General features: G+C 42.5%; 1 protein-coding gene and 1 pseudogene across 1 annotated transcript; both read left to right on the top strand.

The window, feature by feature from the left end:
- The first annotated feature begins 32777 nt into the window (after positions 1–32777).
- Clxn (calaxin) lies at positions 32778–55797 on the top strand. Its single transcript, XM_057766105.1, has 6 exons — positions 32778–32925; positions 38852–39010; positions 42879–42983; positions 43694–43845; positions 46783–46887; positions 53595–55797. The coding sequence occupies exons 1-6, from the start codon at positions 32868–32870 to the stop codon at positions 53652–53654; spliced, it is 639 nt and encodes a 212-aa protein (XP_057622088.1). The 5' UTR covers positions 32778–32867; the 3' UTR covers positions 53655–55797.
- Positions 43857–45831, top strand: LOC130870821 (negative elongation factor B-like; annotated as a pseudogene).
- Positions 55798–72089: the final 16292 nt, after the last annotated feature.

Genomic DNA, 72089 nt, shown 5'->3' with positions numbered 1-72089 from the left:
AGAAAGCCCGTCTCTGAGCACTGCTTGTCTCCATGCATGATACCACGTTTGATAAGTAAAGAGACGGTCATCAGGTCTCTCTGTATTTAATAAGAATCTGTTGCCTTGGATTAAAGCAAGAGAGCTAGTATTCCAGAGATCCTCCAGCCTTGTGCAAACAGTAACAAGCTTATAGAAGTGCATGGTTGTCAGGTGAGAAATCTGGAACCCATGCATTTCATGATGTAATGCTATTTGTATGCGTGCTCCTGTCTCACCTTCATACACTAATATTACAATTTCATGCTATTATCGTGAAAGTTGGAAGAATGAGCATAAAATAAATTTGCTGCTCCACCATAACATTCCTGAGTGGCAAGCTAGCCACTGGACAATCCCTGATGAGCTGCTGTTTCTTCATAATGCTAGCAAAACCCTTGGTTGCCATAGTCCTCAGAGCAGTGCACCATCTCCTTCTGGACAGAGATTCTCTTTCTAATTCAGCCTTGGAAGGACAAACTGGGAGAAGATCTTCACCAACACTGCAACAGACAAAGGTCTGATCACCAAAATATATAAAGAACTCAAGAAACTAAACTTTAAAATGCTAATGAACCCAATAAAAAAAATGGGGCACTGATCTGAACAGAGAATTCTCAACAGAAGAAATTCAAATGGCCAAAAGACACCTAAGGTCATGCTCAACCTCCTTAGCGATAAGGGAAATGCAAATTAAAACAACTTTGAGATACCATCTTACACCTGTCAGAATGGCTAAAATCAAGAACACCAATGATAGCCTTTGCTGGAGAGGTTGTGGAGAAAGAGGCACACTCATTCATTGCTGGTGGGAATGCAAACTTGTGCAACCACTTTGGAAATCAGTGTGGCGATTTCTCAGGAAATTTGGGATCAACCTACCCCAAGATCCAGTAATACCACTATTGGGAATATACCCAAGAGATGCTACATCAAATGACAAAAGTATCTGTTCAACTATGTTCATAGCAGCATTGTTTGTAATAGCCAAAACCTGGAAACAACCTAGATGCCCTTCAATGGAGGAATGGATGAAGAAAGTGTGGAATATATACATATTAGAGTACTACTCAGCAGTAAAAAACAGTGACTTCTCGAATTTTGCGTGCAAATGGATGGAAATAGAAAACACTATCCTGAGTGAGGTATCCCAGACTCAAAAAGAGGAACATGGGATGTACTCACTCATAATCGGTTCGCAGGTGTCCAGGGAGATGTCCCCAGCTGGTACCTTGGGCAACTAAGGAGAGGGAACCTGAAATGACCCTATCCTATACTGATGAATATCTTGCATATCACCTTAGAACCTTCATCTGGCGATGGATCGAGGTAGAGACAGAGTCTCAATTTGGAGCAACGGTCTGAGCTCTTAAGGTCCAAATGAGGAGCAGAAGGAGGGAGAACATGAGCAAAAAATCAGGACCACGAGGGATGCACCCACCCACTGTGACAGTGGAACTGATTTATTGGGAGCCCACCAAGGCCAGCTGGTCTGGGACTGAATAAGCATGGGTTGATTCCGGACTCTCTGAGCATGGCGGTCAATGAAGACTGATGAGAAGCCAAGGACAATGGCACTAGGTTTCGATCCTAATACATGAACTGGCTTTGTGGGAGCTTAGCCTGTTTGGACGCTCACCTTTCTGGACGTAGATAGAAGGACCTTGGTCTTCCCGCAGGGCAGGGAATTTGGACTGCTCTTCAGTAACGAGAGGGAGGGGGAATGGAGTGGGGGGAGGAGAAGAGGAGTGGGGATAGGGGGAGGGAAGTGGGGGGAGGGCAATATTTGGGAGGAGGGGAGGGAAATGGGAAATGGGGAGCAGGTGGAAATTTTAATTAAAAAAGAATAAAAATAAATAAATAAGTAAAAAAAAAAAAATACAAAGAGGTACAGCAAACCAATCAGTTCCTCTCCAGAGAATCTCCCTGGACTTGCTCTACCTTCCTCACACGCTTGCACTGCAACAGTCCACTCTGGTAGCTGTCGCCTGAGTCCTGGCCTTTGCCAGCTTGACCAAGTTTACCAGTTCCTATTTTTTCTCATTATTCCCCGGAAAATAAGAATGTCCCAAAGACATACATCAATCGGTTTCTAGTCACAGAGAAAAGCATCCTGATTATTCCAAAGGGGCATTTGTGTTTTCAAGAAAGATGAGTATGTACAAGGAGCGACATCTGCAGGAGCAGGCCCAACCTAGGGTCATCCGTGGGAACAGACCCGAGTCAGCCACCTCTACCAGAGCAGGCCAGAGAGCAAACAACTTCCTTAAGAGCAGACCCAACCTAGGGTCATCCGCAGGAACAGGCCCCAGTCAGCAACATCCACCAGAGCAGGCCCGAGAGTTATCCACAGAAACAGACCTGAGTCAGCCACCTCCACCAGAGCAGCCCCAATAGCAAGTGACCTCCTTAGGAGCAGGTACGAGGGAATGACCACCACGGAAGCAGGCCAAGCCAGATTAACACAAAACATCCAGGAAATATGGGACACCATAAAAAGACCAAACCTAAGAATAATAGGTATAAAAGAAGGAAAAGTTCAAATCACAATTACAGAAAATATATTCAACAAAATCATAGAAGAAAACTTTCCCAACCTAAAGAAAGATATGCATATGAAGACACAAGAAGATTTCAGAACACCAAACAGACTGGAACAAGAAAAACAAGTCCCCTCACCACATAATAATCAAAACACTGGACATACAAAATAAAGAAAAGAAGCTGGTATAGCTTTCTTAATATCTAACAAAATAGACTTCATACTAAAATCAATCAAAAGAGACAAAGAAGGACATTTCATATTAGTCACAGAAAAAATCCATCAAGAGGAAATCTCAATAGTGAACATCTATGCCTCAAATGAAAGGACATCCTCATATGTGAAAGAAACATTACTAAAGCTTAAATCACACACCAAACCCTACACACTAATAGTGGCAGATGTCAACACCCCACTCTCACCACTGGATAGGTTTGCCAGACAGAAAATTAACAGAGAAATAAGGGAACTAGCAGATGTTATTATTCAAATGGACTTAAAAGGCATCTATAGAACATTTCATCCAAACATAAAAGAATATGCCTTCTCAGCACCTCATGGAACCTGCTCAAAAATTGACCACATACTAGGTAACAAAGCAAACCTTAACAGATGCAAAAAAAAAATATGGAATAACCACATGCATCTTATTAGGAAGCTATAGCTTAAAATTAAAATTCAACAGCAACACTAATTTCAGCCCTCAAACACATGGAAATTAAACAATACTCACCTGAATCACCAATGGGTCAAGAAAAAAATAAAGGAAGAAATTAATGACTTCCTAAAATTCAATGAAAATGACCACACAACATACCCAAATTTATGGGACACAATGAAAGCAGTATTAAGAGGAAAGCTCATAGCACTAAATGCCTACATAAAGAAACTCAAAAAAAAAATCCCACACTAGTGAGTTAACAGAACACTTGAAAACTCTAGAACAAAAAAGAAGTAAACACACACAGGAGGATGAGATGGTAGGAAATAATCAAATTAAGAGCTGACAGCAACAAAATAGAAACAAAGAAACAATGAGACAAAGAGTTGGTTCTTCAAGAAAATCAACAAAATAGACAAAATTTTATTCAAACTAACCAAAAGGCAGAAAGAGAATATCCAAATTAACTAAACCATAAATGTATAAAGGGAGACATAAAAACAGACAAGGAAGCAATCCAGAGAATCATCAGGTCATACTTCAAAAAACTGTACTCCACAAAAATTAAAAAACTTAAAGAAAATAGACAATTTTCTGGATAAATACCAAATTTAATCAAGACAAGATAAGCAAATTAAATATACCTATATACCTATAACTGCTAGAGAAATAGAAGCATTCATCAATAGTCTCCCAATCAAAAAAAAAAAAAAACAGGACTAGGACCAGATGGTTTCAGTACAGAATTGTACAACATTTTCAATATAGTACTTGAGGTTCTAGCTAGAACAATAAAACAACAAAAGAAAATCAAAGGAATAAAATCGGAAAAGAAGTCAAACTCTCACTATTTGCTGATGATATGACAGTTTACGTAAGTGACTCTAAACGTTCTACCAAGGAACTTCTACAACTCATAAACATCTTTCAGTAATGTAGCAGGATACAAGATCAGCTCAAAAGAATCAACAGTCGTCCTTTAAACAGATGATAAATGGACTAGGAAGAAAGCAGAAAAACATCACCCTTCACAGAAGCCACAAATAATATAAAATATCTTGAAGTAACTCTAACCAAACAACTGGAAGTCCTGTATGACAAGAACTTTAAGTCTTTGAAGAAAGAAATTGGAGAAGACACCAGAAAATGGAAAGATCTACCATGTTCTTGGGTAGATAGAATTAACATAGTAAAAATGGCAATCTTATCAAAAACAATCTACAGACTCAATGAAATGCCCATCAAAATTGCAGAAAAAAATCTTTACAGACCTAGCAAGAACAATATGGAAAAACAAAAAATCCAAGATAGCCAAAACAAACTGTACAATAAAGAAACTTCTGGAGGCATCACAATCCCTGACTTCAAACTCTACTACAGAGCTGAAAACACCCTGGTATTGGCATAAAAACAGACAGAAAGACAAATGGAACCAAATTGAAGACCCAGATATGAATCCACACACCTATGAACACCTGAATTTTGACAAAGAAGCAAAAAAAATAAAATGCAAAAAAGAAAGCATCTTCAACAAATAGTATTGGCATAATTGGATATCAACATGTATATATGAAAACAGATTCATATCTAGACCCATGCACAAGTCAAAACGGATCAAAGACCTCAACATAAAACCAACCACACTGAACCTCATAGAAGAGAAAGTGGGAAGTACACTTGAATGCACTGGCACAGGAGACCACTTCCTAAATATAACCCCAGTAGCACAGACACTGAGAGCAACAATTAATAAATGGGACCTCCTGAAACTGAGAAGCTCCTGTAAAGAAAAGGACATGGTCAACAAGACAAAATGGCAGTCTACAGAATGGGAAAAGATCTTCACCAACCCTACATTAGATAGAGGGTTGATCTCTAAAATAAACAAAGAACTCAAGAAATTGGTCATCAACAGAACAGATAATCCAATAAAAAATGGGGAACAGACCTAAACAGAGAACTCTCAACAGAGGAATCTAAAATCGCTGAAAGATACTTAAGTAAATGCTCAACATCCATAGTCATCAGAGAAATGCAAATCAAAACAACTCTGAGATTCCATCTTACACCTGTAAGAATGGCCAAGATCAAAAACACTGACAACAACCACTGGAGAGGTTGTCGGGTAAGGTGAACACTTCTGCATTGCTGGTGGGAATGCAAACTGGTACAGCTGCTTTGGATACCAGTATGGCGATTCATAAAAAATTAGAAAACAACCTACCTCAAAACCCAGCAGTACCACTTGTGGATATATACCCAATGAATGCTCAATCATACCACAAGGACATGTGCTCAAATATGTTCATATCAGCATTGTTTGTCATAGCCAGAACCTGGAAATAACCTAAAAGTCCCTTGACCAAAGAATGGATAAAGAAGATGTGGTACATTTACACAATGGAGTACTACACAGTGGAAAAATAATACCATCTTGAAATTTTCAGGGAAATGGATGGATCTAGAAAGCATCATATTGAGTAAGGTAATCTCTATCCAGAAAGACAAATATAAAATGTACTCACTCATAAGTGACTTTTAGACATAAAACAAAGAAAACCCAGCCTACAGTTCACAATCCCAGAGAACCTAGACAACAAAGAGGACCCTAAGAGAGACATATATGGATCTAATCTACATGAGAAATAGAAAAAGACAAGATCTCCTGAGTAAATTCGGAGCGTGGTGATCATGGGAAAGGATCAAAGAGAAGGGGGGGAGAAAAGAAGGGGAGTGGAGAAAAATATATCGCTCAATAAAAACTATGAAAAAAGAAAGACAAGTATGACAGAGTATAGTCCTGTCTCCTGCTCTATGCTAACCCCTATCTCTCTGGGTACTAGGACCTTGTGCCAGCAGCTTCAGCTGTTAGACCACAATCTCCATTGACTCCAGTCTTAGGAGACTTGTCAATTGGACACACAGAACACAGTGCATAAGGGAGAGCAACATTGTTACTTGATAAGTTGTAGCAAAACCACAACCCTAACAAAGCTGTTCTCACTCCTGAACTCAGGACAGCATGGGCTGGTCTGCAGGAATGAGACGGTTGAAAGCTGTGCATCCTTAGGTCAATGCACAAATGTCCCAGTGGAACCCTCCTCCTGCTGGGTCTGAAGACAGATATTTTAGTGCACAGAGAAGAAGCTGGTGTGGGCTACGTATACATGCTCTTCACTGAAGATGGATCCTGACACCCATTATATTAACTTTACAAATAAGTGTATTTAAATACTGATGCAAATTGAAAGTCCCTGTCCTGTTTCTTTTATCTTCCCTCTAATGCATGTCTTACATATACATTCCAGTCAGGACTATCTTTGCTGGCAGAGAGCCCGTGTGATATTGCCTGCAAACTGTACAAGAGGGAGTTCCAAAGCCTTCTCCAATAGATGCCATAACCAGGCCTAAATGCTGAGGGGGGGGGGGAGCAGAGAGAGAGAGAGAGAGAGAGAGAACAAATGGGTTACCATTGAGTTTTGCTACTTTAAAATGGACATTAATCTGCAGTTTATGCATTTATGAATCATATAATAGCTAAGTAAGAACTCTTATAATAGTGAAAAGAAGAACGTCAGACCCACAAGCATGAGTCTGCAAACATAAAACCTGCTCTCTGCCACCTCTCATAGAGACAGCCAGCAATTCCTCGGGGTTTCAGAGTCAGTGATTAAAGTCTTATTTGCAACAAAAGGTAATGTGTTGCTCGCATGAAAAATGACAGTATTAAAATAGCTTCACTCTGTCTCATGTGCCTTGAAATCATCTTCTTACTAATAGCAGCCATGCTGCATGACACAGAAATTTGAAAAATTCATGACTTAAAATGACAATTAGCTACTTATCCACCAAGGAACTCCAGTGGAGAAACCCATGATGGTCAGTGCCTTTGTGTATAAACCTCAAAAATAGTGACTGATGAAAACATGGAGCTGAAGCCCATGCTTACCTAGCACCCAGAAGAGAAGTGGAAAAGCGTGGAGATTCTTGCTCCAGGAGCAGCATTGTCAGCCAGTGTGTGATGCTCATGTGCAGCCTCCCTCCACCTCCAGCCAATGGCACCTCGATAGAAAGATGAGCCTATACTTTGCAGTGACTTAGCAGTGCTACCTGCCCACACTCAGAGCCAGCAGCCACACTGGCAGGAATCTGACTTTTATTATTAGTGTTAATCATTATTATTTCACTCATTTTTTTAGATTATAATGTAATTACATCATTTATTCCTTACCTTCCTTTAAAACCTCCCGTGTGTGTGTGTGTGTGTGTGTGTGTAATTAATAGGAGCATTAGTGATTGGAATTTTAAATGTATTTAGTATAAACCTAAGTTTCTGGGTGTAGTGAGGCATGCCTTTAATTTCAGTACTACTGAGGCAGAGATAGGTAAAGTTCTCTGAGTTCAAGGCCAGCTTGGTCTACACAGTGAGTTCTTAGCTAGCAAGGGCTACAAAGTGAGACCTGTCTCAATAAATAAATGGAGGGAGGGAGAAAGGGATGAATGGAAGAAGAGAAGGACAAAGTCAGGCTTTTATTTTCTAAGAAAGCAAGGGCTCCAAGCATGGTGTATGACCCTTTTGTCTGCTGCCTCATCTCATGGGCTTTTATCTGGACCCTGGGTGAACGCCTTCATGATTCTACAACCACCACTTTTCTCAAATGCCAGAACCATGTCCATGACACCAAATTTAGCTGCCAGTTCAAGATGTGGTCGCCCACCCCAAGTGGACCACACTACAGGGGTCTCTGTGCGCCTGTTGCCAGCAGCAGGAAATCTTCCAGCTGGTAGATTTCTTCTTAGTTCTGTAATGTGTGCATGAGCTGCTTTGGAGTTCACTGTCCTCTATAAAATGAACATCCCATCTCAGCATTTTGCAGGCTCCCTCATAGTAGTCAAAATGTCTTTTGTTCTACCTCACAGGATAACTTCAAATACTTATCTGCCAGGAATGGTTGGTACACAGATGAGTGACTAGGAAGAGACAACATGAAGGAAGCATGGTCCTCTCCCTGTTACTGCACTCGCGACATTCACATTGGCAGGTCCTTTCTCACTGTATCCCTCTCCTCTGACAACATGCTCAGACCCTGGCAAACACATGTGTGTTCTCTAATACGTTGTGGAGAAGGAATCACGGTGAGCAACCTGGAGAGACTTCCCTCTTCCTCTCTTGGCACACTTCTCTTGGTAGTCACACAGTCTGTCGTCAGTTTGTATTCTTCATTTAGTGTGTAAATAAGGAATCCATGCATTTTATTGCTGACAACCGAGAATGAGATTGGTAGACACAGTAAGCTTTGTTCCTAGCATGAACCCCAGACTCTCTTAGCCTCCATCTACCACTTGGTTCTAATGTGAATCACATTTGGGAATACTTGTTGCAGTAGCAACTGTCATCTCAAAACCAAATCTTCTTTCAGATTCCCCAGGCTGTCATATTAACAAAACACCATCAACTTGGGTGGCTTATAAAAAAGGGGGGGGGGTAATTATTTCTAAAAGTTAAGATGTCCAAGACCAAGGTGATGGCAGCTCCAGTGTCTGAAGCAAGCCAGTGCTCTGTTTACCCCCAGCTATCCTCTCTGGCATTCCTACATGGAGAAAAGAGAGGGAGCTCACTGGGGTCTTTTTTATCAGGGCACAAAACTGAGGCTTCAGGGTCCTAAGTCATAACTGAACCCCCTCCCAATATCGCATCTTGAAATTCTACCCCCTTAAGGGGTGGCTTTTGACATCTTGGATGCATGACTGTTCATATGCTGAGGACCTTGCCACAGTTTCCTTAGGTCCTCAGGTTTCAAGTTGATCTGTGGTCTTGGCTTCACCTGGAATGATTTTCTTCTAGTTGGTGTGTACTGTCCAAAGCAGATCTGATCCCCAAGGTACAGAAGGACCATTCTCATGTTTCTGCCTCATCAACACCATAGCATGTCTGGCAAAGGTCATGGCTTGCTCACTGCTACAAGGCTACCCTAACCCCATCCAGGCACAGGAATCCATTTCTTGATTTTCTTTTTCTTTGATTATTTTGTTTGTTGTTGTACGTTTTTTTTCCTTTTTCCTCTTTTTGACTCATGGTGCTTCTACAATGTAGAGGACCAACACTCTCCTAATCCCAAACAGAGACATATTAATGACTTATCACCTAATTGAACCAAGGTATCTTAAATAAAAGCAAGAATACTTTCCTAATAATTCAGTTCACACACCCCAAATACACAAGTTACAAAAACAATATAGAATTAATGAGTTAAAATTCAATGCATACAGTCTGCCAATGACTTCATGAGGCTCAAAGTAATATGTTTATATATGCTCCTTTCTTTTATTTCTGGTCTACATAATATTTTCTTCATAATAATATTAGCAGTAAAGAATTTATACAATTATTCAGAGGAGAAAACTCCTTTGAGCAAGACAAAGCTCCGCCCCCTAACATAGCTGCATTTTCAAAGCACACATGACTAGATTGGGAAAAGTATTCAGTAAACAAAGAAGCGTGGTGTAGGAGGCTCTTCTGTCTATGTGTTGTTTTCATTGGTTAATAAAGGAACTGCTTTGAGCCTATAGCAGAGCTATAGGAGAACAGAGCTAGGTGGGGAAAACTAAACAGAAAGCTGGGAAAAAGGCAGAGTCAGAGAGAGACGCCATGATCCGCTGGAGATAGATGTGCTGAAACTTTGCTCATAGGCCATGACCTCATGGGTTAAATTAATATATAATATATAAGAGTTATCCAGTAAGAAGTTAGAGTGAATGGCTAAGCAATGATTTAATTAATTAATACAGTTTCTATGTGGTTTTATTGGTTCTGGGTGGCCGGGATGAACAAGCAGACACTTCCTTTTACAGAATCATAGATTCCCAAGATGCTATAAGAGCAAGTTTTAAATATAAATTGTTGAGGACCTATGGCCAACAGGATAGTTCCTCATGTCGTGAATAGGTAGGTAGGAGTATCCCCAGCTCCTCTGTGGTGGAAAGTAAAAGCTTGTTTTGCAGGAGCCTCTTCTTGTGCACTATGCTCCTGGGCCCTCTTTAGTCGAACAAAGGATCCATTTAAAAATGCTCAACCCTGCCGGGCGGTGGTGGCACACACCTTTAATCCCAGCACTTGGGAGGCAGAGGCAGGCGGATCTCTGTGAGTTCGAGACCAGCCTGGTCTACAAGAGCTAGTTCCAGGACAGGCTCCAAAACCACAGAGAAACCCTGTCTCGAAAAACCAAAAAAAAAAAAAAAAAAGCTCAACCCTGCATCTATTCGGTGTTTTACCCTGGACGGTGCTACAGGTGCACCAGTGGCTCATCCCACACAGGGAGAGTGCCTACAGTGCTGTTCTGTCCTAAACAGGCTTCCTTTTCCAGATTATTTCTTTCCAGTCTGCCCTTCCTCAGAGCCATAAAGGAAGACAGAATTTGTTGAAATAAATGATTACCCTTCTCCCAGCTGCCAGTGTTACTTCTGGAGCTTGTAAGCAATGCATTCCCAAGCCCCTTTCCCAGCATGCACTTACGAAGCACAGTCTCCTAGGGCAGGACTTGGAAAAACCTTTAGTTTCCAAAAATCTCCCTGTGGTGCTCCAAGGATGCAGAGAATGTAGAGAGGAAGCAGGTTCCGCTCACTCCCCCATCCTTCCTGTTTGCCTCACAAAATGAAGCAGAAGCTTCCTCTGGCCTCCAGCCTATTCTCACCATGGTAGGTGGCCAGTTACCACAGATAACCTGTGAGGATTTCCAGAACATTCACCTGGACTGTAGAGGGACCTCACTACTGAGCCTCAGGCAGTATAAAGATGTAAGCCTGTGGTCCTGCCCAAAACTAATGCTTCATGTCCCCCATGACAGGCTGCCAGTTCTAGAAACTACACTGTGTCCTGGGTGACTGCCTTAAATGTAAAGTGCCAAGCCTTTCAACCCAGAACACTGGCTAGTGGGTCATCAGAGACTCTGAAGTGGGATTTTGGGGCTAGGAGAAAATGGGCCGTGTGAGGAATAGCTGTCTACTTGAGGATAATGATGCTGTCTGTAACCAGCTCCTACTGAAGAATTCAGGGGCTAGAAAGCACATGGTTTTGTTTCCCCTTATTAAATATGCTTCTGGGAACCAATAGGAATACTTTTTTTTAAAAAAAAAAATCTTCCTTCACAATAAACAACTCTTGCAATCAGGAATGTAGGTGAAAGCCTTCTCCCTCTCTCCCTCTCCTTTCCTTCTCTCCCTGTTCTGTGTGAGTCTCCAAGGCAGATCATTATCCAGGCAAAAGAAAGCATGTGTGTGCTGTGGCCTTCACAAGGAGGTCTGTGGGTTTGGGCCAGGAGCAGGAATTCCCCACACAGACAGCAAGTCGGCTGCTGGGGATGAGCTCGCCAGCTCCACAGAAAGCCTCTCTGTTCCCAAGCACTGAGGTGCCCGCATGGCATGCTCTGGAGGCCGCAGAAGGAGGGACGGTTTGAAAGGGGTGTTTTTTTTCCCTAGAATACACAGTGATCCTATTTCCTTAGGGGTACAGTAAAAACTAGCCATGAATAGATTGCCAAATGCAGCTAAAAGCCAGCAAGGATATTTATCTCCTCAGGCTGGAGTTGTTGGGATGGATCTCTGGGACCAACTTTGAATAATCAATAAATCAAAATGAAAGATTAAAATATGAAAGCATTTGCTAAGCATGTTTTGGAAAGAGCCCTTTTATATTGCGTTTTTCCCCTCTGTGATTTCACTGGCTTTTTAATCCAGTAAGAAATGTATGTGTACTTGAGGTGGGAAACAAAAACAGAAGAGGAAAAGGCAGCTGATTCTTAGAGCTTTGGTTCACATGAGATTTCCAGGTAAAAGAAAAACCAATTCCTAAATCTAAATTCATTTGTTTTATTAAGTGTAAAACACAAACAAAAAAACCCCAAAACATTCCCTCAGGGCACATGGATGCTTAACAAAAGAATCTATTGAAGTGTATTCTTTGATTCTATTTCATTAAAATGTAAGGACTGATTGCCTGTGAAAAGCAAGGAAGCTCCATCAATAATGTTAACAACTATGAAGACTTGCGATCATGTGACTTGTCGGAATGCACCAAGAGATGCTTCCCAGGGCCTGGTCTCTGGGGTGTTATGTGAAAGTGCCTGGCTTGTTTAGAGAAAGATCTTGCACAACAAAGCTTAGGAGGTCCTTTCTAGCTTAAAAGCTGCCCCTTGCTGTCGCTTGGCCTCACCTTCTGGACAGCAGTAAAACCTCTGCTTCTGCGAAAGCATGCATCTGGGGTCTGGCTGACTCTTCTGAATCCAAAGCAGACAAGCACAGCTGCAGCTGTTCTCCTTGTGGGCGGAGCTTCACCCACTTGCAGGTCCATGAGCTCACAGAGGGCACAAGCATGCTGAGCGGTGTCCCTTAGGACTTCATAGAAGAACCAAACCTTCAGGATCCAGTGACTATTTAGTGATAGCCTTTAATGACACAGTTAGGGTAAATCAAATCACTAAGGTAGGTCTAATTCAATATGAATGGGTTTGTCAAGATGCCCTTACTAGCAGAGTTGAAGACACAGACACATAGCAGGAAAGGGCATGTGAAACGGATGATGAGAGAATGGCCATATGCAAACCCGGGAGAGAGGAATCAGGGTGGACCACCCTTCCATCTTAGACTACAAACAAAGAGATTTCTATTGCTTAACCCAGCTGGCCCTTTGTGATTGTAGCCCAAACAGTTAATACAACTTTGAACAATGCCCGCGGGCTCATGCTCTCAAGCTTTGAACAAAGACAGCAGAAGATCTTCTGTAAGGACAGATAAATACTCCCTAATACCGCGAGGCCACATCCAATCCATAACAAAATGGGATAAAATGTATAAAGTAAGCAAGTATGCTCATGCAGTCTCACACGCATAAATACACGGCTGCTTTCAGATGACGAGACTCTGCTGTGCACTTGAACATCTCCTTGCAGGAGACAGCCTATTTTCTAAATGCACATAATGATGGAAGCCAAATCTGTACCTAAGCCAAGAAATAAAAGCCTAGAATCCAGATTTGAACAAGGCCTAGCTCTCAAATGACAGTGTATACATGTCTGCTAAAAACACGCAGCAATGGGACATTTGGAAATAGAATACTTTCTTTACCCCCAAACCTCTGCTCACATCCATCTTCCAAGGGAAACAGCTTTCCAGGGACTGCAGGCAGATAAGAAGTGGCAAGTGATAAACGGAGCTTTCACGGTAAAATACAAATGGCACCTGAGACTAGGAAAGCCAGGAAACTGTCTGGGGAGTTAGGGAGGCAAAAGCATGCCTGTCAACACACACACACACACATGCACACACGCACACACATGCCTCCAGGCACAGGTCTGTTAAACATGGAGAGGAAGCATCATCAGTTCACTTAGAATGGAGACAGCAGCCTCCTGGTTATTGAGTTCAATCCTTCTCTAACTTGTAACACTGAGAAGGTTACAAAACCTCTCAGTCTCTGAGCCTTGATTTTTTAAGTGTGGAGCTCAAAGATTTGTATTATGTACCTATGCTATCACAAGGACTACTTGGTTAAATGAATAATCAGTGTGCCAACAATGTCACGTACATAACATTCACTCAGTGCAACTTGTGCTTTAAAACAAAATATAAAGAGGAACAGTAGAGAGAGGAACAGTAGGTACAAGTGATTTGAAAGGGGAATGGGAAAGTTGGAAGGGGCTTTAACTGGGGGAAAGAGGGAGATAATAGAGAAGAAAGAGTAATAAAAGTAATAATGTCTGTAAAAATAAGAAATCATCGTCTTTTAACCTAAAACTACATATAATTCATCTCACATACATACGTAGTTTAAATGAAAATTTCCCAGATTGGCTGGTAATGCTTGCTACCCCAAAAGAACAACACCAATCATGAGAAGACCTCCTCCTAGTAGTTGGTTGTCCAAGAAACTTCTAAAACATCTTAAGTTATGGCTGTTGACCTTGGTGGTCACCCAGAAGTAAAGTTAAGTGCCTATGGCTGAAGACACCATGTACTTTGGACACAAAGCTCAGAGCATCCAGACTGGATCTGATGTGAAATCCTCCTCCCTGAAAACTAGCTTTCATGGTATGAGAAGCCACCTTGCAAGCTTCCAAGGGAGGAAAACAACCAAGCATCTTACCCAGCTTTGATGACTATATCCCATAACAACAACCAGCATGGCATAAGCTTCAAGTGTACAGTAGTGGCATGCCTATCTTAGTGGTAACCAATGACTTCTCAATGGACTTAAGGTCTACTTAACAAGAGAGAAACCATGCCTGATACTAGATACCTAACCAACTCTTGGGGCTAATGAAGTTGTAGATCCTGGAGGAGAATCCACAGCCAGCACTTGACTAAACCAACATAATTACAAAGGACTTTCTAAATATTTGACCATCTATCCACAGAGAAGAGTAGCACTCACCTCTCACCAAAGAAATTTCTTGATTAAGCAGTTGGAGACCATTACAGATAACCACAACAGAGAACAAGAGATTGTGTGGTACCCAATCCCATCTGATACATGAACAATACAACACTTGCCTCTAAGATTCAGGAATTAATATGAAAGATGGGGCAGAAAGATTATAAAACCAGAGAAACAGGAAGTTTTCTCTGACCTCACTAGCTCTAGGAAGCTGGCTAGGTTTCAAGATATGATTTCCCTTCTGCTGAGTTGGCCTTAAGTCCAACTAAATAGCTGTTGGTTACCGTAAGTGTATGAGTGCCACTTCTGCATCTTTACAGATATTTTGCCATACCGATCATTGCTGTGGATGGGAGATGCTGCAGCTGAATAGGACTATTAATTGCTTCCCTCTTTTAGCAGCTTGTGCGGTATTTCTTGGTACCATGAAAACTAGACTGCAGGAAGAAGGCTTCTGGGATAGATTCAGCTTGAGCAATCTGAGTCCTGTGACCTTAGTGTGCAATCTCTTTAGCTATAGGATCTCACTTTTGAGGGACAACCAATAGAAACCGCAGTGTTCAATATTGTTTTTGGTAGCCATATGGACTAACCTGGCCAACCATTCTAAAGGGGGTTTTGCATGTCTGGTACCGGGCTTTTCATGTCTACAGTTCTTGTTGGGAGCGTTATCTACCCTATTGTCAAAACTTTATCTAATGTGTGTAAGTATGTGTAATATCTTAAATATATATGCTCATATACATATATATATATATATATAGTGATAATTTAGATACCTATAAACTCCTTGAGGCTTTATCAAACAAGTTTGATGTTATTTGTCCCTATTTCTCCTCTGTATTGCCTCCTTCTTCCTTTACCAGTGGGAGCACCCTCCTCAATTTTATGTCTCCTGCTTTTGTAGAGTCCCAAATAAGTAGCTACAGAATAAGCAGAGACGCAGCAGGGCCCACAATACCTCCATGTTCAGCCCAATTGTTTCCAACCACATCAACCTTTTTCACTCTTGCAGAAAGCAGCCCACATCGAGAGGAAAGCTCAGCCTTGTAACTTGAACAAACGGACTGTGCCAGTCTCTGATAACATGGCTTCAAGGAGCTACAGCGTCCCTTCAGGCTCTTTCTGCTATGAGGAAAACTAAGTTTCCCTGAAGATGAAAACCTATACAAAGACAGTACAAATCCTTTACAAATCTAACTGGGCCCATCTCCATCCTGTATGGCCACCTGAAATTTCAAGATCAACAGACTGTACACAAGAGAAAGCTAGAACACTACCCGTGGAACCGAATGCTATCAATGGAGTGTGGATTTGAGCCACTAAGTTTCAGAATAATGTGTTTTGTAAAATCAAGGTATTTTCAGACTTTTGCTTCAGATATGGGGGCCTCTTCATGCTTTCTCAAGAATGCCATGCCTAGGCCTAACTCAGGGATGGGAGCCAAATCTTCTGTTTCCTCTACTGATTTCTGCCCAGATTTCTTTTGCATGGTCAGTTCTCTGTGTGTTGAGGTTTGCGCTGGAGAGGCTGTCTTTCAGGGAGGCTTCCCCTAATTCTTTTCCTTAGTGCTGTGCCCTATGACACTTGTTGTCTAGCACAACTGATATGTTAACTTTGTTTATTCTCTAGCCCATGTCCTCTACAGGGTTAGTTACTATTGGTATGATATCAAGAACATAGACTCCTACATTAAACTGTATTAGCTTAAGAAATATTAGGCTGGGGGGTGGTGGCGCACGCCTTTAATCCCAGCACTCGGGAGGCAGAGACAGGCGGATCTCTGTGAGTTCGAGGCCAGCCTGGTCTACAAGAGCTAGTTCCAGGACAGGAACCAAAAGCTACGGAGAAAACCTGTCTCGAAAAATAAAAAAAAAAAAAAAAGAAAAAAAGAAAAAGAAATATTGGCTGTTACAACAAAGAGACTCAAAACAATTAGGTAAGTCTTTCTCTGAGATACAAGGCACACTTTTCAGATTAGCAGATGGCTCTGGTCACAGAATGCACAAACCTTTTTTACCATCCTTGTCTTCCAATATATCCTACAAGGTGAGCTTGGGTGCCAGGAAATCCCTTTGTCTTGACTCCTGGGAAGGAGAAAAAGGACATGACTGGATAGCTTATGTCACAGAAGGGGATGGCACAAACCCCTCCTGACTTCTTTGCTATTCCTACTGTCCAGGTCAGACGGGAGTCTATCTGGGTAGCTGTATACTCAGCTACATGACCATGACATTCCTAAAATGAGATTTTGAATGCTAGAAAGCTATTTTGCCATTACTCCTCACAAACCGATGACTTTCCCAGGAATCACTACTATGAAAACGTATACCAGAACAACTACCATTGAAATTAATAATAATAAGGAGAGCTAAAAGACGCTTCTCTCTTACCCCTTGGGCTTCACTAAATTGCATGATGGATCAGCTGGTGTGGTCCATCAGCAGCAGTGATAAGGAATGTAGACTCACAGAGCATAGGACACTGGCAAGACAGAGAGAGCACAGTCTGCACAAACACAATTCGTGACTAAAATCCAGCCTTACAACTGAGTGGCTGGTTTGTGGGCTGATCAATTCACTCTTCTCCTCATCAGCCTCTTTTCCTGGAATAATCCCCAGATCTCTCCAGGAAGCACCATGAGATGGACTCGAATTCAGCAGGCAATGGTAATGATCTCTTAACCAACACGGTGAGGCACCAAACAAATGGCTAAGTCCTTTCGCACTGTGGTCATATTGAAATGCCATCCAGGAATGGAGGCAAACAAGGAGAATTCTGAGAAAACGCCTAGAAAACAAGAGCCTCGTGATGTCAATTTCTTCCAAACACAGAATTGTTCTTGGAATGTGTTTTTGTGCTCCTCCCAGGTGTAGCAGACAAGAGCGTGTTTACTGCACATTACTGCTTATTGCTTGCTGTTGTTATTCAACTATTCCGCTACAAAAACAAAACAAAACATGTTTTTGCCATGTGCAACTTGCTCTTGTGAGTGTATACAGCTTGAACTCATGAGAACTTTACTCCAGTGACCCTTCTTAACCTCGAGAGTATAAATTGTCTGAGGATCTAAATAAAGTTGGATATTGCAGGAGACTTTTGTCCGCCTCATTTATCAGCTCCATTCTCCCAGAACATGCTGTCTCTAGAGCAGAGAGCGTTGACACAGGCATACCTCTTAAACTTGATGGAAAGAGGAAAGGTGAGTACAGGGCATTGTATATCATATCACAGAGATGACACTTCCACTATTAAGTGAGACTTTCTTCATGTGGTGATAAAAATAAGGCTCACACAGGTCGGTCAAGCATGCATCGAGATCAGTGAATGCAGTAAAAATGGAATAGCAAATGTGTCCAAGTTATTCTACCTGAAATGTCACTTAGGAAATCAGCAGGAATGGGGAGGACGACCACGTCCAACCCACTGTCTACCCTGAAATAAGTCACACTCTCCACACTCAACTGAATTGGCCACTTCCACCTCAGAGTAAGCAGTCTCTCCTCAGAGACTCACACTAACAACTTAGCAACTTCATTAACACAAAACCCACAAATTGCTTAAATTGTTTGTATAAGCCTTGCAATGTTAAGCTAGGGACTGGTGGTGTTCTGAGAAGTCTAGAGTAAGGAGTAGTTGCCCTGTAGCCCTGCCCTGCTGTCCTTGGCATCTTCACGGACTGTGATCAGTCAGTTTCCTTGTAGTATGTATCGGTGTCCATCAGCTAGCAACTTACTCATAAGAAGAAAATACAAAAATGAGCCAATTTTAGTTTCAATAAAAAATGACTTCATTGGTTATTATAAAATGAAACTTCTAATTTTAATTTTTTATTGTTTGAGAACTTCATACACATATCTAAAGTTTTTGATCAAAACTACCCACCTCTCCCTTCTTTCAGTTCCTCTCCTCTCCCTCCCACTACTCACTCAGTTCAACTTCATGCTTTTTCCCCCTTTTAAGCCCCACTGAGTCCTTTAGTGTTGCCTGTGTGAGCAGGGGCCAATGACCATCCCCTGGGGTACTGGGAAAAAGCTTACTCTCTTTCTCCCAGCAGACACCAATTCCCTTAGCTCCTGGAATAGGAACGGGACTTTATGAGTCTCATGCTGATATTTTGGCTGGCTTTGTCTTGTGCAGGTCTTAAGCAAGCAGTCAAGACACTATGATCTCTTGAGTCTGACAGGTTGTCAAGAGCAATACCGTTTCACTGTTAGGGACATCTACTTGCTCTGGCCTCTGTAGTCTTTTGTTGCATCCTTCTGTGACTTATGAGTCTTGAGGAGGAGTATGATATGGATGTACCATTTAGAGCTGAGCACTCCATAATCTCATATTCTTTGTATATTGACCAGTTGTACATCCTTATTAATAGCCATTTGTACATTCTTATTAATAGCCATCTACTTCAAAATAAGTCTCTCTGATGAAGTTTGTACCACTTACTTATGGGTATACGCATAAGGACTTAAGAGACAGTCTAATACTATGTCAAATTGAGCAGAATAACATAGGTTTTTCCCCTAGGGTTTATGACCTTAACCAGCCATGAGGTTTTGGCCCAGCCAACAGTATATACATAGCATGTGCTCTGTCTTGTAGAGTGGGCTTTAAATACATTCAGAGAGTTTGATTAGTCCCATTGTTGTGAATATGGCATGAGTTGGAACCTAGGTGGGTAAGGGAGACAAATACGCTATATTGATAGAGTTTGAGTGTGGAGTTTACTGAGATAAAGGGAATGGGAAAGGGATAGGAGAGAGAGAGAGAGAGAGAGAGAGAGAGAGAGAGAGAGAGAGAGAGAGAGAGAGAGGCGAGTGGGGAGAAAGAAGAGAGCGAGATAGAGACAGAAAACTGCCTTCTAAGAGAAAATGGCAGAAAGGAAGAGAGCAGGAAGTAGAAGAGTAGGCAGGGCTTGTCTCTCTCTTTTTTTTTTTACTTTCTTTTTTTTTATTAATTAATTTATTTAATTATTAAAGATTTCTGCCTCTTCCCCGCCACCACCTCCCATTCCCTCTCCCTCCCCCAATCAAGTCTTCCTTCCTCCTCAGCCCAAAGAGCAAGCAGGTTTCTCTGCCCTGTGGGAGGTCCAAGGACCACCCACCTCCATCCAGGTCTATTAAGGTGAGCATCCAAACTACCTGGGCTCCCACAAAGCCATTACATGCAATAGGATCAAGAACCCATTGCCATTGTTCTTCAGTTCTCAGTAGTCCTCATTGTCCATTATGTTCAGCAGTAAAAAACAATGACTTCTTGAATTTTGCATACAAATGGATGGAAATTGAAAACACTATCCTGAGTGAGGTAAGCCAGACCCAAAAAGAGGAACATGGGATGTACTCACTCATATTTGGTTTCTAGCCATAAATAAAGGACATTGAGACTATAATTCATGATTCTAGAGAAGCTAAATAAGAAGGTGAACCCAAAGAAAAACATATAAGCATCCCCCGAATATTAACCTTCATCAGGCGATGAAAGAAGATAGAGACAGAGACCAACATTGGAGCACTGGACTGAAGTCTCACGATCCAAAGGAGGAGCAGAAGGAGAGTGAGCACGAGCAAGGAACTCAGGACTGCGAGGGGTGCACCCACACACTGAGGCAATGGGGATGTTCCATTGGGAACTCACCAAGGCCAGCTGGCCGGGGACTGAAAAAGCAAGGGCTTGTCTCTTAAAGGGACAGGGCACTGTGTGCCATGCACAGAGGGATGATGCACGATGCCACATTCTCTAGGGGCAGGGCCAAGGTTGCCTAGATGCTAATTCCCATAAGGTACTATAGCATCGTGGGCATCTCTTGCCAGGCTAATCATTGTTGAGTAATCATTGCTGCAGCTCATAGGGTTCAAAGTTGTTTATCTTCTATGAGATTCAGGGTTATCATGTCTTATGTTGAGGTCCTTGTTCCATTTCAAATTTTAGTTTAGTGATGGATGAGAGATAAGAATGTAGTTTCATCCTTTTACTTGTTCATACCCTGTTTAACCAACACCATTTCCTTTTCTCCTGTGAATATTTGTGGCCTGTTCCTAAAAATTTTACATGAGTATAGGAGCCTGGACTTGTATACTGGTCCTCAGTTTTACTCCGCTGATCAATTTGTCTGTTTTTAAATGTCAGTAACAGACTGCTTTTTTGTAGCTGTGACTCTGCACTCCAACTTGAAATAAAGTGAAGGGTTACTTTTAGCAGAGTTGTTATTCGGGATTGTTTTGAATACTGTGTTTGGTTCCTTCGTATGATTTGTATTTTAATTTCTTTGAAGAACTGCATTGGAATTTTGATAGGCTTTGAATCTGTAAATTGCTTTTGGCGGGATGGCCCTTTCAAAAAATGCATCTTCCTAACGACCATGGGAGGGCTTTACATCTTCAGATATGGTCTCAGTTTGCTTTCTACTGGTGTGATAGCACACTTACCGGAAGCAAGTTGGAGAGGAAAAGGTTTATTTTAACTTTCAGCTTCAAATGTATAGATTATCATCCCTCACAAAGGAAAGTCAGGGCAGGAACTCAAGGCAGGAATCTGGGGGCAGGAACTAAAGCTGAAATGATGGCAGAACACTGCTTACTGGTTTGATTCCCATGACTTTCTCAGCTTGCTTCCATATGCTTGCCAGAGCTGGCCCTGCCTACGGTAGGCTTGGGGCTCTCGCATCAGTCATTGATGAAAACATGCCCCCCCACACTTGCCTACAGGTAATCTGAAGCAGGCAAACCCTCAGTTAAGGTTCTCTTTTTCCAGCCGACTTTAGATTGTATCAAGTTGATGCAACTAACTAGTACCACTGACCCCTTGCCAACTTGACTCACGAACACATTACTAAACTACCACCTTCCCTTTCTTGTTTGTCACCAAGATCATATGTCAATATTACAATATAAAAAATAACTTTAAAAATCTCACCATTTTTTTTTAAATTTCAAGACCTTAAAAGTTCATGTTCTCTTTAAAAGTCCAAATTCTCTCAGTTATGTGTTTTTGTAAATTAAAAACTAGTTACTTTCTTCTTCTAGAAAGAAGAACCAGGGCACAGTCATGATCAAATCAAAGCAAAACCAACATCTAACAGGCTAAATCAAATCCTGCAGCCCAATTTCCTGCAGCTGGGATTCACTCCTCGTCTCCTGGGCTCCATGGCCTCGGGCAGCTCCACCTCCCCAGATTGACCATCTGTAGGACACACAGACTGTCTCATGGCCTCAGGCTCACTCTGCTTCATACCTGCCATCATCTGTCACAGACAGTACATGTCCCTGCCATCGCCAGTATACTGGGTTTTCCACTGCAGGGCCGCACATTCCCCAGTGGTATCAGAGACTCCAAGGCCATCAGATGGTAGCATGCTTCAGCTTCTCTTTATGACCTTTTCACTCCTAGATTTTTCACCTCTGCTGAGGCTATGCCTTCAACAATGGCCTCTCCTGGGCTCTCTGTCAAGCATAAACTTCTTTCCATGTACCCTGTAAGACTGCCGTTCTCATGCTGCCAACACCAATATCACAGGGGAGACACACACACACTACCAGCTTGACTGCCAGCTCAAGACACAACCTTGAGCCCTTCTGGATCGCAGATCTTCACACTGACCCTGAGAAAACACTTCTCAGAAAGACTTCACCTTAATGTGTGACTGACTAACAGCTGTCTGCAACTCTAGCTCCAGGGGAATCAGATGACTCTGGTCCCAGCCATGTGCATATACTCATACACAGGAATGCATATGTGTGTGTGTGTGTGTGTGTGTGTACATATATATACAAAATTTTAAAATGATAAAAAAATCTTTAAAATAAAACTTAAAACTTTACATATAGACTAAGAACCCCTGATGGATTAAGCATGAAGCGTTATGCAAGTTAGTCTGGGCTTTTATTTAAATGCATTGCTGTCTCAGTTCACAGAAACAAAAGTTTTAAGGTCTTTGAAAGTATGAGACCACCAGTTAGATGCCGCCAGTTGAATCCAGATTCAGAGACTTTATTAATGATGAGCCATTGACAGCTGTCAAGTAGACAGACAACAAATGAAATCACTGAGTTGTCTACTGTCTTCTAATGTTCTGGGTAACTGCTAATCCCACAACAAATCCTAAAGCTAGCCGCAAACACTTCCCTGTCTCCATAGTCAGCTTCTCTATTGCTGAAATGCCACCTACAGAAATGAACTGTTCAATGACTATGTGATTCCAAACCACATCTCTAGCCCCTGTCTTCCTAACCATGCCCTGTAAGTCACAATGAGTCAGACTAATTTCGTAGATCCACACTCCTGGGTTATTGGTACTGTTTGGAGGACTCCTAAGACACATCAGTGTTGAAGTTCTGTTGGCACAGAGTAAGTTATACACTTTTTCACATGATTTTCATAAGCAACTCTTTTATTTTCAAAACTGAAACCTTGACCCCTTCAAGAATTTATTTCAACTGCACATACTGGCTTTGTGGGAGCCTAGGCTGTTTGGATGTTCACCTTAATAGACCTGGAAGGAGGTGGGAGGTCCTTGGACTCCCCACAGGGCAGGGAACCCTGACTGCTCTTAGGGCTGATGAGAGAGGGGTAGTTGATTGGGGGAGGAATATGAGAGGCGGTGGCGGGGAAGAGACAGAAATCTTTAATAAATAAATAAATTAATTAATTAAAAGAAGAAATTCAAATGGTCAAAAGACACTTTAGGTCATGCTCAACCTCCTTAGTGATAAGGGAAATGCAAATTAAAACAACTTTGAGATACCATCTTACACCTGTCAGAATGGCTAAAATCAAAAACACCAATGATAGCCTTTGCTGGAGAGGTTGTGGAGGAATGGGCACACTCATCCATTGCTGGTGGACATGCAAACTTGTGCAACCACTTTGGAAATCAATGTGGTGATTTCTCAGGAAATTTGGGATCAACCTACCCCAAGATCCAGTAATACCACTCTTGGGAATATACCCAAGAGATGCCCTATCATATGACAAAAGTATTTGTTCAACTATGTTCATAGCAGCATTGTTTGTAATAGCCAGAACCTGGAAACAACCTAGATGCCCTTCAATGGAAGAATGGATGAAGCAAGTGTGGAATATATACATCTTAGAGTGCTACTCAGCGGTAAAAAAAAAATGACATCGTGAGTTTTGCATGCAAATGGATAGAAATAGAAAACACTATCCTGAGTGAGGTAAGCCAGACCCAAAAAGATGAACATGGGATGTACTCACTCATAATTGGTTTCTAGCCATAAATAAAGAATATTGAGCATAAAAAAAGAATTTATTTCACAGGGTTGATGAAGAAGAAGGGAAATACATGTGTCCTTCTCAATCATGTGGCCTCTAAAATTGGACACTTTTTTAAAAGAAAGGGTTGATTCTAACTCTTCAAATGTAGCTAAATTACATGGTTAAATGTGAATTTGATCTGGAATGTAAGAGAAAAATAAAAGTTCAGTATTTCAAATCTGAACTGTTAATTCTAGGAAACCAATCCTCTTCATGTTCAAACCCATCTTCGACCTGTCACATGATGTCAATTTACTAGGCTCTGCTTGGATTTTGCATTGTTTGACATGATTTTACTTCAAATAATTCAGTGCACCTGAAGACAGTTATATGTTCAAATACAATACAATCAAAAAAAAAAAAAGAACACTGATTCTCAATGTGTTAAGGTGCACTTAAACAGAAGCGTGAGACTGAAGAGACATTTACATACCTTTTACAAAAATTAAGATCATTTTTTCTCAATACATTAGCTTCCTGTCATTAAAACAAATATCTTAGATAATCAGTTTCTAAAGAAAAAATAGTTGAGCAGTTGTGGTTTATACCTAATCGGTCACATTGCTTCTGGGCCTTGGGTGGGGGTGATAGAGCACAGCAGGAGCCCATGGTACAGCAAATCTGCTCATCGTGATAGGAAAGAAAACTAGGTGGACAGGAGGCTGAAGAATCTCTACTCTCTTCAAGGGAATGCCCAGTTATACAAAACCTCCCACTCAACCACACTATCTAAAGTTCTATATGTCCCAATTGCTCTAAGATAGAGGCCAGTGCTGATATATGTAGGCTTATAGGACACACTCTATACCCAAACTATAGTACTCAGGAAAAACATATTTCTTTTTAAAATTGTTTTTATTAAGCTGTATATTTTTCTCCACTCCCCTCCCTCCCTCTCCCTTCCCCTTCTAGCCTCTCTTATGATCCTCACACTCCCAATTTACTCAGGAGATCTTGTTTTTGTAGATTAGATCCATGTATGCCTTTCTTAGGGTTCTCTTTGCTGTCTAGGCACTCTGGGATTGTAAAATACAGGCTGAGTTTTCTTTGTTTTATGTCTAAAAATCACTTATGAGTGAGTATATTTTATATTTGTGTTTCTGGATAGGGATTGCCTTGCCCAATATGATGTTTTCTAGATCCATCCATTTCCCTGAAAAATTGAAGATGTCGTTATTTTTTTCTGTTGTGTAGTACTCCATTGTGTAAATGTACCACATTTTCCTCATCAGTCCTTATTCAGTCAAGGGGCATTTAGGTTATTTCCAGGTTCTGGCTATGGCAAATAATGCTTCTATGAACATAGTTGAGCACATGTCCTTGTGGTACGATTGAGAAGCTTTCGGGTATATACCCAAAATTGATATTGCTGGGTCTTGAGGAAAACTCTAATTTTCTGAGAAATTTCCATACTGATTTACAAAGGGACTGTACCAGCTTGCATTCCCACCAGCAATGCAGAAGTGTTCACCCTACCCGACAACTTCTCCAGCATAAGTTGTCATCAGTGTTTTTGATCTTGGCCATTCTTACAGGTGTAAGATGGAATCTCAGAGTTGTTTTGATTTGCATTTCTCTGATGGCTAAGGATGTTGAGCATTTCCTTAAGTATCTTTCAGTCGTTTTACATTCCTCTGTTGAGAGTTCTCTGTTTAGGTCTGTTCCCCATTTTTTATTGGATTATTTGTTCTTTTGATGACCAATTTCTTGAGTTCTTTGTATATTTTGGAGATCAGCCCTCTATCCAGTGTGGAGTTGGTGAAGATCTTTTCCCAATCTGAAGGTTGCTGTTTTGTCTTGTTGACTGTGTCCTTTGTTTTACAAAACTTCTCAGTACATTAGGTCCCATTTATCAATTGTTTCTCTCAGTGTCTATGCTACTGGGGTTATATTTACGGAGTGGTCTCCTGTGCCAATGTACAGTTCAAGTGTACTTCCCACTTTCTCTTCTATGAGGTACAGTGTGGTTGGTTTTATGTTGATGTCTTTGATCCATTTGGACTTGAGTTTTGTGCATGGGGATAGATATGGATCTATTTTCATTCTTCTACATGCTGATATCCAGTTATGCCAGCATCATTTGCTGAATATGATTTCCTTTTTACATTTTATATTTTTTGCTACTTCGTCAAAAATCAGGTGTTCATAGGTGTGTGAAGTGATATCTGAATCTTTTATTTGGTTCCATTGGTCCTCCTGCCTGTTTTTATGCCAATACCAGGCTGTTTTCAGTACTATAGCTATATAGTATAGTAGAGTTTGAAGTCAGAGATTGTGATGTCTCCAGAAGTTCCTTTATTGTACAGAATTGCCTTGGATACCCTGGATTTTTTTGATTTTTCATATGAAATTGACTATTGTTCTTTCAAGGTCTATGAAGAATTTTGCTGGAATTTTGATGGACATTGCTTTGAGTCTATAGATTGATTTTGGTAAGATTGCCATTTTTACTATTTTAATTCTACCTATCTAAGATCATGGGAGATCTTGCCATTTTTTTAGTGTCTTCTTTAATTTTTTTCTTCAAAGATCTAAAGTTCTTGTCATACAGGTCTTTCAGTTGTTTGGTTAGAGTTACTCAGAGATATTTTATGCTATTTGTTGCTATTGTGAAGGATAATGTTTCTCTGATTTCTTTCTCAGCCTATTTATAATCTGTGTAAAGGACAGCTATTGATTTTTTTTGAGTTGATCTTGTATCCTGCTCCATTACTGAAGATATTTATGAGTTATAGAACTTTCTTTGTAGAATTTTTGGTGTCACTTATGTAAACTATCATATTATCAGCAAATAGTGAGAATATCACTTCATCTTTTCCAATTTGTTTTCCCTTTGATATTCTTTTGTTGTCTTATTGTTCTAGCTAGAACCTCAAGTACTATGTTGAATATATATGGGGAGAGTGGGCAACCTTGTCTTCTTCCCAATTTCAGTGGGATCACTTTGAATTCCTCTCCATTTAGTTTGATCTTAACTATTGGCTTGCTGTATATTGCCTTATTTTTATTCCTTTAGCAGTTAGAGGTCTATTTAATTTGCTTATCTTGTCTTGATTTGATTTTAGTAAGTGATATTAATCCAGAAAATTGTCCGTTTCCTTTCATGTTTTCCAATTTTGTGGAGTATGGGTTTTTGAAATATGACCTGATGATTCTCTTGATTTCCTCCATGCCTGTTGTTATTTCCCCCTTTTCACTTCTGATTTAGTTAATTTGGATATTCTCTTTCTGTCTTTTGGTTAGTTTGGATAAAAGTTTGTCTATTTTATTGATTTTCTCAAAGAACTAACTCTTTGTCTCCCTCAGCCACAGCATAATTTCAGTCATCCTGAGTTTAGGGTAGGGTAGATATCTACTTCCAAACCCCCTCAGTCATTGATAGAGTTAGCTTCCCATTGTTGGAGGGCTGGAGTTCACATTACCTGAAAAGCACACACAGTCCTTGATGACCTTTGAAACTCTGTGTTTTAATTTGTACTTCCTCTTTGGCTTTTAAGGGGATATGTGCCAGCTTTAGGCCCACTTAAATTGGTTCTTATAGTTTATCAATGCACTTTCAGATATCTCCTTATTCTCCCAGATAGCTCATTTTCTAATTGTGCCAGGTATCCCTGCTCATTAGGACCTCTGAATGGTTTTTAGGAAGCAGTGCCTGGACTTGCATGTCCTAAAGACTGATTTCCTTTGTGGAATCTTCCAAGATGTGCACATGGACTATTCTGCAAAGTCCCAGACCAGATTAGTGGCTAAGAGTCAGGACTCCTGGTGAACTTCAAACTACTATTTAAATGAATAAATAAGTAACACATGGGAATCCTTTCTAGGTCTTACAATATTAAACAAACAGTCTTTCATGAAGCAAATTAAGAACTCAGATTTGTGAAATATAAGGATCATGATGTTAGGCAAATGATGCTACAATGCTGAGTGTTACACTCCTTTTTTGCCTTGCTAGTTTCTAGTCCTGCAAATGTCCTTTCAAATGCCCCTAGAGTGACCCACAACTACACTTTACCCAGAGCTGGAGAATGAGTCTTACCCACCCAGCAGCATTTTCAAGGGTTAGACAGCACTGTTCTCAGGGCTTGGCTCGTAGCATTTATTTTAATGAGAGATAATTCTGAGGAGATGGTAGATTCCTGGAATAGTGGATCAAGCAATCCCTGTCATTTCCCCAGCAACACGGCCAACAAATTCAAAGGTGAACTGCCCAGATGCTTCCAGTAACATCCGTAGAGTGACCTTCTGATGTTGGCATCAAGTTTGACTTAGTGAAGGAACAGTGGGAGTGTTGATGCAAATTGTGACTGTATTCTTAAGAGTCATCAAATAGGAAACAGTCTTCAAGAAGTGAAAGTCAGCATTGTCTTGGTATGCACAGGCCCCACTTTCAACCCCCAGCTTGAACAAAAGAGAAAGGAAATCCAAGTTCTCATAAGCTTGTGCTCACAAATAAAGTATGAGGAATCCCCGAATGTTAGTACGCAAATACCAATTCCCCTTGCCTGTCCAAAAGTGTCCACAGTCTGACAGTCACAGGCTTTTTTCCAAAGTCTATTCTGAATGGATCCAGGTCCCCGGTGCATGTTATGATCTAAGGGTTACCTCGCTGGTTTTGATGTTTTTGCCATGGGTTCTGGATTCCCTCCAACTGGAGCTACAGATAGTTGTGAGCTGCCAGGTGGGTGCTGGGAACTTAACCCCGGTCCTTTGGAAGAGCAGTGAGTGTTCTTAACCACAGAGCCAGCCCTGACCAGCCTTTAACTATCTATAGATTGACCAGAAAAAGACTTACAAGCCTGACAGTGATGAAATTTGGGGAAGTATGGAAAATGTATTACAAAGATATAGAGGGGGGGTGTGACCACCTTCCTAGTTTTCATTAGAAGGCTACAGCATTCCGGAATTCTGTCAGGAAACTGAGAGTACCTACTGTCCCTGTGGTAACTATGAAAATTGCACAATTACCATAAGTCTTTTTTTTTTGATTTTTTTTATTCTTTTTTACTTAAAATTTCCAACTGCTCCCCGTTTCCCATTTCCCTCCCCCTCCTCCCACATATTGCCCCCTCCCCCCGCTCCCCTCCCCCTATCCCCACTCCACTTCTCCTCCCCCTAGTCCACTCCCCCTCCCTCTCGATACTGAAGAGCAGTCCAAATTCCCTGCTCTACATGAAGACCAAGGTCCTCCCACTTCTATCTAGGTCCAGGAAGGTGAGCATCCAAACAGGCTAAGCTCCCACAAAGCCAGTTCATGTATTAGGATCGAACCCTAGTGCCATTGTCCTTGGCTTCTCATCAGCCTTCATTGTCCGCCTTGTTCAGAGAGTCCAGTTTCAACCCATGCTTATTCAGTCCCAGTCCAGCTGGCCTTGGAGAGCTCCCAATAGATCAGTTCCACTGTCACAGTGGGTGGGTGCACCCCTCGTGGTCCTGATTTCCTTGCTCATGTTCTCCCTCCTTCTGCTCCTCATTTGGACCTTAAGAGCTCAGACGGTTGATCCAAATTGGACCATAAGTCTTGATACAGGAGCTTGTGGTGCAGCCTGTGTAAGACTTCAGTCTCACAGTCCTGTTGGATTCCTAAGTGAGTTCGTGCAATTTTAGAGAACCCAGTGTCTTTACTCATACTGCTGACCTAATCATCTGATAGCTACTTACCACACACCACATTTTTATTTACAATGTTTTAGGTTACATGTAAGCTGTAAGAATCTTAGCTTGGTAAACCTTAGGCATTATTTTACCTACTGATCACTTGATTATGAAAAAAGACAAAAAAAGTCTTGACTGTATTAATACCAGCGTGTACTTTGGGGCAAGGGCAGTTTGAAAGAAAACTTTCCTTAGTGCCTTGCTTCCTTTAAGAACTCCACTGCAGGTAGTAATCCTTCCCTGTGAGGTGCTCCCCACAGCATCTACAGTGACCCACAAGCAGCTGCCTTGGAGAACCAGGAGGCAATGTTTTCCCACTCATTGTGCATTTTCCCCTCTGGATTCTGTTAATACAAACCCGAACTGGGGCTTTTTAAACTTCAGAAGTATTGACAAAGGCTAGACAAGTGCACATAAAGACATCGGTTAAGATAAACTTCCATATTGGAATGGAGAATATAGAACACTGGGTAATTTACAGTTTAGTGCTCAGTGTTAGAAAGTTACTGCTCCTTGGCAAGAGGATAAGTAAAGAGGATTTCATAGGAATAGCAAAGGATATCTATGAAGAACTGTGATTTCTAGTGGGCAGAGACGACATGTATCCAGAAGTTCTGATGTTCAATGCTTTAAAAAGGGACTACCATCACAGCATCAGAGCAAAAGACAAAAAGACCAGAAATGGCAATGGATACTCAACTCCAAGAGCTAATTAAACTTAACTCCAAATTTTACCGTTATCTCTATAAAATAAAATTTTATCTCTATAAAATAAAATTGAGCTAAATAATGCAGACAACCAAGCTCTCTGTTCCTTCTATTAAAGCAATTCTGTAATATATTTATAATACACCATAGTTGGACACCAGTTCTGTGATGTCACTTCCCAAAGAGCTTCCAAGTGCCTTCATCGCAAAAGGTCCTTGTTAAAAAAAACACTTCTATCAATTCAAGGTCCAAGCTATTTATCATGGCAACATTCCAAAGAATAGTGAGTCAAGGTAACTCCAAATTAAAGGAAACAAGATATCATTAATAATCACTTAAGTATACTTTTTATTTAAGAAAGTATCCATCTCAAAGTTTCTTGAATTTTAGAGAGTTTCGTAATCATTTCGTGCACAGCAAAATCAGTGTCCAACACAAATGAGACACAATCTTGTGTTATCAGCTGACTTGATCTAAGTGAAGCATTCACACTTAATTGACTTACTCTTATAAAGCACCAGGGGAAGGCAGCTCTGAGACTGTTCATCATAAGCAACTAAAAATTGCAAATAGAAATTTTGATTTTGTCTTAAATATGATTAGAGGCCTGCAATGTGTTGTAAAAGGTATAGATTTTATTTTTTCACAAAATGTAATGGGTGGTTTAAATTATATTCATATGTTGACAAGCCATGCCTCAAATAAATATACTTACCTTGACAAAGAATTGCTGATTGTCTCCACACCTCAGGGAAGCAAGCTACACACATCTGATGCAGATCTTTTAACCCAATAGGATTTTAGGAAGCAGAAGCAATTTCTTTCTAATGCTGCTCAGTAGTTAAGAGATGTTTGTCTGCTGTAAGCACTTGCCTATTTTTAATCTCAACAGGCTCCAGTGTTGATCCTACATTTTTTTTCACTTTCAGGGAAAATGACGATTATGGTTCCGGTTGAAATAAGTGATTATCTCATCTATATGTGCCTCCAAAGGCATTCAATGTGTGCCCCCTTCCATGATGCACAGGCACACTCCGTAATGTGTTCACCATCAGTGGAAGCTGTTCCCTAAGACACCTCGGATGTCTGTGGATTATGCCAGTAACTACTGACAGCCACACCCACTGCCTTGCTTTCACAACTTCAACTCCGAAATGTAGAGAAAGATTCTACAGTTTTATAGGACGAAAGGTCACAGTATCTCCAGCCCTTCTTGTTTGCTTCTGCTATCTCAGAGTTTCCCAGCTTCTAGATGTGAGGGCACTGGTGCTCATCTCATATTGGTTAACAGTTCTCAATTTTCTTTAAGGAGGCACAGTCCCTGGGGTTACCAGGGGTTCTTGGTTCTGGTTTCAAACAGCATTGTAATTATTTCTACAAATAATACTGTAAAAGAAAACCAGGCACTTCAACACTGGAACTATTTCATTTTGGGTTGTTCCTTATTCTTGGCAGTATTTTTCTATTTTCAGTTTGGAAAGGACATTATGTTTTCAATAAACTACTGTGATTTCCCAGCCGTTGCTCTCCGAAGGTTCATGCTGAGCTAGCCCATTCATTTGCGTCTAAAATCAAACAGAGCATCCCATCAGTTACTGAGTAAAGAAGAAAGTACTGCAGTACTACAGATGTATAAATTTTTTTTCAAACAGAGCCAGCATCAATTTTAGTGGGAAATATATTTAAAAGGCAAGCTTGGGTTAAACCCCACACTTAAGTGGGAACCTATCTCCATATAAGAGTATGTAACTTGAATTAACAAACTACAATTTGACAGTGGCATTTTGCAAGTTTGACTGACAGCCTCCTCCTCCAATGAGTGAGGCAGAAGGAGAGGGGAAGAGAGAGCGAGAGCGCAGGCGCGCGATAGAAAAAGGCCCTGGGGCGTGACAGGGAGAGGGGGTGTCTACTTTCTCAGCAACACAGTTCAAGTCTAATTGTTCAAACTTGCTTTCAGTGGTGAATTAGTCCTGAAGAAAAAGCTCCTCACATTCAAGCAAGAAGCCACCTGGCAATTCTTGGAATGACACACCTATTTCCCTCTAGCACTCCACAGAGATCCTGGAGGACCCTCAATTCTTCCTGTGCTCACTACCCAAAATGTCTCCTACATAATGTGCACACCTTATTCTTAGACTTCTGATTATTTACTTCGCAGTCCTGAGGCTCTGTGAACCGAAAAGAGAGTGACAAGTGGAAATTAAAAATCCCAACCTGGCAATAAACACAGTATGCAAAGCGCCAGGTTGGAACTCTGCAACTTGGACTGCGTCGGGGGGATGGGAGGTCACAGGCCTTTCTGGGCCCAACTAGTCAGTCTCCAGCGCAGGAGCCAATCGGCCACAGGCCCAACCGTTGCCATGGCTCCTCTGTATGCAGGAGCCTCATTTATGTGTCGTGCGCCCGCCCCCAGGAGCCAATTGGTGGCTCTCTAAGGCGTTGCCATGGCCACACTGTCTGTTAGGGACGCAAATGCTCAGAGCCACGAGTCTGCACTAGGCTGCCTCAGCCTGGAACTCATGAGGGACCTGGCTCTAGGCTCCAGATGACACTGAGACCTCGTTATATGAACTCCTGCCATGAACCGAAAGAAGCTGCAGAAGTTGACGGACACCTTAACCAAAAGTTGCAAGCATTGTAAGTAAGAACTGAATGCTGGAGTACCCATGACTTCCGGACCAGGTCTCTTTCCTACCTAGTGTCTCCTTCCTGCTTCCACCACAAGGTCCCCTCCACAATACTCCTCAAGTGAAATCTGGAAAAGAATCCCTCTCTGGGGTGTCAGCTCCTCACTCAGTCCCTGGATCTTTAGAACTAGAGGGCAAGCATCTCGTGGATGCTGCCTGTGCTCCTGACACACTCGCTAAATTCAAAGATTCTCTTTATTTGCTTTTATGTTAAAGAAGTGAGATGCTGTGTGCTTGAGAGGCATGTGACTTTAGCTTTACAAGGGTTGAAAAAGTTCTAGAAAAACTCCAGAATCAAGAAAGTAGCAGAGCCAATGTATAGCACCTTCACCTACTTTCTAGCTCTCTCTCAAGCAAATGAACCTGTGAGGGTTGGGCTCTGGGAGTTACCAAGAGCTCCATAAGGGAACACAGTCATCCAGTCCTGGAAACCTTTAAGAAAGACACTTGAAGCTCTCTCTAGCAATGTTCTGTTTGAAACCTGCATTGTGGAGCAAATTCAAGATAGTAAGGAATCTGTCCCCAGTTTCAGACACTCATTTCCAACTGCTAGTGGGGTCCAAAGGTGAAGGGAACCCTCCGAGGGGCCAGACACCAGAGCACTGTACTCAGGCTGAAAATCAGAGTTGCTCTCAGCATAAGAAGCCATGTGTGGATGTGGTTGGGATGAGGGCACTGTTGTCTGGTGTGTGAACTTAGAAGCTGTGTGATGATTGAAAAGCTATTGGTCACTTGAGGAAAGCAGGAGAGGTCCGCCTAGTCAAACTATCTCTGCTGAACGAAGGTGTAGACATGAACTTCTAATGGAGCCCCAAGAGGTCAACACTAGACACAAATGTTTCTTTTACATCACTGGTGCCTGATATGATGTGTGAGACATGATACCATGGGGGTAGTACCAGAACTGAAAATTATGATATACTGTTATAATGTATTAAAAAAAGTCTCAGGAAAAGGAATCCAGCCAGCTAGGGTGTTTATTAATTTGATAGAGACTGTATTCTTTTGTTGTTTTCCTGCAACACTTTCATCTCTGGGAGAATAGCTGGTGTTTCTAAAACAAGTGTGGACATTTCTGACAAATGCACATTAATACCTGGCACACACAGTGCTCAACTGATTGAGTCTGTTCAGTAAGTTCACAATGCTTCACTAGCAAACCCTGAGAGCTATTCAAAAACAAGTGGTCTTCTTTTTGTGTTATATTTGCAGTACTGAGGACTGAGCAACCTATGCAAGCAATCTACCACTAAGCTAAACCCTAACCTCTTCAGTATAGATTTTAAATTATTAGTAAAAACATGTCTGAAAAATAAAACTCTTGATTTTTGATTTTAAATAATTTTTTATATAAATCATAGAAACTTTAATTATTATTAGTGACAAGTAAGTGGTATGTTCAAACAGATACAGCTCATGGAAATTGTGATTATTTAAAACGTCTCTAAATCGCAGACGATGACACAGAGAATGAAGGACACATTGTGTTGAACCAGAGAAGAAAGAGTTTTAGGTGGACAGCTAGTTAATCCAGCAGCTACAGATGAGAACTTCTGGGCCCGTGTAGCAACCCTGGAAAGATGAACAGTCAAATGGGATTTCCCTAAACTACATGTAATATATGGAGAATTCAGGGGGGCAGGAAGGTAATACGGGGGGAAAGGAAGGGAGAAAAGATAAATACTACTAAGAATGTTTGGAAAAAGTCACAGGAAAATATTATTTTATGAACTTATTGAAAATAACCGCTTCATAAATATATGTATACCTATATATGTGTACACACAAACACACATCAGTTATGGTACATGCAGCAAGGGTGCTTCCCCACCCCCAAGAGCCATGCACTAACACAAAATTCAGGGGCAGAGATGGGAAACCTCCCCTCGAGTTCTTGGTCAGGGGGATACACGAGATTCCCATGACAGGATGGAATATAGCCTTTGCCTTTAAGTGCCTTCTAGAACTTGACCGTGAGATTCTATTGCGGAAGACACCACACACTCAGGTACAGAATTTGTAGAAATTGAGGTGGAGTTGACCTGGAAGCTTCCTCCCTGAGGACTAGCTCTTAAGATATCTTAAAAAGTGATCTGTAAGCACATAGGAAAGGAGCTATAAGTAGTCCTACCCAGAAACCCTGTAAGCCAGGACAAGGACCAGACCTCCATGAAATCCCCAATGCTGCAATAGTGGCAATTTTATCTTGGAGTCAACCACCAGCTTTTTAATTGAACTTATGGTCTACTAAATAGGAGAGAATTCATGTCTGGTACTGTAAACCTGGCCAGCTAACCATGGTTGGAGGGAATCATGGGTCCTACCAGAGAACTTGTAGCTGTCACTTGCCTAAACCAGCGTAATTTCTAACTGTGCTCTAAATAGTTACCCTTAGAGCCACAGATAAGTCTAGCGCTCTCTCGCTCTCTCTCTCCCTCTCTCTCTCTTACTAAAGAAGTCTCTTTTTCCAACCGATGGAGACTATTTCAGAGATCCTCAACTTTTAATAATATAAAGAGATAGTGACTCTGCAACATAATCCTTACTTTAAGGCTCAGGGAAAATCACAGAAGAGGGAGCAGAAAGCTTTGAAGAGACAGAAGACCAGGATGCCTGCTACTGAATAGTATGCTTAGACATGACCAGGAAAATGCAGCCGTAAAATATCAACAATATCATTTGGTGAACAAGATCAGCATATGACAACATCAGTTTACATGCAAACCTGTACAGAGGAAATGGATCCCACTCATAGATAAAAACAAAACAAAACAAAAAAAAAAACAAACAAAACAGGTGTTCAATGGCTGATGAGAGAAGAGGAATCAGTTTTATCCAGGGACCAGGGACCACTTCCTATATAGGTTTTCCAGCCCCAGGAGGTCAGCACTAGACACATGCGCAAGTCTATTCAGTGGCTGTGTGTGCATATGTGTGTGTGTGTGCATGTGTGCGTGTGTGTGCAAACAACAGAAAATAAAAGGTCATGAATTTGGAAGGGAGTGGAAGTCATGAGAGGGGAGGAGGTAAGGGGAACAGGGAGAGACAGCAGTGATATAGAGGCAGTGCTCACATACAAAGCAATCAAAAGGTTTTATACATAAGCAAGAAACTTTCAATCTCAGTCATTGATGAAGCTGTTGTCACTTAAGTGACATTTCTTTTGAGACGGAAACCCGGCCCATCAGCATCTGCAGTTGTTCACACAGTCCTTCCCCAGGCACAAATAGTTCTGAATTTTTAGAGCTTTTCATACTCGTGTATTGTGATTTTATATTTTAGATTTAACATTTTAACGGTTTTGTATGTTTGGTTCTGGGCATTAAGTTCAGAAGACTTCTCTTTTCCATGGGTTGAAGGTGAAGTTCAAGATGCCTGCTATTAGAGATACTGAGCACTATGTATCCCATGAGTTTCCTTGTTGTGTACATATAGCCACCATATTTTAACTTATAAATGAGACACACTTAGACAGTAGGTTAGGTTAGCTACACACAATAAAATAGTTACAACAACATCCTGTAATTAAAGTTGGTCTTTTTTTATTTCATTCATTATTCTTGCACTATAATAGATGAGGTGAAACTTCACACAGGAGGGGACCCTGAACATGAACAATGTCATGCAACTGTTATGATCGGCAATCTCCGGAACTTTGATTTTTCCCTAGTAAACCCTGTACCAACTCAACACAAACTCCCCACTATGAATTTGATGAGAGTAGATACATCATATAAGTGGAACCATATTTTACCTTCTGATTAAAGCCCACTTAGGTCCATAAACATGCGTCTTTAGTTTCCCTGTATTTCAAAAGAAATTTTTAAAAATGTAATGGAAAAAAAGACTTATTTTCTGCTTGGACAAGTCCGGGGGTGGGGTTATCTAACTTTCCTACCAGCCTGCCTTTATACAACTTTCAGTTTTCAGAAAGCTAGGAGCCTGAGATTAGGATACACATAAACACATCTGTGGAACAGGGGACCTAAGTTGTCTGTTGTCCCTGTTTCAGAGATATACTTTCACCCAGTTTTAGGAAAGAAACAGAAAGGTATCTCAGTGATTTTGTTTGGGGACTAAGAATTCTTTATCCCTAGGACCATCTCTGCACTAGGTCCCTCTCTGTTCTAGGTCATCTTTGTACTAGGTCATCTCTGTACTAGGTCAAGATCTCTGTTCTAGGTTCATCATCTCTGTGACAGGTCCATCTCTGTGCTAGGTCCATCTCTGTGCTTGGACATCTCTGTGCTAGATCCATCTCTGTATCATGTCCATCACCTCTGTGCTAGGTCCATCTCTCTGGTATTAGGTTCATCTCTGTAGTAGGTCCATCATCTCTGTGCTAGGTCCATCTCTGTGCAAAGTGTAGGGCAGAAGTGTATTGTATGTTCTCTTTGAAAGTCAGCTTCAAGCTCTGAATCTTGCATGCCTGTTAAAGACATTCATTTTGCAGATGAGAAGCAGGTCTGATAGTGAATTGAGAATCAGAAGTGGTTCCCTTTTCGTTATGTTTTCAACATGTGGCATCAGAATGAGGACATGGATATACTTCTTCCTTCAGTTATTCCACTTAATGCCAATGCATCTCGTAGCAACCCTTCAAAGCCAGTTTTACATTGCATGGCTATACAACGTTTTTTTAACCACTCATCAATCACTGAACATTGCTCCTTTTGGCTTTTCTGAATGATGTCACTGTGAACACGGGTGCATAGGTACATGGCTGAGTCCCTGCTCTCAGTTCTCTCTCTCTCGTGTGTCTGTGTGTGTGTTTACATACAATCACTGGATCACTGGATCACACTGTGTCACATGCTGTTTTCCACAATAACTGGCAGCTCATTTAAAAATCTTAATCATTATATTATTTTATACTATTTACTCATTCTTTTTTTATTTTCCAAAGTTTTAAGTTTTCTCTTAAAATGTGATTCTTAAAACCAGGAACCACCTTCTGCCTGTTGTGGCATATAGGACATGGTACAATTTCTCTACTTTCTCTGACACACAGACATTGTCCTTATGTATGAAAATATTCACATATTTTTCTGGTTTTAAATAAACTTTCCCCATCTCCCACCCATATTTCACATTTAAATTCACTTACTTTTGGTAAACTATATTTTCAAATGTCTTAATTGCTATTGTTGATGATGATGCTGGTGTTGCTGCTGCTTTGTGTGTGTGTGTGTGTGTGTGTGTGTGAGAGAGAGAGAGAGAGAGAGAGAGAGAGAGAGAGAGAGAGAATTAAATTAAAAAGAAATCTTTCTGCAGAAGTAATTCAGAAGAGTTTCTCATTAATGTTCACACAACTTGGAGAAGAATCACACTGGTTGGTAGAATATGCTTAAAATTCCTTTATTAGAAAATAGCTCTGATTTCAAGGTTCTGCCTTATAAATTTATTAAGCCTAAACTGAAATGAGAATGATTACACAAATATTTAGGAGCCTAAATTTCCAGGGAAATTCTTGTTTGTAACTGCCATAAACACCTGCCACCAAACGCTGGTTGTTGCCAGCTGTCTGAAACAATGCAACTGTGCCTTGCCCTCTTGTCTGCACTTGTGAAGTCTTGACTCTGACACCATAGTCATTTAGATCACACGACTGCTATCTTCTTTCATTCTAACTGTGATGGAATCTATTTCTATTTGGCATTTGGCTTCAGAATGAATAATTTGCCTTCTGTTAATGGATAATGTAACTTTGGCATCATCTTCCTTTAACTCTAAAGCTCAGAATATGGGAGACTTGAAAATGGCAACCAAGCATTAGATGTTTTTGATTTTGAACACATAAACTCATTAATGCAATATTTGAATACTTACAATTTTAAAGCGTGCTTTTGCTATGTGTCCGTTTTGATCTTTTACAGTTAATAAATCTGAAGTGAACTGCCTTATAACGCTTTTCTATAACTTGGTGGGAGAAGTGGCAGAAAGGCCAGGGGTAGTCATTGGACTAGATCGTAATGCATTTCGGAACATCCTGCATGTGACATTTGGAATGACAGATGACATGATTATGGACAGAGGTAAGATACACATATGATGGGAACTGTCAAATTCAACTGTAATTAACAAAGGTTATGTTCTTTGGAGGAATCTCGTGTTCTACATTCCCAATTACATTTGAATGTATTGTTTTTAGTGGCCTATACATACATACATACATACATACATACATACATATATATATATATAATAGTTTTATTGAACTATTTATATATATTTATCTGTTCCCCTCCTTTTCTCTCCCCTCCCCCTTCTACTCTCTCCCATGGTCCTCATGTTCCCAAATTACACAGGAGACTTTGTCTTTGTCTACTTCCCATGTACATTAGATGCATGTATATCTCCTTTGCTGTTGAGGTTCTCTGGGATTGTGATTGTAGGCAGTTTTTTTGTTGTTGCTTTATGTCTAAAAGCCACTTATGAGTGAGTACATATGATACTTGTCTTTCTGGGTCTGGATTACCTCACTCAAGATGATGTTTTAGATCTATCCATTTGCCCGCAAATTTCAAGCTGTCGTTATTTCGTTCTGCTGTGTAGTACTCCATTGTGTAAATGTACCACATTTTCCTTATCCATTCTTCAGTTGAGGGACATTTAGGTTGTTTCCATGTTCTGCCTCTGACAAACAAAGCTGCTATGAACATAATTGAGCACATGTCCTTGTGGTATGATTGATCATCCTTTGGGTCTATACCCAAAAGTGGTATTGCTGGGTCTTAAGGTAAGTTGTTTCTTGATTTTCTGAGAAATTGCCACACTGGTGTCCAAAGGGCTGTACCAGCTTGCATTCTCACCAACAATACAGAAGTGTTCCCTTTACCCCACAACCTCTCCAGCATATTGTCATCAGTGTTTTTGATCTTGGCCACTCTTACAGGTGTAAGATGGAATCTCAGAGTTGTTTTGATTTGCATTTTTCTGATGGCTAAAGATGTTGAGCATTTACTTAAGTGTCTTTGAACCATTTTAGATTACTGTGTTGATAGTTCTCTCTTTAGGTCTGTACCCCATTTTTATTGGGTTATTTGTTCTTTTGATGACCAATTTTTTGAGTTCTTTGTGTATTTAGATCAGCCCTCTGTCATGTGAGGTTGGTGAAGATATCTTCCCATTATGTAGGCTGTTGTTTTGTCTTATTGACCATGTCCTTTGCTTTACAGAAGCTTTTTAGTTTCAGGAGGTTCCATTTACTAATTGTTGCTCTCAGTGCCTGTGCTACTGGGGTTTTATATTTAGGAAGTGGTCTGCTGTGCCAGTGCATTCAAGTGTATTTCCCACGTTCTCTTCTATGAGGTTCAGTGTGGTTGGTTTTATGCTGAGGTCTTTGTTCCTTTGGACTTGAGTTTTGTGCATGATGATAGATATGGATATATTTTCATTTTTCTACATGTTGATATCTAGTTATGCCAGCATCATTTGCTGATTATGCTTTCCTTTTTACATTTTACATTTTTTCTTATTTTACCAAAAATCAGGTGTTCATAAGTATGTGGATTGATATCTGGGTCTTCGATTTGGTACCAATATCCTCCTGTCTGTTTTTATGCCAATACCAGACTGTTTTCAATACTGTAGCTCTGTCATAGAGTTTGAAGTCAGGGATTGTGATGCCTCCAGAAGTTCCTTTATTGTACAGGATTGTTTTGGCTATCTTGGACTTTTTGGTTTTCCATATTTAGTTGATTGTTCTTTCGAGGCCTGTGAAGAATTTTGCTGGAATTTTGGTGGGCATTGCATTGAGTCTATAGATTGATTTTGGTAAGATTGCCATTTTTACTATGTTAATTCTAACCTAATCAAGATCATGGGAGATCTTTCCATTTTTTGGTGTCTTCTTCAATTTTTTTTCTTCAAAGATTTAAAGTTCTTGTCATACAGGTCTTCCAGTTGTTTGGTTAGAGTTACTCAAAGATATTTTATATTATTTGTGGCTATTGTGAAGGGTGATATTTTTCTGATTTCTTTCTCAACCCATTTATCATCTGTGTAAAGGAGGGCTACTGATTTTTTCGAGTTAGTCTTGTATCCTGCTACACTACTGGAAGTGCTTATGAGCTGTAGAAGTTCCTCTGTAGAATTTTTGGGGCCCCTTATGTAAACTGTCATATCATCAGCAAATGGTGAGTGTTTGACTTCTTTTCCGATTGGTATCCTCTTGATCTCCTTTTGTTGTCTCTCGAATAACAAAAAAGTGTGAATCAATGTAACAACTTACAGCCTCCTAATCAACCTCATTTCAATCAACCTTTTATGACAAAACAACAAAAACAACCTAAGCTTTTCTTTATTGTTCTAGCTAGAACCTCAAGTACTATGTTGAATATATATGGAGAGAGTGGTCAACCTTGTCTTGTTCCTGATTTCAATGGGATAACTTTGAGTTTCTTTCCATTTAGTTTGAAGTTGGCTGTTGGTTTGATGTATATTGCCTTTATTATGTTTAGGTATGTTCCTTGTATCCCCCTGCTCGCTCCAAGACCTTATCATGAAGGGATGCTGTATTTTGTCAAACACTTTTTCTGCATCTAATGAGATGTGGGTTTTTTTTCCAGTTTGTTTATATGGTGGATTTCATTGACAGATTTTTTTGTATGTTGAACCATACCTGCATTGCTGGGATGGAGCTGACTTGATCATGATGGATGACTTTTCTGATGTGCTCTTGGATTTGGCCTGCCAATATTTCACTGAGTATTTTTGCATAAATATTCAGGAGGGAGATTGGTCTGTAATTCTCTTTCTTAGTAATGTCTTTGTGTGGTTTTGGGTATCATGGTAATTGTAGTCTCATAAAAAGAGTTTGACAATGTTCCTTCTGCTTTAATTTTGTGGAACCATTTGAGGAGTATTAATATTAGTTCTTCTTTGAAAATCTTGTAGAATTCTGCCCTGAAACCATCTGGCTCTGGGCTTTTTTTTTTTTTTAATTGGGATACTTCTTTTGATGACTGCTTCTATTTCTTTAGCATTTATAGGCCTATTTATTTTGCTTATTTGGTCTTGATTTAATTTTGGCAAGTGATCCAGAAAATTGTCTATTTCCTTTAAGTTTTTTAGTTTTTGTGGAGTACAGGTTTTCGAAGTGTGACCTGATGATTCTCTAAATTTCTTCCTTGTCTGTTGTTATGTCCCCCTTTTCATTTCTGATTTAGTTAATTTGAATTCTTTCTCTGCCTTTTGGTTAGTTTAGGTAAAGGTTTGTCTATTTTGTTGATTTTCTCAAAGAACCAACTCTTTGTCTCATTGATTCTTTATATTGTTTTCTTTGTTTCTATTTTGTTGATTTCAGTTCTCAATTCGATTTTTCCCTACTGTCTAGTCCTCCTGGGTGAGTTTGCTTCTTTCTGTTCTAGAGTGTTCAGGTGTTCTGTCAACTCACTAGTGTGGATTTTTTCTAGCTTCTTTACGTAGGCATTTATTGCTATGAACTTTCCTTCTAACAATAATTTCATGTGGGTCCATAAATTGGGTATGTTGTGTGGTCATTTTCATTGTATTTTAGGAAGACTTTCATTTCTTCCTTTATTTCTTCCTTAACCCGTTGACTTTTGAAGTCATTTGAATGTATTTTAATCCTCCAAAATGTTTGGAGAAGGAATGAGTCTCCTATTCCTTCTGTTATTTAGAAAGAGAAGATAACTAGTTTTCATACTTCATATAAAAAGCCCCATTGTGTTCTATTTCTACCTAAATTTTCTTACATGTTAGAGAATACTACATAATTTTTAAGATGCACACCTACCATGTAACAGCATTGCTTGCCCTGAGGAATAAAAACATAGAATTATTTTTATTAAGAAGCTTAAATATCAAAAGCTTAAATATTAAATATAATATGACTATATTATTTCATCCAACACTAATGTTACATTGTGTCTTTTTTAGTATTTCGAGGTTTTGATAGAGATAATGATGGCTGTGTAAGTGTATCTGAGTGGATTCATGGATTATCACTGTTTCTTCGAGGGACTTTAGAAGAAAAAATGAAATGTAAGCCTGCGGATGAACTGCTACTTTATGCATTACAATAAACATAGCAAAAGCTTTTTAAATCACTGTCTCCAACCCACCAGTGAAGTGGGTTCTGGTAGGTTGGTTGGTTGGTTGGTTGGTTGGTTGGTTGGTTGGTTGGTTGGTGAATCCTCTCTGGCCTTTTATGGAGCAAATTATGTCGATAAAGAATGTGATTATAGTAATTAAGAAGAAAATCAAACCATTAAGGATTGAAAGGAAGCAGTACAGGTTGTAATCTACATTCTAACCGTGCGGGTGCATTCACATTCTAGTTTATGATGCTCAATAACAAATATTAAACCAGAAAACCTAATTTAAATTTTCTATTTTTTAAATAATTCTCAACTATTGGAGTCATACTTAATTTAATAAAGTTAACGTTACACACACAATTGCTTTTCCATGTGTCCGGTCAGCAAAGCTCATATCATTGCTCCTAGGAGTTTCTTTTCACAGTCTGCTAAAGAAGCATGGAAAGAGGGGTGGGTATATTTCCCTAGTGTACACCATCATTTCCGTGAAAGTCAATTAGCATCAAGTTTGCAGCCCAGTAATGCAACAATAAGATATGCCTCCACCCTGACTGCGTTGTCAGAAGACAATGGCACCTTAGTGATAATCTCAAATATACAAACATACAACACACATACTATATATTATATATGTATATATATAATTTTTTTTAGATTGCTTTGAAGTGTTTGATCTGAATGGGGATGGCTTCGTTTCAAAGGAGGAGATGTTCCACATGCTGAAGAACAGTCTTCTCAAGCAGCCCTCTGAAGAAGACCCTGATGAAGGGATCAAAGATTTGGTTGAAATTACGCTTAAGAAAATGGTAAGTGGGGAGGTGTGGGCCGGTGTAAGCGGCTGTGCTGGGGCGATCTGGCCACCCTGGAGGCTGCGGGCGAGCGGGGTTCGGGGGTCCCCGTGGTGGCACCATGGAGAGGGCTTCTGGCGCTCCTTCAGCGTCCTCAAGGGCCTCAAGGGAGCGCGGCAGGGATGGGGTGCACAACCAGGCGGCAGCTGGAGCCTCGGCCATGTTCGCGGGCTCCAGGACCTGGGCGTGGCCAATGGCAAGGACCTGAAAGAGACCCTGACCAACTACACAGAACCGTTCAAAGCCATTGAGCAATTTCAGACAGAGAATGGCATGCTGCTGCTATCCCTGCAGTCGGCCCTGCCCTTCTTGGACCTACATGGGACACCGCGGCTGGAGTTCCATCAGTCAGTGTTTGATGAGCTACGCGACAAACTTCTGGAAGGAGTGTCAGCTATTGCCTCTGAGGGAAAGGCAGAGGAGAGGTACAAGAAGCTGGAAGACCTTCTGAAAAAGAGCTTTTCTCTGGTCAAGATGCCATCCCTACAACCAGTGGTGATGTGTGTTATGAAGCACTTGCCCAAGGTTCCTGAGAAGAAGCTGAAGCTGGTGATGGCTGACAAGGAATTGTACCGAGCGTGTGCGGTGGAAGTGAAGAGGCAGATCTGGCAAGACAACCAGCACTGTTTGGTGATGAAGTCTCACGACTGCTGAAGCAGTATATCCTGGAGAAAGAGAGTGCGCTCTTCAGCACAGAGCTCTCTGTCCTACACAACTTCTTCAGCCCTTCCCCCAAGACCAGGCGCCAGGGAGAGGTGGTCCAGAAGCTGATGCAGATGGTAGGGAAGAATGTGAAGCTGTATGACATGGTGCTGCAGTTTCTGCGCACATTGTTCCTGCGGACCAGGAATGTGCACTACTGCACACTACGAGCTGAGCTGCTCATGTCCCTGCATGACTTGGACGTCAGTGACATCTGTACTGTGGATCCCTGCCATAAGTTCACCTGGTGCCTGGATGCCTGTATCCGCGAGCGGTTTGTGGACAGCAAAAGATCCCCGGAGCTGCAGGGATTTCTTGATGGTGTGAAGAAGGGGCAGGAACAAGTTTTGGGAGATATGTCCATGATCCTGTGCGACCCCTTTGCCATCAACACACTGTCCCTGAGCACCATCAGGCACTTGCAGGAGCTGGTTAGCCAGGAGACACTGCCCAGGGATAGTCCCGACCTCCTTCTCCTACTTAGGCTGCTGGCGCTGGGCCAAAGGTGCCTGGGACTTACTAGGCAGCCAGGTCTTCAAGGAGCTCAAGATGGAGGCAGAGCTCATCACCAAGTTCCTGCCGATGCTCATGTCCTTCGTGGTGGATGACTACACTTTCAACGTAGATCAGAAGCTTCCGGCTGAGGAGAAAGCCCTCCTCACATACCCCAACACGCTTCCTGAAAGTTTCACCAAGTTTCTGCAGGAGCAGCGCATGGCTTGTGAGGTGGGGCTGTACTAGGTCCTGCACATCACCAAGCAGAGAAACAAGAATGCACTTCTGCGCCTGCTGCCTGGACTTGTGGAAACCTTTGGTGACCTGGCCTTCAGTGACATCTTTCTCCACCTGCTCACTGGGAGCCTGGCCCTGCTGGCTGATGAATTTGCCCTGGAGGATTTCTGCAGCAGCCTCTTTGATGGCTTCTTCCTCACTGCCTCTCCCAGGAAGGAAAATGCGCATCGTCATGTGCTGAGGCTTCTCCTGCACTTGCACCCCAGAGTGGCCCCTTCCAAGCTGTAGGCGCTGCAGAAGGCTCTGGAGCCCACAGGCCAGAGTGGGGAGGCCATGAAGGAGCTCTACTCCCAGCTTGGTGAGAAGTTGGAGCAGTTGGACCGTCGGAAACCCAGTCCTACCCAAGCTGCAGAGACACCAGCCCTGGAGCTGCCCCTTCCCAATGTGCCTGCTCCAGCCCCACTGTGAGGCTCTCTGGAACTGTTTAGTGGTAGTGCCCTATGGAAGGAGGCCCTAGTCAGCTAGGAGTACAGGATGAGCTGAGGGCTGTTCCTTGGCAAGGTACTCCCTCCTCTGAGCTGCTGTCTGGAGCTGGTCCCAAGAGGTCCTCGGTGGTCTACTTGCACACCGGGGGGGGGGGGGCATAATGGCTAGGTGGGGGTTGGCCCCTGCTTGATCCTGGCAGAGATGGATGGTGGTTGGTATTAAGAAAAAGACAGTTAGTTTTCCAAGGGCAATGGCAGAGGCCTGACTGACCTGATACTTAGTCTGGACAAAGCCCAAGGAGACAGGTGTACTGGGTTTGCCAAAGCAGATTTGCTGGGCCTGATATGTCAAGCACAGGCGTGGTACCCCCAACAGAAGCCAGGTGGGAAGTCTGCAGCAGGAAGAGGCTGGAGCCTGCTAGTATCTGTGCACAGTCCCTGACGATTGAGGTCTGTAGCAGAGCCCTTCCCTGCTGCTGCCCACCTCAGTGTACAGACCTTTGTAACAGAAATAAGTCCTTGCCCAGCTATGTGTTGAGTAGGGGACTGGTTGTACACAGTGAAGTTTCCACTTATGTAAATAAAACACATTTTGATAAAAAAAAAAAAAAGAAAATGGTAAGTATGAGTAACTTAAAAGTTTTATATTCAAGCTTATAGGCAATGTGTGGGATAGAAGTAAGAACTCAGTGACGATGATTTGGAGCGCTCTGCTTAGTTAAATAAAAGTTGGCTTGTTAGGAGAATATTCTCTTCGAGCTGCAGGAGTGGGACGGTGACAGCGCACTTGCCTAGCATGTGAGAGGCTCTTGATCCCATGCTCAGTGACAACCTGCCCTCCACACACTATAAAGCTTTATTTTTCAATGTCCCACCCGAGTCTCTCACTCTCCTCCTACCACCTGACTGTGAAAAAGAGTGCGCCTTTGCAGCAAAAGTGCCGTGTGCTCACTGACCCAGGCTGCTCACCTCTCAGGACCAAGACCATGATGGGAAGCTGTCCTTTGCAGACTATGAGAAAGCCGTGAGAGAAGAGACTCTCCTGCTGGAAGCCTTTGGGCCATGCCTGCCTGATCCAAAGGTACCAATATTCCTTTTCTAAAAAAATCAAAACAATTTGCAACAGCCAACCCGGGACTTCTCAGCTTAGTGTATGGTAGTCAGAAGAATAAGAGCACAGAAAGACATCCCCCACCCCACGGAAATGACAGTTTGCCTCAGATACTGTCACAGCCACTAGTCTGTTTTCTTCATTCTTAAATGCATTAATCGATGTCAGAAAGAATTAATAAGGAACAATGTGTGCCAAAAACTCAGAGGAAAGGCTTAGTGGCTTCACTGGAGGATAAAAAGCAACAAGAGAATTATTGTACAACATTAGGATTTATTATATTGTTATAACAACATTTAATGATTTGCATATTGCTTTTACTATGACAGGCAGTGTCATAAACACAGTATCTCATATAATCCAGTTTATAGATGAGGAGCCAAACTCAGAGGATTAATGCATTTTATCAAAGTTAACTTGACTAATTAGTGGCGTGCCAGTATGGATATGCTGGTGCTCCTGACCATAGAGAGCTACGTAAAGTATGGTGACAGGCAGGAGAAAGAACATCCACGCCATCTAGATCATAAGAGGCTTATCTGAAGAACTAGGTTTCAAAGGAAAAAGAGGCATGTAAAAATTCAGAAGTAATCCAGGCAAAGGAAACAACATGTTAATGAAAGAAATGGAGGAAGGCAGGGAGCATGAAGTGTGTTACAGGAGAGCCTCACTTGGATTTGGTTAGATACAAAGTCAGAGGTGCCTCCACAGCCTGCATTCTGGACAGTGGTAAGGATGTGTTGGGGTTTGAACAGACAATTAATGCATTTTATGAATATCCCCATCCTCTGAGCTCTAGTTTGTAAGGTATTGTCCTTTCCATGGAGGAAGTGGTCCAATGTAGTCAACCTGCCAGCAGGGCACTGTCTGATCACCTCGGGAATAATGCTATGTTGGGGACTCAGGTTGGTCTTTGCTGTTGGCAGATTTGTCACTCAGCTGCAGCTGTAGCCAGGTCAGTCCTGGTGAGTGGAAATCCATGCATAACTCCCATCTCTGCCACCATAGCCATTTTGTTCATGGGCCCATTTGACAATGGCAAAAATGGCTGGGAAAAGAGACCAACTGGTCACATAATGTGTCATCATATCTACTTGATTATTAAACTCTTCCTCAGCTGAAGTCAGCATCTTACTGAGGATATACCAGGGAAACAAGTATCTTCACATCCTGGGTGAAGAATCTACAGACATACTTCTTCCCCAGATGTCTTTCTCACCAATTTTCCAATCACACTCATTCCAAGTCACTGGCCATCCAATCCATTGGCTATGGCCCATGAAGCAGTGAACAATCACACATCTAGCCATTTATCCATCCAAACAGAATGTGTGAACATGTGTATTATCTGAACTCCTGCCCAGGGTCAAGATTTCCCTGTACCAGTGTCTGTTAAGATTCTCATACACAGGGATTCTAATTCTGCAGCTGTTTACTTTTAGGTTGTACCTGTATACCATCAACAAGCCAGGCCCTAGTTTCTTCTTCTTCTTCTTCTTCTTCTTCTTCTTCTTCTTCTTCTTCTTCTTCTTCTTCTTCTTCTTCTTCTTCTTCTTCTTCTTCTTCTTCTTTCTCCTCCTCCTCCTCCTCCTCCTCCTCCTCCTCCTCCCTCCTCCTCCTCCTCCTCCTCCTCCTCTTCTTCTTCTTCTTCTTCTTCTTCTTCTTCTTCTTCTTCTTCTTCTTCTTCTTCTTCTTCTTCTTCTTCTTCTTCTTCTTCTTCTTCCTTCCTCCTCCTCCTCCTCCTCCTCCTCCTCCTCCTCCTCCTCCTCCTCTTCTTCTTCTTCTTCTTCTTCTTCTTCTTCTTCTTCTTCTTCTTCTTCTTCTTCTTCTTCTTCCCTCCTCCTCCTCCTCCTCCCCTCCTCCTCCTCCTCCTCCCTCCTCCTCCCTCTCCTCCTCTTCTTCTTCTTCTTCTTCTTCTTCTTCTTCTTCTTCTTCTTCTTCTTCTTCTTCTTCTTCTTCTGTCAACTGCTCCTAGGGCATACTGCCTGAGTCTACAGGTATATGCATGGGAGTAGATGGCACTGTAACAGGAGTAGAAACCACAGGCTTTGGAGAAATTTCTCTATGTAACCTGCTTGTAGCTGCAGGACCTGCTCAGTCTGATCATGTATATACCACTTCTGGTCCCCTAATGGACTGCTGCTGTGCACAGCCTACTTTATGGTTTTGTGGGTTAGATAATACCCAGATTGTGATGGGCAGCTCAAGTCACGGGGTTAACTTGATGGCCCACTGCCAAATGTTCAGTTTTCGCTAAGGCTCAATAGTAGCAGGTCAAGAGCTACTGTCCCTCAAAGCGAGAGTAGTTGTCTGCAGATGATGAGTAGAGAAAGGTCTTCTCTGTGACTCACCCATAGAGGCATGCTAAAGGCTACAAACAGCATCAGTATCTGCCACTGACACCTCAAGTACCATTGAGTCTGCTAGATCATATGCTTCAAGTGGTAGCCCAGGACTGCACAGCAACCTGGACCTATTGAAGAGCCTTCTCTGTTCCAGGACCCAGTCAACGCTAACAGATTTTCAAGTCACTTGGTTATATATGCTCAAGTAACATATCCAAGTGAAGACTATTCTCTCTCCAGAATCCAAATAGACCCTCTAAATTTGGGCTTCATTTTTGGTGGTGGAGGCAGTCACATGCAATAACTTATCCTTAACCTCTAAAGAAATACCTCTACATGTCCCCATACTACTACACTGCTAGACATTTCACTGAGGAAGAAGGCCCTTGAATTTTTGTTGGATTTACTTCTCATTCTCTGATGTGCATATATGTCTTCAACAAGTCCAAAGTGGTTGCTACCTCCTGTTCACTTGGTCCAGTTCACATAATGTCCTTAATATAGTCAACCAGTGTGACATTTTGTGGAAGAGACAAGTAATTAAGGTCTTTTCAAACTAAGTTTTGGCACAGAGCTGGAGAGTTGATATATCTTTGAAGTAAAACTAAAGGTACGCTGTTGGTCTTACCAACTGAAAGCAAAAGGCTTTTGATCCTTTTTATGGCCAGGTACCAAGAAAATGGCATTTGCTAAAGCATTAGCTGCACACCAGGAGATGTGCTAATCTGCTCAAGTAAGGACAACACGTCCGGCAAAGCGATTGCATCAGGAGTCACTAGCCATTCAAGTTTTTGATAATCAACTGTCATTCTCCATAAACCATCTGTCTTTTGTCCTGGCCAGATAGGAGATTTAAGAGAAGAAGTAAACTACTACCCCTGCATCTTAGTCCTTAATGGTGGCACTAACTTCTGAAGTTCATGAGATACAACACTGTCTTCTGCTCTTTGTCCCTGGTAGAGGCAACTCCAATGCCTTCCATTTGGAATTTCCAGCCATAATAACCCTCACTTCACAGGTCAGAGAACCACTGTGAGAATTCTGCCAATGCTGAAGTATTTCTAGCCCAATTATACATTCTGGAACTGGGAAATAACTACAGAATGAGTTTGGGGATGTACTAGACCTATTGTGAGTTGTACTTCAGTCAAAACTCCATTAATCATCTCACCTCCATAAACCTATAACTGTAACATGTAGGGGCCTGCTTGTTGGGGTTTCTGTCCCACCCGGTACCCCAGAGCTGACAAGCCCCCAAAGAAAATCACACAGGGGGTCTCCATAAGTTATAAAACTGATTGGTCCATTAGCTCAGGCTACTTAATAGCTCTTGTAGCTTGTATTAACCCATTATTCTTATCTATGTTAGCCACATGGCTCAGTACCTTTCTCAGCGGGGCAGCTCACATCCTGCTTCTTCGGTGATCTGGGCTGTTTGGTGGCGGGAGCTTCCTGCTTCCCAGATTACTCCTGTTCTCTTTGCTCCACCTCTACTTCCTGCCTGGCCAATGAGCGTTTATTCAAAATATAATTGACAGAATACAGATAATTCCCCCGCATCGTATAACAAGTGGCCACAATGCTTCTTGAGCTCTCCCAGAATCAGTGTCAATTCAGAACCAGTACCTAATACACCCTTGAAAGTCTGATTGTCTCCTTTTTCCAGTATAAAAAGGTCATAGGTCCCTCTGAGAAAGCACTGAGAAAGGCTAACAGTAAAACTCTTAGGTATTTTAACAAAAATCCAGCTATTCCTTCATTCATGGGGGTTCTGCTTCGGCAAACTGGCTCAACTCTGAAAAGTAGTTCACAGGCCTCTTGCCACATTCTGACATAACCTTTCTTTCATTTGTTTGAGACATTTTCTTGGTATACAGATCAAATAAAACTGCAGTGGACTTCTTATCTGTCTTATGACTGAAAACATCATGACCCATGAACCAGTATCAAAGATCCATACAAACTATTTCCATTATAAACATCAATTTGCCTATGCTACTCAGTATAGAACAGGTATCATTGATATTGCTTTGCCTATGCTGCCAATGACAATAACTAAAATCACCTCCTTTGGTGATTCAATGCTGCCTACTTTCAGGTTAAATTAAACCCATTACATTTAAATTCATCCTACTGAGCAGCAGTCCCTGACCCCAAGGTCTGGCACAAAAAAAGGGGTGAAGACAAACCTGTTAGAATGTGTTAGTGCCCCCTCCCATCATTTTGCATATTATAGCAAGGATTAGTGAAGGCCATATCTTCTGGGGCTTCCTATGGTGGAGGGTTGGATTTTACACAGCACACCCACTCTAGCACTGCGATTTCCTTGAGCACTTAAATTCCTTCATCAATACTAAGTCAAGGGATATGAGACATCTCGGACTCCTTTTCAGAAGACCATCTTTGACAAATCTTTGGGCAACTATTCAATCAAGCTGTTGACATTTTTTTTTAACTCAGTGAGCTTCCATATTAAACCTAGGATCTCTACTCAGTGGGCCATTATCAATAAATTCAGCTTTTTCTAGTTCTATGTTCCTTTCACCATTATCCCTTACCTGTAAAAATTCATTCTCATAGATATTCCTCAGACATCTGATTGAATGAATTGGCAAACTCACTAAACTCTTTAGTGGTGTAGCACACATCTCATGAACTACACTTTTTATCTCCCATTTAGAAGCCTGACTGGCCTTAAGTCTGGTCATAGGTCTAGAGGTATTGGTGGGCCCCTGGGAAACATCAGTATTGTCTTGCCTGATAGCTCCTTCAGGGAAAGTCACTGTTAGATTAACATACAATAAAAGACTAATTTCCTTATGTGAAACATCATGGCCGATTAACCAGTATCAACAATCCATACAAGCTATTCTGCCATAAAAATCAATATGCCCATGCTACTCATTATAGGACAGGCTTTACAGACATTACTTTGCCTATGCTGCCAATTACAATAGCTAAAATCACCGTGTTTGGTGGTTCAAGGCTGCCTACTTTCAGGCTCAGTTCAACCCATCACATTTAAATTCATCCAATTGAGCAGCAGTGTCTCTGACCCCAAGGTCAGGGGCCGGGGAGAACGGCACATCTTATGCTAAGGGTGGAGAGATTTCTTCCTCAGAGGAAATAAATTCTTGGGCATCTGAGGTGTCAAAATTCTCTCAGCCTCAGTATGATACTCTGACATACAACCATCTCAAGATATAGGATCCCATTCTTCACCAATTAATGACTCTACTATAAACCCCAACACCTCCGTGTCTGGGACTTGAATTTTCCCTGTAATTCAGCCTAGCCAGGCTTACAATGAGGACCTTGGTCTGATTTTCTTCAGCTTGAGCTCTGTGGCTGTTGGAGAAAAGATGATCTTACAAGGGCTCACTGAGAACCCTTTAGACTGTATACATACATTTGGAGGCACTCAATTTTATACCTGAGCTCATTGTTGTTCTTCATCATATTTTGAGATGATAGAAGTTGGTTAATTTTTTCACACAACTCATTCTTTTCCTGGATCAATTTATCAACATTATCCTGATTTTTCCACAAATTGTCAGAAGTTTAATACACAGAGTCACTAAATTTATTGCTTCTCACAATAGGCACATAAGGATAATCAGATGAATTTCTTTTAATAAGTTTATTAAATAATTTACACTATGAGTTTTCAGAGCTCTCCAAGCATCTAGCAAAGGCTTTGGTAACTGTAGGTGTTAGCAAATTGGAAAGTCTATTCCAGGTACTTATATAATACATCCTTATACTTCTGTTGCTCTAGAACCACTCCTAGCAGCAAAATCTGTATTAGTCAGGGTTCTCTGGAGAAACAGAACTGACTGAATGTATATGGTATTTACTAGAATGGTCCAGCTATCAAACAACGACTGTCCCCTAATGGAAAGTACAAGAACCCAATAGTAGTTTAGTTCACAAGACTGGATGTCTCGACTGGCCGTCAATGCCCATTATGATCCCAAAGAAATAGGCTCAAATCTCAGTGGAGCTATCAACTTGCCAGAAGAGTGGGAACAAGCAGGTAAAGAGTCAACATTCCCTTCTTCCATAGCCTTTATATAGACCACCACCAGAAAGTGTGATCCAGATTTAAGATGGGTTTCCCACCTCAAATAATCCAAACAAAAAAAATCTCTTACCCAACAGCTTGGTCTTTAGTTAATATCAGATATCAAGGCAATAACGAAAAATAGCTATCATGCCCACTTTCCCTACAAGCCTGTCTCTACAGCCTTTAGAGAGACACATGGAGCGCTTTGTCTTGTTTTGTTCTGTCTCTTTAATGTCTATACTAAGTTAAGCACTTTTGTCTTACAGAGCCAGATGGAATTTGAAGCCCAGGTATTCAAAGACCCGCATGATTTCCATGATATATGATTTCCTAAATGTATTGATTTGAGTAAGTACAGAAGGAGCCACTTGAAGTTCATCTGTTCTTCTCGGCCCAGGAGATGCTGTGGGGAGATTCACATCATTTGTGTGTGTTTTAGTTCAGGCCTTCTTCAGACACACTGGGTTTGGCAACACATGTTGACACTGCAAAAACTATTTTTACCACATGAACTCTGTTAAGACACATACCTGCCATAAACCTCCAGATTAATCAAAGCAATGAACAATTTATATAGACATCACTTATGGATACAAATAAGACTATTTGTATGTCAAAAACAGTTTGAGTGTACACTAAACTATTGTTGAAACTACAGAGTTTCCTTCATAGCAATAACTGACAAGGATGATACTCAGAGACTAAGAACATGGCAGGCACTAGAGGCTACAGTAACACGAAGGTCAGGGGAGCCTGTCTATTGTGCTTTCTTCTATGAGGCTTTACTTCATCAGCTAATAGGCATTGGAGGGCAAAGATTTTGTCATACACACCATCATGGCCACCACAGCAGTTAGCGTTTTGCATGTAATGGGCCCTCAATAAATACTTCAGATTGGATTAGAAACCAGTAAAGTTCCATATGATTACTTCTTGTTCATGAGCAGAGAGGTCTTCTCTGTTGATGGGCCCAGCTTTCAGCTAATTTCTGGATGAGCAGAGACGTCTGAGCTCTCCACGGGCCCAGCTTTCAATCAGTCTCTAGAGGCACATTCAGCTCCTTCAGACGCCAGGGCCCTCTCTGCTATGACGTCCAGGGTCACACCACGCTAGCCTGGCTGTAGTCCCTTTACCACCTCCGTATGTAATGTAGTGACATGGTTGAACACTGCCTGGATTTCCAGTGCATAACCCACAGGGATCATGTCATATTATATTCTAATGGTATATACGTGTATCCTGCCAGCTATGGAATCTCGAAAGTTCCTGTGGGGACGGTGGCCATCGTGTGGTACTAAAAGAACTCTCTTCCCCAGGTCTCCTAAGCTCCTTATACCCCTTGAGACTCACAGGAAAGCAACTAAGGGGACTGACAATGTGGTACCCTACCCCTGAAGCATACAAGCTCTAGATAATATGTCAAAAAGCAAGTCCCCTTTCCTGTTATATATGTGTTACATTTGTGCAAAGGTTATATTGTATACAGAAATTGACTATTCCTAATCAGTAAAATAAGTAATCAACCATGCTGATATATGGGGCTTTACATGAGTATTCTTTCTATGAAAGTTATAAATAATAAAGCACAATGATCTTTGTATTTCTATCATCATTCATCATTGGGAAATGTCAGCCAAAATGATGTGTAATTAAGGTGTACATAATGTGTATACGTGTATTCGACTAAACAATTATTACTTAAAGTTTAGTAGGATACCTGTCAACACACATTTCTCTAGCCTAGTGCAGTCTGCCCTTGTGGTAAGTTTCAGGCACATTGACTGTATCTTCTGTTGAATTACTGAAATCCAGTACACCTAACACCTCCTCCTTTCCACTTATTGATGGTCACAGCTACTCATCAACCCACTTTCTGCTGCTGTGAGATTCTCGGCTTTAAGTTCACATAAAGATGAGGTTCTATAGCACTCATTTCCCCCTGTGTGGGGCATGTTGTGCTTTTGTAGTGTCCAGCTTATCCACAGTATTGCAAATTATATGAAATCCTATCTTAAAGGCTAACATTTCACTTCGAATATATATGAGATACATGTATGGAGATCATGATGGCATCGTCCTTTTCTGTTTGTCTAATGGCAGACAGTTTACTGTACCATGAGAACGCTGTGAAATGAACGAAAGATCCTAGCGTCTCTCTGAGTGATAGACTGAATTTCATTCGGTAGCTCTGTTTCCACTTCGCTTCCCTCTTTCATGATGGCTATCCTAATGTACACATCCACCAGTGCTGTGAGGGTTCTTTTTTCCATAAACCATGAGCATAATTTTGTTAGTTTTGTATGTCCTTCTACCATTAGACACTAAAATTCCCTGGAGTGTAGCAACACTGAGCTTTTCATGTATATATAATTGTTGGCCGTTTGTATAGATTTGCAAAGCACAAAGCTGGGGCCTTTGTTCAGTTTGCACTGCATCTTTCTGTGCAATTGTGGTTCACTGAAAAAAAAATCCACAAGCTTAAGGAAACTAAAAAGCTAAAAGAATAAAATATTGATGAATACTCTGGTGAGTCCTTTCAGTTTTTCGAGGCCTGTCGCTGTGCACCTCTCGGCATGTGCAGCTTTGCGTGTGGTTGTGTGGAAACTGCATCTCTTCAAGATGCCACCTTGGGAACACTTCTCAGGGTGGTTAGGGTTTGTCCACCGCCTGACTTGTCTCGCTTTCCATCTGTCAGGTCGTTGGTCATTGTGTACAGTTAAGTTAGTCTAGTGTTTGCTATGATATCAGCTAACGATGAACATCCCGCAGGCTCATCTCACGTGCTTCACCGCCAGTTTTCCTGAAGTGGGTTTGGAAGTAAATCACTGCATTGAGGTCATGTGTGGTCCCATGGCTCTCACAGAGCTGTTCCTGGTCTAGAGACCATCAGTCTCATCACTGGTAAGAGCGGTCTTCCCACTTCCTCTCTATGGGTGATTTGTGTCATTGGTTTTACCACGATAGCTGTTTGCTTTCTGCTGCTGTGATAAAGACCATGGCCAAAATCAACTTGGGAAGGAAAGGAACCTGGAGGGAAGAACTGAAACGGAAGCCATGGAGGATGCTGCTTACTTGCTCCTCGTGGCTTGCACAACCTGATTTCTTATATCACCCCGAGACACCTGCCCAGGAGTAGCACTGCCCACAGTGAGTTAGGCCCTGTTAGTTATGTCAATCATTCAACAACAACAACAACAAAAAAAAAGTGTCTCACAGACATGCCTATAGGTTTATTTTATGGATTTTATTTTCCCAGTCCTGGTTCCAGATGACACTCTTTTGGGTCAAGTGGACCAAAGGATAAACAGCACACTGCATTCAAATTTTTATTGGCTGTGTATTAAGTTCCATGTGAATAACCCTCCTTTTATATAATGTTGTTTAAATCTTAAAAAAAAAAAAACACGAATAAAAAGCCCTAAACAAAGTCTTCAGACGATGCTGACACATGACTCAAAGAGCATATAGGCCTTGTCCATTGACTTCCCAATACGCATGGAAGCACAGCCTTGGTGCTCCTATCCCCACGTAAATAAAACTTTCCCTTGCTACTGTGTCAAAGTTATTGGAATCTCTTAATTTCATTGCTGTAGCAACTCCAGTGATTTCAAAAGACATCTGCTTTGATACCAGGCATATCTAAACACACAGAGTTCTTTGGCGGACCAGCTATCTCCCTTCTGGCCCATCCTGAGCCATCGTTCCATGCTGCTGAGCTTGACTTGACTTACTACTGAAGCACAGCCAGTGTTCAGGCTAGTCCCCTGCCTGCCCTGGGGTTACTGAGTTGGGATAATGGAGAGCATTTACGACTAGACAGGTTAGGGTATCATTCTTTGCTGGGGTCCTTAAAACTTTGCTTTCCTTTTCCTTCCCCTCTAAGATAAATACACATCATCCCACAAGCAGCACAGAGACTCTGTTTGGAAAAGTACTTTTTGGTACCTACAGGATTTGAAAACCACCACCGAAAACTGGTAGCCCTGCATTCTTCCCCACAGGTATCTCTGTGGACAAGACAGTACTTGTAGGAAACTAGACCTGCAATTGCTCACTCTGTGAAGTCATCCAATATGCATTAGGTTACTGCTTTGTGCGATACAGGAAGAGTTGCTGTGGTCTAAATCAGTTGTCTGGCCTCTCATCTTTTGTGTAAATGATGACCTCACCCCAGGCATTGGCTGTATCATTACCTGTCATGGGGTCATGGTTGATGACCCCTCCCTTCCGACACATACAGGTACATCCGTTTAAACCGAATGTTGATAAGAGGAGTTAAAATCAAATATGATAAAAGCATGGTGAATAAGTTCCTCAGTTGAGATTGTAGTGGCTCCTCAGGAATCCTAATTCTCGCCAGTGCTAATGGTCAGTTCTCATCAACTTTGACCAGAAGTTTGGGGTTTACGCTGTAGGCAGGAGAAAAGAGAAAGACAGACAGACAGACAGAGAGGGGGAGGGAGAGAGAGAGGAGGAGGAGGAGGAGGAGGAGGAGGAGGAGGAGGAGGAGGAGGAGGAGGAGGAGGAGGAAGAAGAAGAAGAAGAAGAAGAAGAAGAAGAAGAAGAAGAAGAAGAAGAAGAAGGAAGAAGAAGAAGAGAAGAAGAAGAGAGGGGAGAGAGAGAGAGAGAGAGAGACAGAGAGAGAGAGAGAGAGAGAGGAGAGAGAGAAAGAGAAGAGAAAAGGGAGTAGAAGAGAGAGGAAGAATAAAAGAGCCAGAGATAGGACCCACCAGTGTGTTGGTCACAGTTTGAAAACCTGTGACTTGTGATTTCATGTTGCTTTATCAGTGAGGCAGGTGTTCACTAGAGAGATAGTCCAGCCTGTGTTGTCTACCACTCTGTAACCAGCCCAATCACACACGGAGCACATCTCAGGGAACATGCCTATTTCATGGGGAATGTGAAAGCCACCACACTGAGATGCTTTGGCCAGGATAGCATCACCCTGGGTAGCAGATGATAATTTATAGCTTTCTATGTATCTCCTGCCTCCTAACTTGTTTGCCAAGAGAATATTATCCCCCTAAGACACACATCCTCTTGTTTACTTTTATTTTCCTTCTAACTGCTCCATTCCACACTGACCCTATTTTGTGGCCCTTGACAGGCAGGCTCACTGGAGTGGGGGTTTGTCAGCTTAATAAGTATTTGAATGAAATACAGTCTGCTTTTCCCTTAAAGTGAGATGTGGCTTCCAATCGTCTGTCCACAAGTGGTGGGATATTGAGGCCTTTGCAGCTAGGAGCTGTATCACGTGAACTCTGGAACAATCAATGGCCCACGAGGCTGAAAGTAGAGAATACCGATGTCCTCTTGGGAGCTAGAACCTTCTGGGAGGAACCACCTGCTGCTACTTCTATTAGCAGAGAAGTACAGAACAGACTAGAATACACAAATCATTGGAGAAATGTTTCTTGGTGAATGCTTCATAAATATGCCAAAGGCAGAAATGAACTAGAGGCAGCCCCACAACCTGAACTATGTGTTCTGATCCACATTATCTCATCCATTTCCCACAACTAACAGGTAAGGGTTAACATTACTGCTTGTTTTCAGACACAGATTGTGGAAACTGGACTTAAGATAATCTAGAAATTTGATATTTATCCACGACTGGCAATGAACATGGCCAAGATTTAAACTTTGTCAATTTTTATTGTTAAAGAAGAGCATCTGCTCCTGTAACCTCATGCCTCCTGTGATCTCTGAATAGTCTATATTCCAGAAGAATCTTCCAATACACCCTCACGGCCGCAGTTTGTCGCTGCACTAAAATACACATGCAGTGGCAGCCATTGACTCGCTTTCCCTCAGCTCCTCTTCAGATTTCCTGTTAGGAACCTAGGCACAAAGCTGATTCTGGGCTTAACCAGGCTCCCAGATGAGGTGACTTCCATGCAGTCGTTACCAGGCTGTCCTGGGTGAATCCAAAGCCAGTCACCTGGTCATGAAAAGAGAAGATAGGCTGGGCCATTGCTGAATTATGAAAAGAATAGAGAATTTAAGTTGGGTTCCTCTATTGGAGGACAGGGAATATTCCTTTATGGTCAACCATTGGTGATAACAGGGATTATATCTGGAGAGGAAGGTGACAAAAACAGGAGGCTTTGAGGACTAACTGGCAAACACAAGAAACTATGGTATGGTGTTTACTACATTCCAAAAAAACTACTAATGAATACAGTTTAAAGCTAAATTCAACCTTTAATGTGTCACTGAGGGTGTAGCTCAGTGGTAGAGCGCTTCCCTAGCATGCACGAGGCCTTGGGTTTAATTCTCACTACAAACAAAACAAAACAAAAAACCAAAATAGGTCAAAATGATTAAATGTGCTTTTTGCACTGACCCCAGTGTATATTACAGACAAATAAAGTTTGATTTGTGTGAAAGCATATAAACCTAAAACCCCACACAAACTTGTACACAGTGAATGCCAGGGGATCTCTGCGGTCTCCGTGCTGCTGTCTTGACCAGGTAGCATCCATCTGAACCAGTGAAGTGAAAGCCACTGCGCTCCATGGATTTCTAATTACTTGATGTTGTATTTGAGTCATTTAAATGCAGAAGAGCACCCGACAGCCCTAGCACACTGTCTGATATCCACCAGGAAGTGAGCAGACTCCCCATTTCCAGGTCCCTGGAATCAGGTCTGAATTTCCACATGACTTGTGCTCACTTCTGCCACTGTAACTGAAGACAATGCTAAATGGAAAAAGCAAGTGCAAAAAGATTTCTTCCTGCTTTCAAGGAGTGCAATGGAGGAAACCACAGAGCGGCTGTCTTATAAAAGGCATGGAAGGGAAGACAGAGCAGAAAGGGAGACGACAAACGATGGGGCAGGGATTATGAGGAAAAGATTAGTTAAAAAAGACAAGGTTTTCTTGCATGACTTTTCTTCTAAAGAGCAGTGGGAGAGAAGAGCTAAGGGGCTGCTTTTCTGTGTCTTTCATGGGTACATGATTAGAGGGCATCAGGTGGATGGAACAACAAGCTGGCCTCTCAAGGCTGTGGAGCAGGGCAGAGGAGGTGGAATGGGGCAGCAGGATGTAGAGCAGGCCAGGGCCTGTACCGAGTCCCAGGTATGTGCTGAGAGGCAGGCGCTGGCCCACAGCAGGTGCAGCACAGCCAGTGCTGAGCGGCCTCAGGAAAGGAAAACCTGCAGGTGCAGTCAGGACATGCCCTAAGCCTCCCCAGCCACGTGATTTTTCTGAATAGCTGTCCCATCCTCATTGTCTGTCTGCAAGATTATGGTTTGCAGTGGGAGGAGATGCAGGAGAGGGAGTGGTTTGGTGGAGTCTCCAGTCCTGGCAGCTTTGATGACACATAGGCTGCTGCAGAATTTGGGGGTACCTGAGGGGGTGCAACAGTTTCAGACTCTCCTACAAGTTGACCTGGCTTAGGCCATAGTGATGGAGATGTCCCATATTATCCGCTATGCAAAGCACCCCCTCATTAACCCGTGGCTGTGAAACACAGGACAGAATGCCCTCTTCCTCTGACCTGGTCGATGCCCACTGTCTTCTACACCCAAGACTCTGTCTTGTAACCCCACTCACTGCCCACAGTTCTGAGACTTCCTGCGACTTCCTGAACTCTCTTTGTGTATCCAAGGAAGAACTAGGTCTAGCCGCAGACGGAGGGTACGCAGCGTATTTGAAATTTGCCTCTCAGTCTTTCTCGTGGCCTCCAACCAGAAGTAGTTTTACGAATAAGCAATCGTTTTCTGCGCCCGGAAACAGAAGGGCATATGAAAAGGGGTCTGGGGACTGAGGAGACAAGGACACTCAAATATAACCATTGTTGTAGCATTGATGTGAGCAACCCAAGATGGTGGAAAGAACAGACTGAGGCCTTCCACCTCATGGTTGGAGCTGGGGTGAGGGTGCCCATAAAGCAGGCTACAGATCAAAAGTCGCAGAAAACAGGGGACAACTGGGTTCTTTCAGAATGATGCCTGAAAGAAAGAATGCAGATCCTGGAGAACCCCAAAAGACACAGTCTGGAGAGAAACCGGAGGTGACTGCTGAGGAATCTCCTGGGAGGGGAGAGGAAGCTACATAGATGCTACCTGGTAGGAGAGGTAGTGGATAGGGGCCTGGAGGTGAGAAAGGAGAACCTAAGGCCAACCACGCGTTGGTGGAGATGTTCTGGGAAGTCACATGCTAAGGAGTCCTCCATACTTCGCTAGGGAGATTCCAAAGGCTCCCAGGGACATTTGACATCTAGGCAACACCAAGAGAGCTTCAGGACATTTGTGTCTGTGTGAAAGGACCAGGGTTCCCTCAGACTCATCCCTTCTTCCCTGGGCTTCCCTTTACCCTCTCTGCATACTTTCCTGGCTGCCTCAATCCACTGGAAGAGCACATAGTGCAACCTCCAGAGTCCAGCTGCTTCGAGGGAGAATGTAAGAGTATGATACCCTGGAAAATAAACAACTCGTGCTGGGAAAAATGAGCAAGAAGAATGACAACGTAAGAGCTGACCTCCATGATGGAGAGGGAAGGAGGGGGAGGGAAGGGGAGATGGGGAAAAAAGAGATGGGGAGGACAGAAAGAAAGAAGGAGATAAAGAAATAAACCCTGCCTCTGGTCACAGGAAACCAAAGGTGGATGAACTGTTCTAAGCTGCAGGTGAGCCAGGTCTATGACACCTTCATTTCCCCGCGCACTGGAGCAGCTGCCTGTGCTGGGAGCTTCAAATTTGCATCCTGCTTTTTTTCTTTTTGAACCCCACCCTCATGACTAGATCTGAGCAAGACTTCCTTAGCATTATTCTAGGGGCTGAATACCCTCCCCCAACCCCAGCTGACTAACCTCAACCCAGCCTACAGCCTTGGGGCACAGGCCCAGCAGCCTGGCAAGACCACAGCCCTCTTCAAGTGCCTTGAGCACTGAATGCCTTGCCTTACGCACATAGCTGTAGTGTTTGCTGTGGAATTGGGAGTTTCATCAGAATACCGGTCATGGAAAGGAAGTTTTAAGTGATTAGAATAAAAGCACCTTTAAACGGGAGCTGATATATACAAGATTCTCTAGAAACACTAGCTTCCATGACTATTAAGTGGAGATATTTCTCATGTAAAGATCTGTGTGCTTTGGCGTATTTCACTGTTTTGACATATCTCCCTACTCCGTGTCACGTTACCAAGAGTGGTTATGATTTCAGCAACTAGCTTGGTCATCTCCCAGAACTCCCTGACTACAGAGGGCCACCTGCTGCTGGCCCATCTTCAGCTCTTAAAAAGAACTGGAGTTCCGCCAGGAAGCAGCACCCTCTTTGGGCAGGCCTGGAGGGAGCCTAGACAGGTGGCGTTTGGCTTCCCTGAGTAGGTGATTGAGACATTCCTCATTAGGTGTTGTACAAATACCTTCCCTACGAAAGTACTCAACTCAGAACATAATGGTCAACTTTCAGAGAATGCTGACTCCACACCAAATCAATATCCCTCTCAATCACGCTGTCTTTATAGAAATAATGCCCCAGGCACACACAGGTTGCTGTGAAAAAAAAGTCTTTTCTCCACCTGTTATTAGGCACTTAGCTATTAGGCTCTGTGAGCTTTTGAGCAGTTTAAAATCTGCTCTTAACTAGGCTGGGGCTGCAGCCTTCCTTCCCCACTTCTCCTCTGTGTGTCTGTATCTGGGGTGTGTACATGGACATGCGCCGGGGCATCAAACTCACTTCCACATTCAGTGAGCCCCACTCCTCTGAGACCAGGGTCCTTGTTCCGTCTGTTGCTACAACTTTCTTCATGTCCTGCAGGTGAGGACAGCACACTTACCCACATAGTCTTGTCATCTTGTTGGCCTCCCTAGATACCTCATGGAAGAGAAGAGGCAGACTGACCCCATAGCCAGATAACATGAAGTCGGTACCGTCTGAAGAACAAGGGTGGAAGATAAGCCTCTAGGCTCTGGCTACATTCTTCTTTTTTTTACTCTTGGCAGCACTGAACGTGGACGCCCACATGCACTCCAGACTCCCATTTATGAGTGCAGCAGGGAATCTGGTGAATACTGGTTGTGGAGATCCAGGATGGGAAAGTGGGACCTAAGTTTATTAGGCTGTAGCTTATTCTTTTTCTTTATTTTTTTAAGTTCTTTATATTTATTCTTTGTGTCTTTCACATTATGCTTCCTGACACTATCCTACCAAGAAAAAAATAAGAGAAAACAATGAAAAAATAAGAAGGGAAAATTTTCATCATGGAAGCAACAGTGTGGTACAGTTAGTCACACCGCAAACCCCTTTATCCATACATTTTCATCGCAAAGAATCATCAGCTGGTCTCTGCTACATCATCAACACTGGGCCCTCACTGGAATTCATCCTGAATATCCTGTCGCTGCCCTCTGTCATGGAGATCCTATAGCCCTGAGTCTGCAAGACACCCTCAACCCTCTCCCCCACCCCAGTACTCCAGCAGATCACAGATGGGGTGGATGCTGGGCTGGGCCAACACATAACCATGGCTCTGGGCCTGGGTAGTTGCTGGGTTTGTCAGCCTGCCAGCTCTCCCCTGTCTTCACCACACTCTCCAGCATTGCCCTGGCTAGTTCAACCCTTACAGTGATGAGCAAGGGGCAGAGCCCGTTCTTCAATTTTTACATCCTCAGGGTGGGTTATCTCATACCTACACCTTCAGGGCCAGCTCTACTGTGCTTCTCGGGCATGGTGTAGGGGCTGCTTTCCCGAGTGCTGCAGCTAATGAGGGGCAGGAACAGCTCTCCTGTTCTTGGGAACTCAAAACCTCAAGGTATTGATGGGTGGGACTGGGGGGCATCTTTCCCTCGACCATGCTGCCACATGACAGATGAGTAATGGGGACAGTTCTCCCATGCTCACAAATCAGGGCTGGCTCATCCACACCTCCATCGACTAGGTCGGCTCTATTGTGCTGCCTAGGAAAGAAGCCCCTTCCTAAGTATTGTAGCTGATAAGGGGGAGGTCAGCTCTCTCATCTGTTGCAGGTGGAAAGGGCAAGCGGGGCATCTCTCTCCCACCCACACTGCTGCACGGTAGTAGTAGGAACAGCTTTCTCGTGCTCACAACTGCAGGGCTGGCTCACCCGGACCTCCACCAACAGGGTTGGCCCTATTGTGCTGCCCGGACAAGGGGCAGGGCCTACTCGCCTGCCTTTATACACTGAATCTGGTAGCTGGGCAGGGACAGCTCTCTTGCTCTTATGACCTCAGGTTGTCACTTCTTAAATTTTATGCCACAGCACATATGGCGTCAGATAACTAAACTGTGAGTTACTAAAAATTTAGCAGCAGTGTAAGATCATTAATTAACTTAACTGTACAGGGTGTTCAGGCCTTGCAGGAGGCGCTCAGCCTTGTGTCACGGAGCCCCACTGAAACCTTGGTTGCTGCTCTCCCCCCACACAGCGTGCTTACTCTGTGCATGCCCTAAAGTTGAACAGTGCCACTGAACATTTCTGGAACCACCTCATCTCAGTGTAGTGACCATGAAATGTTAGGGGTTGCCGTGTTTTTACTTAAAAACACCAACGCTTCTGCCCTTACAGAAGCACTGTGGTTTAATTGTGGTAAATGAAGACATACTTTCCACATCATTCCTCCATGTATAAGATACCTTAGAAATATATTGTGTTAGAATGTTACATTTTAAGTTTTCTATTGGCATTGTTGATTTAAATTTCATAAAATTATCATCAAATGAATTTGGGGTTGGGATTAGGACAGAATTCAACAGTTTATAAAATGGTCCTAACTATGCGTCTACCATCTTTTACACTATGTATGAATGTATGTTTGCATGTATGCAAAGAGGTATTCTTGGCATTGGTAATCACAAAAATCAAAACACAGATTGACTCTAAAAGCAGTAAAGATATTCAGCCACAATTTTTAATTCCATATGTAAAAGCAAATAAGCATGCCCATCAGTAGTCAATGCATTTTTTTCATCTTTTATAAAGGGCAAAGTTACATATGTGCCAACACACTATTTTCAAATAAATTTCAGATTTATCAGTAACCGTTTGATTTTGTACCTGTTTTATGTACCCATATACCTAGGGTCACTTACTAAAAATTTCTCAGATGAAAAAGAGTTATGATTGGGAAAGGAAGGCCTTTACCGGGCCACACAAACCTTCTGCAGTCATTAAGTTGGCTCTTGCAAACATTTATGGAGATAAAGCTGTTATTGGCCACAATTCTAATCCCTATAGAGCAGATAGAAACAAAATGATGCTTCATGGATGCCATCGGGACAGATGAATGTGAGCAGGAGAGAGAAGCAAGAATGAGAAAGACAGCTGAATCCTGAGAAAAGAGGACAATGGGAATCTGCCCATGTCTAGGTATTACTAGACACACTAAAGCAAACAGTGAGATTTCCTTGAGGAAAACACACCTCTGATGTCAGGAGGGAACAGCTCAGCACAAACACCAGGAAAATCAAGCCAGACTGCAAGCTTGACGGAGTGGCCAGAGGCTTCTAGAACACATCAGTGTCCTGTGTGTTCTGCCCATGTGGTGCATAACCAAGTTCCGCTCTCTAGAAGGCAGCAAGTGGAGATGCTCCTTTGAGGCTTATCCTCCTATTGGACGTTCCTCAACTAAAAAGTGGCCGGCAGAACTGAGAGAGAAACAGCTAAGCACAGAACAGATACTAGGAGCTTCAGAGGGGGCTATCACTTTAGGAACCATGAACATCTCTGGTCTGGGTTCCAGTGGAGGGAAAACATATATGGATCCAGAAAGCTGTCTTCTCTCTGAAGGCAATTCATGACAAAATCACATAGACATGTGGGAAGCTCAGTACTGGACTCCCCAAAGCAAGACTTCAGCTTTGGAATGATACGGTAGACTACAAGAGAAGTCACTATGTCACAGAGAAGAAGGGAAGTCAAGGATTAATTCAGTTGCCTCAAGTTCTTAAAGAAAAGCAATCACTCTCACAACAAATGGAAGTTGTTGAAGGGCAGCTGCTAGCTTAATTTTATACACACCCGAAGAAATCTTGAATAAAAGGAGTTGGTCTTTGTTGCAGATAGAAAGAGTTCGGCAGCCCGTCATCAGGAAGAACACCTTGGTGGCTGATAGCCCTGCAAGGAGAAAACATTTCTTTCCTTGTAGAAATACAGTAAGACAGTCTGATGCATAGCTACGGGGAAAGGTAAGACTACCTGCCGGTGGGGTGCTCTTGAAGAACAACCAGTAAATTTAATGTTCCAGTGGTTCTGAACCTGTGGTCATAGCCTCTTTGGGGGTCTCATATCAGATAGCCTGCATATCAGATATTTACACTACAATTTTGAGGTAGCAACAAAATTATTTTGTGGTTGGGGAGGGGGGGTCACCACACTATGAGGAACTGCCTTAAAGAGTTACAGCATTAAGAAGGCTGAGAACTACAGGATTAGGCCCAATGTGTCCATCAGGTGGGCAGAAGTCCTGCACTGCCTCTTTTTTCTACCTGCATTCCTAATTGTGGAAGGCTACATAGAAACCTTGGGAGCTACAACAGGGAGTGCCCAAGACATGCACTAATCCCCTCAACATGTCATTACATCTGCATGCATTTGCCTGCAGCCTGTAGGCACAGAACAACCCTCTCTGCCTCAGTAATTTGTGGCTTGCTCTGTACCTCGGGCTGTCATTTAATCTATCAGGAAAATTCCCCCCAGCACACACTGCCTTCTGTTTATTTCTGCCCCCCTTTTGCTCTTCGTACCCTACACTCCCTGAATTAGATGGTCCCGGCCACCGGCACAGAGTCCCCTGCCCATGGACTTGTGGAGTGAAAGGGCATTTAGATGTGGGGGAAGGGTACAGCTCTGCCTCTTCCCTTCACCTGGGGAGGTGCTTGCTATCTTCCCTCTTTGCAACACCAGAGTTCCTTGACATGAGTGACTGAACCTAAAAGCCCATCATCTGAATAGCAGGTATAATCTTCTCCAAGAGTTCCTGGGAAACCTGAATGCCCACCAGGGAAGGTTCAGGAAGACTCTAAGTTGCTGGTACAAGAGTATTCATAGTAGGCACACCACTGTGTTGGTCACGAAAGTTGGTGGCACCTGTCGTATCATGTGTGGCAATCCTTTCTCATTGCTGAGTGCTGACTGACAAACGACAGGAACAAAATTATTACATGCCATTGAAAGCAAACATCCTTGGGATTCAGAAAAAACAGGACCATTATGCCCCCTGTCTCCTCTGTGACCCATTCCCTGCATGTGAGCGGACTAACAACTACTCATTTCTTAGCCTTCCCTTGTCTCTGTGAATAAACCCACTTGTAGTCATCAAATGGAGCTTGTGTACGATATAAAAACCTCAACATCTAGCTGCAAATACCTTGTTGCTTTTTTTTTAATAGAAAGCTTGAATGTTGGTTCTAATAAGAAACAATTGACCTCAAAAGAGCCTGCTGCAGCTGCACATCCCTGTTGACCTGGAGGAATGGGCTCATCGCCCTTCTGGACTTGTCTGGTATACGCATGTAGGAGCCCATAACTGTGAGGTTGGTTTGCTGAATGAAGCACTATGATCAGGAAAGAACACTGACTGAAGCACACAGAAGCATGGCAAGCACTGCCCTACCATTCCTGTGACAGTGAGACAGGCAAACAGCTGCTGCATTTATGTTTCTTCTCTGGGTCCACAATTAGAGGACATCAGGTGGGGGCAGCGGGAGAGAAGAGCAGAAGAGCCAAGGTGCCGCTATTCTGTGTCTTTCATGGGTACATGATTAGAGGGCATCAGGTGGCTGGAACAACAAGCTGGCCTCTCAAGGCTGTGGAGCAGGGCAGAGGAGGTGGAATGGGGCAGCAGGATGTAGAGCAGGCCAGGGCCTGTACCGAGTCCCAGGTATGTGCTGAGAGGCAGGCGCTGGCCCACAGCAGGTGCAGCACAGCCAGTGCCGAGCGGCCTCAGGAAAGGAAAACCTGCAGGTGCAGTCAGGACATGCCCTAAGCCTCCCCAGCCACGCGATTTTTCTGAATAGCTATCCTATCCTCATTGTCTGTCTGCAAGATTATGGTTTGCAGTGGGAGGAGATGCAGGAGAGGGAGTGGTTTGGTGGAGTCTCCAGTCCTGGCAGCTTTGATGACACATAGGCTGCTGCAGAGTTTGGGGGTGCCTGAGGGGGTGGAGCAGCCTGGAGGTCTGAGGGTGAGTATGTGTTAGCTAACTGTGCTGAAGGAGGGGTGTCAGTGAATACCTTGGCCAGGCTCCAGGTAGCCCCTTGTCACCAGGGAGAATACGTGTCTCTTGACATCCCAGCCTCTTGCCTTCTAAAATGGGCTTTGATCCTAGGCCAGTGTCTAATATGTCTCCCATTTGCTTTGTGAGAAAGTGGAAAGCAACACTCAAGCAAGCGAAGTGCTCCAAAGTAAATGCAAAATTGAACCCCTTCATCAGTGTGGCTGCTTGCCGTGAAGATTTCAGTACTATTGAAGGGGTCCAGGGCATATGATCTCTGTACACAGGAGCATGGAGGAAGGTCTGTGTCATCCTGTGGTCATTCTGAACTTTACTTTCTTCTTTTTCCTTCTCATATTTTTCTCTCTGAGTAAATCCATGAAAACACCAACATCACCAGCTCTGTCGGCTGCTGTTCCCCATGACCCGATGCACAGGAGCTAGTCTGAATTTGTTGAAGGTGCCAGTGTCTGGATCCCAAGGCATTTGGGGTAGAAAACACCCCTCCACATCAGACCTCTGTGGAGTTCTTGTGCTTGGGCTATGATGACTCTCAAGAAAGATAATGGGACACCGCTTTGCACACAAAAATATAAATCAAGGGGCCAGGTTTGTTTCTCAAAACCTGACACATCCCCGAAGGCCTGTGACATATTACATGGGTTCAAGGAAAGGAATCGGGGTTTTTATTCCATTCATAACGACTGAACATAACATAGACTGAAATAGCTTCCTGTTCGCTTTGGACTTCAAACAAAATTAAACATACTTCTGAGAAAACAGAAGAGGTCAACCGTGGGCTTTACTGCACCTACCACTGAGTTGTGCTTTCCTTTGCCGAGAAGAACCAGTTTGATGTCTGCCTTTGAGCACCGTGCATGTGAGTAAGTAGCTTTCTAAAGGGGACACACCCGAACAGATTCCCAATGACAGCCACATTAGTTTGCTGGAAGCCTGTACTAGATGTACTGCCACAAGCTACAATAGCTGACCCAGCGGTCACCATCTGTAAGACTGCTGCATTGCTCTGCTGAGAGCTGTGCGGAAGTTGGTGCTCGATGGGGTCGCTGGGGGAATGAAGTGAATGTCTCCGTTCTTATCACAGTGCAATAGTGCGGATTTCTAAACTCCTTGCTGACCACACATTCCCAGCGAAAGAGGATGTGCGTGCTCAAATCAGCTCAAATCAGGGTAAAATTACATGAGGAAAGTAGCTCGGGCTGAGATAGTGTTTCCTTCTTCAGCAAGTTACCGCATTTTAGATAAGGTAGCTTGTGCTGTCTAGGAAAGGGTGTCAAAACAGGCGGTGTTTCTGAAAGCTGGCTGTACCATTCTGAGATGCTTCTGCTCCTGAGTGTCTAGCTCCTTCAAGTCACTTCAGCCACTATGTTTGGCTACTTGACCTCACCACATGTCCCTACATCTTACCACTCCCCAGAGTGGGCTTCCTTCTGCCCACAAAACTCCAGTTCCTCCTATCTATCAAATTTCTCCTCTTTTGTGACACTATCTTGATCTCTACAAGAAGTCAGAGCACCCCAAGTTCCACGTGCAAGCATTTCATCCTCAAAGAAGGCTTTGCATTACTTATCTACATGAGTATCACTGAGGCCCTAGACACAATCAATCACTTGATGTCTTGTCTAGTGTGTAAAATTCGCCATTTAAGGGATAGATCAACAATGAGTGTTCTCAATCCCAAATCATAGACTTTAGACGCTCTGGAGCATCTCATGCCCACTCCCCTCCCCGGATTTCAGCAACTCTTTCCTTATGAGGAATAAACATTCACACCGATAATCTGCTGTGTACTGGCTTCATAGTGTCCAGTGCAATGCTAGTGTGCCAGTCTAGGGACTGACATTAACTGAAGGCATTCTCTTTGATACCAATCTCAGCTTTTTCAATCTTGATCATGAGTTTCTGGATTCTGTGTCTAAAATTCAATATCCCTTGACACTCCTTCATGCCATACTCTCATGTTCAGGATCCCAACATTTCTTCCTATCTTTATGGCACTTTCTGCCCTTCTCTTCCTTCGAATAACATATTCACACACAAAACTTGCCTCTAACCTAGCCTCAGAACGTCTCTAGTGCTCTGTGCTCCTGTGCCACTGGCCTACAGTCCTGTCATGCCACGCTGTACTTAGCCCTCTGTAGGCCCTGTCCAGAAGTGCCTATACACTCTACAAAACATTAACTTTGCAGGGCACAAAACAGGTATGGTATTAGTGCCCTCTCCACAGCAATAAGTGTCATTTATCTGTCCCCTCATTAAGATACTATTAGGTGAGCTAGGTAGAGCCGAGGGCGTGTCGTTAGACATGGAGGAGCCTGCCGCCTTGAGCAATGGGAGAACTCAAGAGACAGGGCTAAGACTTAAGAGGTTTACCCACCACTGTTAGCCCACACCAAAGCTTCTCACCCAGACTGCAGGCAACTCAGACCCAGCATAAGATGCTGACTCCCAGAGAAGCAGGCAAGGACTGCATCTCTAGGCACATTCTGAAAGATGGCTCACAGAAACCCAATCACTATCATTTTTAACCCACTCACCTCTCCTTCACAGACTGACTCCAGCCATCCTTGAAGGTGTGCTCCATTTCTTCTATGACTCTTCTTCAATACTAGAGTTAAATTTGAGAAACAGAAGTATAGACATTCCCTCCTTCCTCCTTGGAATCCTGGGCCTTCTGTGTCTTTACCAGCAATGCGTCATGATTTTTTCAGATTTTAAGGAACTGGGAAGATAGTGTATGCACCAATGCCCCATGCTTGTGCTGGTGCTGGTGAAGGCACTGACTGCCTCAGTATGGCTAACACTGTGCAGCAGGTGCTGCTGTTCCGTTGATTAGGAAAAAGAACTCACGATAAAGCCTTTCATAATAATACATTAGTAATGTAATTCTGAAAGCCAGGGTTTCTTGTAAGACAAGACACTTATTTTGTAGGGTCATCTTGGTCACCATGCAATCTAATTTCCTAAAAACCGAGGGCTACGGAGCTTCATTTTGAGCCCAAAGTTGACAAGGTTAGTGTCCCCGTGCCTTATCCCAGGTAACTGCAGTGTTTTTATGATTTGTGTGGCATTTTAATACTTTGCAGATCACTTTTATATCTGTGACTTCATTTGATCTTTACAGTCAGCCTGGAGGCAGATGGAGCAGATGTGGTGACGAACAGATGAGTAGACCTAGGTCCAGAGAGGTCAGGAGACCTTAGCTCCAGATTATAAAAGAGAAACAATGTCTGTGCTTACAGTCTGGTCAAAGGAACAGACTTCACACATGGCCAAACAGAGGCTTTTGTATCCTCAGTGCTGTCTCACAGGTAGCTCCCTTTCCAGTGCTTGCAGATAGCAGAGAGAAGACTCTGGAGTGGGGCCTGACCCCAAGTAGCCAGGGCCAGAGACACTGGAGTCCAGACCTTCGCAAACACTGCAGGTTCTTCAGGGATGAAAGCAGGGTTAAGTAAGTGAGCTACAGTAATTACGTTGGCTTTAATGGAGCAATACCTGCTTTTGTTGTGCTGTGGTGCAAAGACCTAATTATTCAAACGCAACCATTAGTTCCCACACAGCAAA

The sequence above is a fragment of the Chionomys nivalis genome, chromosome 3 (assembly GCF_950005125.1).
Source record: "Chionomys nivalis chromosome 3, mChiNiv1.1, whole genome shotgun sequence".
Lineage (NCBI taxonomy): Eukaryota > Metazoa > Chordata > Mammalia > Rodentia > Cricetidae > Chionomys > Chionomys nivalis.
This window is presented reverse-complemented; position numbering and strand designations above follow the sequence as displayed.

Coding starts and splice junctions, on each gene's coding strand:
- Clxn (XM_057766105.1), top strand. CDS start 32,868: ATGAACCGAAAGAAGCTGCAGAAGTTGACGGACACCTTAACCAAAAGT. Junction 32,926..38,851: donor AACCAAAAGTTGCAAGCATT/GTAAGTAAGAAC, acceptor GATCTTTTACAG/TTAATAAATCTGAAGTGAAC. Junction 42,984..43,693: donor TTTAGAAGAAAAAATGAAAT/GTAAGCCTGCGG, acceptor AATTTTTTTTAG/ATTGCTTTGAAGTGTTTGAT.